This window comes from Rhamphochromis sp. 'chilingali' (genome assembly GCF_963969265.1).
Source record: "Rhamphochromis sp. 'chilingali' genome assembly, chromosome: 3".
In the NCBI taxonomy this organism is placed as follows: Eukaryota; Metazoa; Chordata; class Actinopteri; order Cichliformes; family Cichlidae; genus Rhamphochromis; species Rhamphochromis sp. 'chilingali'.
Genome location: NC_137931.1, coordinates 88,887 through 150,000, shown reverse-complemented (window position 1 = coordinate 150,000; position 61,114 = coordinate 88,887). Strand labels below are relative to the sequence as shown.

General features: G+C 41.9%; 2 protein-coding genes across 2 annotated transcripts; both read left to right on the top strand.

Moving 5' to 3' along the window:
• Positions 1-19,177: 19,177 nt before the first annotated feature.
• On the top strand, positions 19,178-21,002 carry LOC308394093 (piggyBac transposable element-derived protein 4-like). Its single transcript, XM_080878266.1, has 2 exons — positions 19,178-20,106; positions 20,196-21,002. Exons 1-2 carry the CDS (start codon positions 19,921-19,923, stop codon positions 20,742-20,744), a joined length of 735 nt encoding a protein of 244 aa, XP_080734392.1. The 5' UTR covers positions 19,178-19,920; the 3' UTR covers positions 20,745-21,002.
• Positions 21,003-29,169: 8,167 nt separating this feature from the next.
• runx1 (RUNX family transcription factor 1) lies at positions 29,170-54,082 on the top strand. Its single transcript, XM_080877829.1, has 8 exons — positions 29,170-29,606; positions 30,954-31,105; positions 31,175-31,285; positions 33,339-33,495; positions 38,867-38,971; positions 44,723-44,923; positions 52,143-52,289; positions 52,368-54,082. The coding sequence occupies exons 1-8, from the start codon at positions 29,579-29,581 to the stop codon at positions 52,907-52,909; spliced, it is 1,443 nt and encodes a 480-aa protein (XP_080733955.1). The 5' UTR covers positions 29,170-29,578; the 3' UTR covers positions 52,910-54,082.
• Positions 54,083-61,114: the final 7,032 nt, after the last annotated feature.

The window sequence follows — 61,114 nt, the reverse complement described above, 5'->3', positions numbered from 1 at the left end:
TCAGAACCATCTTTGTGGCCAAATCAAAAGGCACAATATAAGTACAGACCCAGTACCAAATAATAATAATGGATTGGATTTATATAGCGCTTTTCAAGGCACCCAAAGCGCTTTACAATGCCACTATTCATTCACTCTCGCATTCATACACTGGTGGAGGCAAGCTACGGTTGTAGCCACAGCTGCCCTGGGGGAGACTGACAGAAGCGAGGCTGCCATTTCGCGCCATCGGCCCCTCTGGCCAGCACCAGTAGGCAAGTAGGGTAAAGTGTCTTGCCCAAGGACACAACGACCAGGACAGAGAGCCCAGGGATCGAACCGGCGACCTTCCGGTTACAGATACGCTTCCCAACCCCCTGAGCCACGGTCGCCTCGATACTGTACAAATGTTAATTTCTAAAAATCCTAAATTCATCTATAAATCCCAAAAAATGTGGTCAACCTGGACACATGCGCAGAACCCAGATGTAAAAGTTCAAGTTGTTTATGGAATAATTATGGAATAATTAGCACGATCCATTATGAATAAAGATCCAGGATGAAGGCAGCTGTGTGATCTGTCCCGTGCTAACCTGCCATGTCATGACTTTCTCTTGCTACTGTCATGATCCTGGGTCCTTTTGACCCAGCGTTTTGTGTTTTCTCTTCGCGATTTTGGCTCTGTTCTCCTCTAATCGGTGTTTACCCTGTTCCCCCCCCCCCCCGTGTGTTCCTGTTTTATTGTGAAGGTCTGCGTCTTATGTGAGTGTTTTTAGTTTGCCTCCCTGGTCTCGTCATGTTAATCACTCCCAGCTGTGTCTCCCACCTGTGTGTAATCTCCCTGTGTTCTCTGAATGTATTTAAGTTGTATTTTCTGTCTTAGTAATCGCTGGTTCGTCTGTGTTGTTTCCCCTCGGTCTCCCTGCGTCTCCCCGTATGTATTTCTCCGGACCTCCCTGCATCCTCATTCTGGTTTGTCTTATTAGTTTACCCAGTTTAGGTTTCCGGTTTCATGTTTTGTTGCCACCGCTGTTTGTACTTACACCCCTGTAAATAAACACTCACCTGCACCAGAGCTGCTGCCTTTTGGGTCCTTTTCTACATTCCACACGGCTTGCCCCGGCAATCCGTGACAGTACGAACCAGCCACCATGGACCCAGCGGCAGTAAATCCGTCCGAGGAGCTCCAGGATGACATTACGTACAATGTGGAGATTCTCCTCGGGCTATGGCTAGAGAACCCTCCAGAGGAGCTCCGTCGTGCCGTGGAAAGTCGGCTACAACGGCTCTTTTCTGGCCTGCCATGGCTTCTGCAGTCGCTCCCTCCGACCATGCAGGCTTTTTTCCGGCTCACACCGCACCTTCTCTCAGCCACTCCTGCCTCGCTGCCCGACTCGCCGGATGTGATCTTGCCCGGCCCGTCGGAGCCGTCTGCGGGGAGGAAACGCCGATCGCGCCGCAAGCGCGCCACCCCACAGCCGGACGTTCGGGCTTCTAAATCGCCGGCTGTGGTGAGTGAGGACTCTTTTTCATTTTCGGACTGTATGACTGTTCATTCAGGGGCGATGTTCTGTGCAGCATATGATATTGTGAACAGCATATCACCTGCTCAGTTAGCTCCCCCGCAGCCATTCCCAGCTCAGTTAGCTCCCCCGCAGCCACTCCCAGCTCAGTTAGCTCCCCCGCAGCCACTCCCAGCTCAGTTAGCTCCCCCGCAGCCACTCCCAGCTCAGTTAGCTCCCCCGCAGCCACCCTCAGTTCAGTTTCCAAAGCCTCCAGTGTCGCTTTCAGCTCAGTCTCCAGTGTCCAGCTACGTGTCTGTGAAGGTTCTCAGTCATACAGGTCATCATAGCTTAAGGAGCTTGGAAAGAAAAGCGTCTGGACTTCTTTAAGTTGCTTGAAGACGTTTCACCTCTCATCCGAGAACCTTCTTCAGTTCTAAGGTCAAATGGTGGAGAGTCCCAGATATTTCTTGCTACGTTTTTCCTCTAAGATCCTTGTCTGTGTGTGTGTGTGTGTGTGTGTGTGTGTGTGTGTGTGTGTGTGTGCGCACGTGCATATGGGTTCTGGTGTTCTTGTTTTTGTGCCGTGTTGGGGCTTTATGGAGGGTCCCCGTCTTTTGGCTGTGATGACCTTGACAAGAGCCACTACTGAAGGCAGTGGCTGAGCTTGAGTCTACGCTAGATTGTTGAATGACAACCATTGAAACCCTGAATCATGCATGAAGCGATTCTATCCTACGACTCTAAAGAAACCTTACCTTTGTTCTCTTTGTTCAGGAAACCTGTGGTTTGGGAGAGAGTACTGAGTGTCTTGTAAACATGATTTTGTTTACAAATAATATGTATCACTTATAAATAAAGTCAATGTTATTTTTAAGGAAGTCCTGTAACTGAGTCCTGTTTTGCTTACAACAGACCCGACATAATTTCCATTTCATGGTTCAAACTCTGCTGAATCTCAGCTTCTGTTTCACTTTTTGAAGCAAAACTTTTCCTCAGCAGTGGATACATTGGGCACAGCCTACAAGGTAACTCCAAAATAGTTACTTCTTTCCAGTACTCACAAAGATGACAAGCCGAGCAACTTAACACATGTGGGGTAACGATGTAGTGTCTGGTGAGGAAAAACCTCCATCCTAACTCAGCCAGCAGAAATCTAACAACTGCAGCCTTCAACAAACATTTCTGGTGGAGACCAAGGTAAAACTCTGGAACACACAAGGCTCAAGACACAGCCACAAACCAACCCAAGTATCACGGTGGGCTGGCGTGTCTATTACACATTTTGCCTGATATCAGGTCACACAAACACAGAGACAAAGAAGGGAAGAGAGTCAAAGGGAGAGTCAAAACTGGACAGAGAAGAGGAAAAGGGCGAGACAGACCAGTAGGACCAGGACACCCTGACCAGGGATGGGATCTGATAAGAATTTAGCAAATCTGATTTCATTGATATCACCTATCAGTTTGATTCCTTGTCACTTCTTTTATTTATTGTCATTATTTTCTCATTGGCCCCACCTTGAGTGTCACTGCCATCTATTTCATTTGTGTAAATTAATTGCATTTTTGCATTAGCAGCAAAATGCAGTTGTTTCTGTCCTGGATGCAGTTTCAACTTGTCTTTTTATTTAACGTATAAATAAAATGTTCATATCCACACTGTACGTTGTAGACTGCGCCACTATTTTCCTCCTCCGGCACAAGGAATGAAAAGCTGATTGTAGTGTAAGTAGAACTGATAAGGGGGATTGATAGGCAGCAGACTAACAATATCAAAGAACTGAACTAGTCATTTCCCAACCCTAGTTTAGAGATAGTTTTATTGATTCAGCTCTTTTAGTCAGAATATTTTTGTCAGACAACCAGACTTTCTGACCTGGAGAGTAGTTGGGGCCTGAGATTTGATGGCAATCGGCTTGGTGCTTGTTTTGTTCCTGCATCCTTAGAAATGCTGTTTTGGTGTCTCTCCAAAGGCAACAGCAGCAATGGAGATGATGCTGGATGGAGGGAGCACAACACTTGCTGTCCTGGGAATGCAAACAGAAAACATCTGGAGTTGTGTACCTACTCTAGCTAAGCCAGCTGGGTACTCCACATAGGCTGGTTTGATTGGACCACACAGAGCCTGGTTGGCTGTCTTGGTCTGGCCGTTGGTCTGTGCATGGAACTTAGCAAAGAGACTAACCTTGTTGACCGAGGCCCAATGGGAAACTTGAAAATTTGCTTTGGGCACAGACAGGGCAGGTGGAGACATATTAAACCTGGAACCAAAGACAGACACCAAAACAACCTCTGGAGAAATAAGACTGTCCATTACTGCCTTAGTTGGCAGTTGAACCTTACAGTGTGAGCCCAGAGGATTACCTGGGGCCTTATTGCTGTAGGAACATAGAGTCAAGTAGGTGGTCCACCTCCAGGATTGGGTTTGGTCTGCTGCTGTCTTGACCAAGTATCCGATCTGTCAGGAGACCTTTAGGACAACACAGGTGGGCAACAGAACGGGCTCAGGTTATCAGATTTATAGATTACCAGTCTTCCTTCAAAGAACAGCTCGCTTGAAGTTAAACCCATTCTCACTCCATATGTCTGTGTTTGGGTTTTCTCTCTAACCCATGAGTCCTATAGCTACCTACAGCCTTCTGACAGCTTTTCTTTATCTTTTTTTAACACCATCGTCTATCTCTATTTTCAGTCACCTTCTTCATTTCGCTACACTTCCCTGCTGACTTTAAGCTCCTCTGAAGTTTGGAGAAACCGCTAACAGCAAATAGCCATCTGGCAATCGATGAATACTGAAGCTTTTTCAGTATTCCCTACATTTTCTCACAGCCACATTGGTTCCCCCTCAGCCTTAATGGGCAAAATGCCGGGTGCATATCTGTAAAGTCTAGTGTGACAGGTGTCCTATGTGAGGCAGGGCAAAGTCCCTTTAGTCTTGTGGTTAATGAAGAAGTCATGCAAAGAGTTGCCTCACCCATTTCTCACTCTTCCTCACCCTCTATTTTCCCTCCATTTCCATTTGTTCCCACATTGTGGTTAACAAGTGAATGCAAAGTGTTGTCTCTGTGCTTGGACTGTACCCATTAGTGCCCTTATATTCTGTATCGTAAATGCCACCAAGTGACTAAGCCTTCTGATTTATTCATTGGCTCGTTTGGGATTTGTGTCTCCTTGTGTGGTTGGTTTTAAGATTGGCTGCCTCTGCTGCTTGCACCACTGACCTGCTTATGTTTTAACAGATCTTCTGGGTTACTTAACATGTGCACATACACAAACACACATGCTACAAAGGCATAAAGTAATGACATCTTGAGGGGTGTGAATGGCTAATTAGTTAATTGGAAGTCTCCTTCTCAAGCTGTCTGAAATGATCTATGTCATGAAAGACAGTCATTGATTTTTGGGCTTGTCTGTAGTTACTTCTGTATTGTGTATTTACTGTCTGTGCCTGTTCACAATCCAGTGTTTACCATCTTAAAGCCAGATGTATCGTCAAATAGCTCTTCTATTGATATATCACTTCAGTTCTTACAGTTACTCTTTAGACATTACACCGAGTCAAGGCCCATATACATGAACTTTTAAAGATTAACCTAGTGAGGTTTCATGGTGTGAAGTAACACTTTTTATGTGAAAACATGCAAATGTTATATAATGTATTTCTTATTGTTGCTTCTTTTGGTTAAGGTACGATACGAAGTAACAATCCGATTACTCAGAACTTACAGGGCTAACCCCAAAGCAACATTAGTCATCCTTATATTGAAAGAAAACATGTACAATCCAAAACATGTGATACAGGGTGAGTTATTAGCAACAAGCAGTAGCAGCAAATGCCTTGTATCAACCCAGCAAGCTAGCATATTAATGACTGAGCTGGGCCTCTATCAGAACAGCTTTGTTGCTGCTTGTTACAGATTCTCCAGTCTTAGAACTGAAAAATAATTTCTCTTCATGAAGTGATGAACGCTATTCTTAAACCCCTCCATAGGGGAAGCAGCATGTGCTCTTTTCTATGGATTGGGCTACTCAATTTCAATTTACTGGTGTTCAAGTAAAGAATGGCACGAGGACCACAGCGCAGAACAACATACATTCACACAACCAACAGAAATGCATGATGACACATGAAGATTATGGGGGTTTTTTTGTTTTTTTTTTAAAAGAGGACAGTACAGGCAGAGCACAGCGGCCAGCCCAACACAAATTTGGGACTGTTTGCTTAAACTAATTGTCAGGACAGCTGATGCTGTTTCTTTAACAGTATGAAGTCTCCCATATATGTTCAGTTGGGCTGAGATCTGTGAGGTGTATAAATCACATCATTTGAGCTTGTACCCCATCACCAATACCGAAACTGGTTTTCCTGTTTTTGTTACCTGTTTGTAGGACATGAGTTTACATAAAGCTCTATGTATTAAAGTGGTGATGTGCAGAGGTTCCCCATTTATATTACAGGTTCACATCTTCCAATTGTTGTTGTGAGAAAAGATTCTTGTAGGTCTTTGGCCGTAGTAATGTCCTGGTTCCACTGCACAGCTGTGAAGTCCTGACATCACAGCCTTTACAGTGATATCTGAATTCTGAAGTATTCTTTATTCAGTATTCATATCAGTGTTGCTATGTCATAGCAAAGTGTGGTTGAGGTCACAGAGATTTCAGTCACGCAGGCACATATATATTACAGTACACATTTTTACATTTAGATAAGGGTATGCAGATTGTTCAATCACAGCTTTTATTCATTTACAAAATATCCACAACGTTGGGAAGTAAATGCTGTTAAAATCAAGGCTCTAGTTTTCTTTTTGCAGCTTTCACTCAAGCTGTTTTCCTCACAGATCTCCATTTCTCTTCTCATTCTCCTTTTCCTGCTCTCAGAACCTGAATTCAGTCCTCCATACCACACCAGTGCTGCTGCTGCTCCATCCATCCTCCTTGCATTTTGTGCACATTTTGTCATGAAATCACCATAAAATCTTTACACAGAAGAGACACACTTGTTTTGGATAGATTTGCACCAATATTGTGTAAGTGTAGCTGATGTATGGAAACAGTCACCTTTACTAAAACAATCAAGAGTCTACTAGTTCCATAATGAAATGTCTTGAGATCAGAGTATTATATTTAATCAAGAAACAGGGTAACTATGTGCGAATGCTGTTTGTTGATTACAGTTCAGCGTTTAACACAATAGTGTCCTGCAGACTGTTCACAAAGCTCAGGGTCTGTGTGCATGGGTGTTGGACTTCCTCACTGGCAGAACTCAGGTGGTGAGGGTGGGCAGGTGCTTCTCCAACAGCATCACCATCAACACAGGAGCACCTCAGGGATGTGTCCTCTCGCCACTGCTCTACTCCCTCTACACTTCAGACTGTGTGGCCACCCACGGCTCCAACACCATTGTGAAGTTTGCTGACGACACAGTGGTGTTGGGTGCCATCTCCAACAATGATGAGGCGGCCTACATGGATGAAGTGAAGAATCTGGCATCGTGGTGCCAGGACAACCACCTCCAGCTGAACGTCAGCAAGACCAAGGAGCTGGTGGTGGACTTCAGAAGGGGTCAGCACAGAGACTACAAGCCCATTATCATCAATGGAGCTCCAGTGGAGAGGGTGCAGTCCTTCAAGTATCTTGGTGTTCACATCTCCTCAGACCTGACATGGGCTGCCCACATTCAGGTCCAGACCAAAAAGGCTAGGCAGCGCCTGTATCACCTACGACAACTGAGGAAGTTCAGGGTCTCTCCAAAGATCCTCAGGATTTTCTATACAGGCGCTGTGGAGAGCATCCTCACACAGAACATGACATCATGGTTTGGGAACAGCTGTGTGAAGGACCAAAAAGCTCTCCAGAGAGTGATCCGTACAGCAGAACGCTGCTGCAGGATTGCTCTCCCCCCGCTTCAGGACACCTACACCAGGAGATGCCAGACTAGAGCAGATACTGAAGGACCCGTCCCATCCTGGCAACAAACTGTTCCAACTTCTGCATTCTGGTAGAAGGTTCCGCATCTTCCGGGCAAGGACAGAGAGACTCAAGAGGAGCTTCTATCCCCAAGCCATCCGTGCCCTCTCTCTTTATATATATATATATATATATATATATATATAAATATATATAAATAATGTTCTTCCTCTTGACATGTCGAGGAGCGTGTCAGGCTACATTTCACTGTGTGTTATACTTGTATAACTATGCATGTGACAAATAAAGAACCTTGAACCTTAATCTGTAAACTATATTCAGTGGAGCTCAATATTGTCTGTACAGATTCCAGTGTTGTCCATTTAATAGTGCTTGTAGAATTTTAGTGCGTACAGGAGTAGCACTGTCATGTCCTGAGCCATTACACGCATACACTACGTCAGCTGCAGTTCCTGATAACCCAATAAGCTTTGTTTTTTGTAAAGGCAGCAGTAGCTGAGGTTCTCTGACCATGTGATGCTTTCTGTATATTACCTCACATACTGTCAATTCATCTAATGGGAAGTATTAAAAACAGCTGCATCTGCGACTCTGTTTCAAAAGTTTTAAATGTCATTCTGCCAGACGTTTATCAGTCCACTACCCATTTTACACAGTAATCGGTCAGATGACCACAGGTGAAAAAGAAGCCAGAATTTGCCCTGCTTGTGTTGCTTTTCATGTGCCCACATAGCAAAATTGGTATGGCCCGGATCTGGCCCACACAATGTGCTTACACATGGCCCACATACCGCAAAAAATGACGGCCCCTTGGAGGCATATGTGAAATGAGAACTTGTAAAGGTACTCATCTGTCCTGGTTGCCTCTTGCAGGATGTGGAGCAAAAGAGTGAAAGCGGCTCAATCACCTGTTTAAGAGCTCTTGGAGCAGACCAGTGTGCCAGGTTAGGGAGTATGGTTAAAGAGGGTTTTAATTTAGATAGAAATGGGTGAACCTTATGTTATTGGTTTGTTTATAGCATGTGCTGGAAATATGTATATGTTTGTGATGTGCTTTAATGTTATTGTATGTTTGTTTGTGTGGAGGGTTATGTTTCATGTTGATTAGTTAACCCCCATACTTGGGCTATTCCGGATGCTCACCTGAAAAGGTAGAGTATAAAAGGAAGCCATTTTGTTTAGTTGTAGTTAGTGTTATCATGCTCCTTCTTTAATAAAGTGCCAATCCATGGATGTCTTTTACTCCAGTCTCGCGTCATATTATTGGACAGAACCTATGACCGCCGGCCAAAACTGACAAGTGGTGGCCCACACATCGGCCATTACAAGGCCAGTTGCAGACACACTGCTGGCCCACAACAGTTTCAACTCTGGCCCCAGATGTTAGCCTAATGTGTACCTTAATCAAGCCTTGTAATGACGACATGTGCTGGAACCTAATAGTGCAAAAGCAACATGACGAAACTCTGTTCAGACTGATTCTTATATAGTACTTTGCTACTCTCCCAGTTTACTCAAAGTGCTCTATACAACAGACCATATTCACCCAATTCCTCTAAACTGAGTGCTTCCTAACTACAGCCACACACATTCTCACTCTTGCAGACTGGAAGAACTAGGGATCGAACCACTAACCTTCTGATCAGTAGGTGACCTGCTCTTCCTCCTGAGCTACAGCCACCCACTAGAAACGACAACTAAACCGTCACTAGGTATTGCTGCCAAAGGAATCTCTCAAGAAACTACATGCTCAATTTGTTGGCTTTGTTTGATTATGCAGCTGTGTAAAAGATCAGCCCTGATCTGAACATCATTTACTGCATCCTTTAAAATCATTGAATCCTTTTCATATATTTATTAGCTCTTACAGTCTGATGCTGATCTCAGTAACAAACGGGCTGCTTCCTTCCCTGTAGGAAGGTTTGCAGATGTGGCTAAAAGAGGGTGATGCACTGTCATCAGTCAGTCAGCAAAGGAGACTGTTTTCTAAGTTTGATATGTAGGATTCTCTCATACTGAAATATTTATTTAGCATAGAAATCGTTTTTACTTGACAGTGTTTTGTGCTGAAATTAGGATTATTTCATATTAAATAGTGATGTGCATTGGCTGAATAGCACTAAGTGGGAAGGAGACTTGCGTTTTAAAACTTTTGTATTGAGGCATGCTCACATTTACAAATACATCACCATTTCCTTGTAAAAGCTGTATTTATGTTATGTTATATTTAAGTTCATATTATTCCTAATTATTCAATAATTCCTCATATTTGTTCCATGAACACTACATTGAATAAAATATATTGTGTCAAGCTTCAGATATGAGAGTATAGATCGTTCCCTGGGTGCCTGATGGAAGCATTGGTCTGTGCTGGGGCAGGAATAACACACACACTCGATATGTACTGTGCCCAGCTGAATTGTTGGCTTAAAAAGGCATGGAACAAAAACGGATGGTAGAAACTGCCTTATGTGAGCACGCCTTCATTCTTTCATTTAGCACTTTCTGTTGTCAGAAGGGAGTTTCCCGATATTCTGGACATACAGTGGGGCAAAAAAGTATTTAGTCAGCCAACGATTGTGCAAGTTCCCCCACCTAAAATGATGACAGAGGTCAGTAATTTGCACCAGAGGTACACTTCAACTGTGAGAGACAGAATGTGAAAAAAAATCCATGAATCCACATGGTAGGATTTGTAAAGAATTTATTGGTAAATCAGGGTGGAAAATAAGTATTTGGTCAATAACAAAAATACAACTCAATACTTTGTAACATAACCTTTGTTGGCAATAACAGAGGTCAAACGTTTACTATAGGTCTTTACCAGGTTTGCACACACAGTAGCTGGTATTTTGGCCCATTCCTCCATGCAGATCTTCTCGAGAGCAGTGATGTTTTGGGGCTGTCGCCGAGCAACACGGACTTTCAACTCCCGCCACAGATTTTCTATGGGGTTGAGGTCTGGAGACTGGCTAGGCCACTCCAGGACTTTCAAATGCTTCTTACGGAGCCACTCCTTTGTTGCCCGGGCGGTGTGTTTTGGATCATTGTCATGTTGGAAGACCCAGCCTCGTTTCATCTTCAAAGTTCTCACTGATGGAAGGAGGTTTTGGCTCAAAATCTCACGATACATGGCCCCATTCATTCTGTCCTTAACACGGATCAGTCGTCCTGTCCCCTTGGCAGAAAAACAGCCCCATAGCATGATGTTTCCACCCCCATGCTTCACAGTAGGTATGGTGTTCTTGGGATGCAACTCAGTATTCTTCTTCCTCCAAACACGACAAGTTGAGTTTATACCAAAAAGTTCTACTTTGGTTTCATCTGACCACATGATATTCTCCCAATCCTCTGCTGTATCATCCATGTGCTCTCTGGCAAACTTCAGACGGGCCTGGACATGCACTAGCTTCAGCAGCGGAACACATCTGGCACTGTGGGATTTGATTCCCTGCCATTGTAGTGTGTTACTGATGGTGACCTTTGTTACTTTGGTCCCAGCTCTCTGCAGGTCATTCACCAGGTCCCCCCGTGTGGTTCTGGGATCTTTGCTCACCGTTCTCATGATCATTTTGACCCCACGGGATGAGATCTTGCGTGGAGCCCCAGATCGAGGGAGATTATCAGTGGTGTTGTATGTCTTCCATTTTCTGATGATTGCTCCCACAGTTGATTTTTTCACACCAAGCTGCTTGCCTATTGTAGATTCACTCTTCCCAGTCTGGTGCAGGTCTACAATACTTTTCCTGGTGTCCTTCGAAAGCTCTTTGGTCTTGGCCATGGCGGAGTTTGGAGTCTGACTGTTTGAGGCTGTGGACAGGTGTCTTTTATACAGATGATGAGTTCAAACAGGTGCCATTCATACAGGTAACGAGTGGGGGACAGAAAAGCTTCTTACAGAAGACGTTACAGGTCTGTGAGAGCCAGAGATTTTCCTTGTTTGAGGTGACCAAATACTTATTTTCCACCCTGATTTACGAATAAATTCTTTACAAATCCTACCATGTGGATTCATGGATTTTTTTTTCACATTCTGTCTCTCACAGTTGAAGTGTACCTCTGGTGCAAATTACTGACCTCTGTCATCATTTTAGGTGGGGGAACTTGCACAATCGGTGGCTGACTAAATACTTTTTTGCCCCACTGTATCTGCAGTACCTTCAGTCTCGACATCCACACAGCAGGAGAGATATGCTTAAATTTTCGATGGTCACAGATGGACGTGTGTGTGTGTGTGTGTGTGTGTGTGTGTGTGTGAGAGAGAGAGAGAGAGAGAGAGAGAGAGAGAGAGAGAGAGAGAGAGTAGAAGGGGGAGAGTTAAAAGTTTCTGCTCTAATGCACCTTGTTATCCATTCATACTGCACTAAACACAGCCTGAGGCGATTCTATCTCTCCCTCTCTATCACTCTCTCTGTCTTGCTCCCTTTTATGTCCATTTCTATGTTAAAAGAATGAAGATTTAAATAACTCTGACTGTGTGCAAGACTGAATAGGTATGTCTCCCCTCCCCCCAAACCCAACCCCAACATCACCATCACCACATTTCTTGTCACAAAATCAATTTTTAGTTTAGCAAGAATAAACCTGTCTCCTTTCATCGCAGAGGCTGGCTAAATAATTGAGTACATATATGCACACACATACACCTAAAAAACAATTACACACTTTTGCACTTGTAAAGTACTTTTTGTGAAAAGGAACATTGCTGAGCATTTTATCATTTTTCTTTCTTACATCAATGTGTGTCTGTGATTTTGATACATTTTAGAGAATTATTAAAGATATCCCTCCGAGACATTAAATCTACTCTGTGTTTTTGTTACAACATACCATAAAAATCAAATACAATAACATATTCATTATTGGACTCCACTCCTATTTACATGGCTCTCAAATAGACTCTCAAATACATAGATGCATAATCCAACCACTCCAAGGGTGTTCTCGAACTGACCCACATAGCAAAATTGGTATGGCCCGGATGTGGCCCACACATGGGCCAGCACAAGGCCAGTTGCCGACACACTCCTGGCCTTGTGCTGGCCCATGTGTGGGCCACCTCTGGCAAACCTGGTCTGGGCCACCAAAGGGCTGTCATTCTTTGCGATATCTGTGCCATGTGTAAGTTGTGTGCAGCCACGGGCCAGTTGCAGACTGCTGACCCACAACAGTTTCAGCTCTGGCTCCAGATGTCAGCATAATGTGTACCTTACTCAAGCCATGTAATAACAGAATATGCCAGAACATAATAGTGCAAAATTAACATGACAAAATTCTGTTCAGACAATGAATTACCTGAATCTTACTGTATACTCCCCTGGGTTACTCAAAGTGCTCTATACAACATGCCACATTCAGACACTTCCTCTAAACTGAGTGATTCCTACTGCGTTCATACACTTTCACACTCTTGGCACGCAGACTTGAGGAGCCAAGGATCGAACCACTAACCTTCCGAGCAGTAGGTGACCTGCTCTTCCACCTGAGCTACAGCCACCCAGTGGCAAACCTGAGTAAACCGTCACTAGGTTTTGGATAAAGTGTACACTCACAAACCTGCTTTTGAAACGTTGGCTACCATAGCAGTATAGTATTGCAACATGGCATTTGGATCTTCTAACTAAAATAGGAAAATAGGAACATAAACAGTGTCATCATTGCCAGACCTGGCCCACATCTGGTTGACATACACTCTGCCATGACACCAGTCAGTCTGAAGTGCCTGCTTGATGCCAGATCCAGGCCAGACCTGTTTTCTATGAGCCTGGGCCACGTAAACCAAACCACAATCGGGCCAGATATGACATGCCATCACATAAACAGTGCCATCTATGCCAGGCCAAGCCCAAATCTGGATGACATACCACTCACCATGCCAGAAGTCAGCCAGCAGTGGATACACAGGGCAAAACGAATTCACACCAGCAAGACTGAGGTACAAAGGAAAAAACAGGACTTTGGAGTCACAGCAAACTAAGACGAGGCAAATGAAACCATCCGTTCAGTCAGCACGGATTCTTTGAGGTCCTCTAGCGAATGAGGCAATATAGTGGATGAGCCTAGAGCATTGCTTAAGACCTAGAGCAAATACAACGACGTTAGTATTATATACTGATCTCAAACTTGACAGTCTGATAGTTTCTGGCTTCAGAACTTTTTAGGTAGCTCTGAGGTATTTCAGTGACTCCTACAGCAGGAAAGGTGGAGACCAAACAACACAGGGTATGTGTGGAGTCCTATTAATTAATGCTTAAATATGATCTTAAACCAAATCTACCTTTATTAATGGTGTATGTACCACAGGCCTTCAAGCTGGCTGTAGTTAAACCTTTACTCAAAAAGCATCTCTAGACCCAGCAGTCTTAGCTAATTATAGGCCAATCTCCAACCTTCCTTTCATATCAAACATCCTTGAAAGAGTAGTTGTCAAACAGCTAACAGATCATCTGCAGAGGAATGGTTTATTTGAAGAGTTTCAGTCAGGTTTCAGAGCTCATCACAGCACAGAAACAGCTTTAGAAACAGAAACAGAAACAGAAACAACATACAGAAGTACTGTGCTGGGGATGCCTGTACTCCTAAGCTTTCCAGTCCAGTGAAACAGTGAAATATGCCACCTGCAGAAGTTCTCTGTTCCCACCACAGTGGCGGGGTCTTTTAGAGTTGGGCAGGAACTGGGGAATAAGGAACTGGTAAGATTTCTGTGGAGTAATCCAGCAGAACTGGAGGGCCAACAGTTATGCTGTGCACAAGAAGCGAATGGGAAGATTCTATCTTCCGAGGAAGCTCAGATCCTTCATCATATGCAGCAAGATGTTGGAGATCTAATGCCAGTGTCCATCTATTGACTGCCCGCCTGTCCACCCGTCCACCTGCCCGCTCAAACCAACACAGTGTATACAAGAAGCAGGCTCTATTTCCTTAAAGAGGATGAGATCTCCCAGTGAGTGTGTGCAGTAAAATAATGAAGGTTTTCTATGAGCCAGCCGTGAAAACTGGAGGAGCAACATCCCTTAGGAAAGCTGGCTCTGCGGTGGAAGCATGTCATTATTACCTGTTACTGTGGATAAACTCGACCACAGCATGTACAGAAGAGGCAGCGGAGTACCTTCACACTGTTTAAGCTTCGCTGCAAACAAGAAACCTTGATACATCATCTACAACAGAGCTGTCTAGAGCATTGTTTGCCACACATTATTATTATTATTGTTGTTGTTGTTAATGATAATAACAATAATAATGGTGTCATCATCATTTTAACTGCTGTAACAAAAGAATTCCTGAAATATGACAAATAATATTAATAATAAATCTAATATTTTGCAGCACATTGTACTTCCTTAATGATTCATAGGTAGTCACAGGGAGTTGATTTTTTGTGGCTGACAGCCTTTTACTTCTCCCACAATTTGCAATGACAAACTGTGAAAGCACCCATCTGTGTCATAAAGTAATCTGAGTGATTAGCACCACGTTAAACATGCTGTACTCATCACAGTAATCAGGATAAATTCTCAAATCCAAAGGGGCAATGATTCAGTTAAGGACTGTCTACGTTTATGAGCGATCAAATGGGAAGAGGGCAGAATGAGACAGTTTACTGTGTAATTCTATAATGTGCAGTTAGTGCACATCGTGGTGCAGGTCTGCGTTTTATCCAGACTCTTTGGGTCTATTTGTGTCATTTAGTGCTGCTGCGAACTGATATGTCAGAAAATCAATTAATTACTTTGAAGTGGCAGTTAACTGCATCCGCACAATACACCCCATGAATTATAGATGAAGTGTGTGTGCAAATAATCTGTGTGTCTCTGTGTGTGTGTGTGTGTGTGTGTGTGTGTGTGTGTGTGTGTGTGTGTGTGTGTGTGTGTGTGTGTGTGTGTGTGTGTGTGTGCAATACCAATGGTTTCTCTGTTAACTAGAGACAATTGCTAGCTCTTCTGTCCCTAATAACTTGATGAGAGTGCTTTGACACAAATCCACTGAGTTGTGAAGAGTCTGAAGCAACTGAAATGAATAATAGGACAATAATACAAAGATGTCAAGTAACATGAAAGAAACAAAAGTTAATGAAAATCCAATAAAGCATTTAACGTGATGTCTAAAACATTTCACTGCTGTACATTCCTTTGTGTGATCTCTCTGTATCATTTTCTGGAGAAATTCAGTGATGCTCGTAAAGATTGGATTTTATCGCAGTCTGAACTCGAAATTCTGCTTTTGAGAAAATATGATGAGACATGTTAGAAAAAACAAAGGATTCACCCTCAATACAGCCACTGGTTTCTCAATCCATTGATCCCCTGCTGAAGGTGTGTGTGTGTGTGTGTGTGTGTGTGTGTGTGTGTGTGTGTGTGTGTGTGTGTGTGTGTGTGTGTGTGTGTGTGTGTGTGTGTGTGTGTGTGTTGAACAAGCACTGTCATTAGCCTCAGGCTGGCCTCAGTTCAGGCCACGACAGGGACTGACAGCCACTGGCATGGGTGGGGGCGGGGACCATGAGGTCATTTTATCTGAGTGCTTTTTCACCGGACTCTGATTATACACAACTTAGTTACATAAACTGCACACAATATCAAATAGCATGTATTTATTATTACAAGCTGTTGTAATTAAACACTTACAGTTCAAGTAGTACAGAACTTTTGGTCATTTAAATGAAATCACAAAACAAATTATTGCATTTGGTTCCTCATTCAGCCAAAATGGTGAAAAACAACAGAAAAAGAAAGACAGTTTCTCAGCTTTCAACATGTTCTGCCTGTTAAATTGTTGAATTTAACACGTGGAGTATCATTGCAGTTCCCCTTTATGTTATGTTTTTTTAAAGCAGTCCTACAAACTCTAACGTATTCAATAAACCCATCCAACATTTTCTTCAACTTATTATTTTTGATCAACTTCAGCTAGTTTGCATATTACATTCCTGCTACTTAAAATGTGATTATTTCTTTTAATAATGTAATTTTACTCATTAATTTCATCTTTGGAAGGTTTTATTGTTTGGGTCGATTTGACCCCAAACATAAAGAAATCTTTTGTTTTAAGTCTTTTGTCAGCTGTTCACAAGTTCTTGCACTTCCATTATGTTTAAGTTGAATCATTTTTGGGTTGCTTTTATTTATTTATTGTAAACTGCAGGGGAAAAATCAGTATGAACATCTTAAAAAGAGTCAACCGACTTTTTAATTTAGGGTTTTAACTTTTTAAATGCATTTCTTTCTGAGGTCATTAAATAATGTGAGGTAATCTACTGTCCAACAGTGTCTTCAGTTTGTCTCCCAAGTCTAATATAATTAACCAAAACTCAGTGACCCAAACCCTTCCAGCTGTTCCTTCCTGTAAAAAAAGGATTTACAAAGTTTCATGGATTTGGAAGTTAGCAGTAGAGTTTTATACATACCATGTATACCATGGAGCTGTGCTATCACTGCAGGACATCTGGGAGCTGAGACAGACCTCTAAGTTTTTAAATTATAGACAATGTGCTATTCTTATTTGGTGCAATGGACAGACGCACATTATAACAAAGTCTAACCTTTCAAAGTGAAGGGGAATCAGTGGATGAAAGAGAGCTGATGAAAAACACCTGCAGTTATTCCCAAGTAAAGAGAAATGAATTTTTATCCTCGGATACAGGAGGAACAATGCGGTTTTCGTCCTGGTCGCGGAACACTGGACCAGCTCTTTATCCTCTCGAGGATACTTGAGGGCACACGGGAGTTTGCCCAACCAGTCTACATGTGTTTTGTGGACTTGGAGAAGGCATTCGACCGTGTCCCTCGGGGTGTCCTGTGGGAGGTGTTGCGGGAATATGGGGTGTCTGGCCCATTGCTACGGGCCATTCGATCCCTATACAACCGTTGCAAGAGCTTGGTTCGCATTGCCGGCAATAAGTCGGACTCGTTCCCGGTGGGTGATGGGCTCCGCCAGGGCTGCCCTTTGTTCTGTTCATAATTTTTATGGACAGGATTTCTAGGCGCAGCCAAGTGGCGGAGGGCTTTCGCTTTGGTGGCCTCAGAATCTCATCTCTGATTTTTGCAGATGATGTGGTTCTGTTGGCTTCATCGGGTGAGGGCCTCCAGCTCGCACTGGAGCGGTTCGCAGCCGAGTGTGAAGCAGCGGGAATGAGGATCAGCACCTCCAAATCTGAGGCCATGGTTCTCAGCCGGAAAAGGGTGGAGTGCCCACTCCGGGTCGGGGATGAGTTCCTGCCCCAAGTGGAGGAGTTCAAGTATCTCGGGGTCTTGTTCGCGAGTGATGGGAGAAGGGAGCCGGAGATCGACAGACGGATTGGGGCTGCAGCTGCAGTAATGCGGACGCTGCACCGGTCCGTCGTGGTGAAGAGGGAGCTGAGTGTAAAAGCGAAGCTCTCAATTTACCGGTCGATCTACGTCCCTACCCTCACCTATGGCCACGAGCTGTGGGTAGTGACCGAAAGAACGAGATCGCGGATACAAGCGGCAGAAATGAGCTTCCTCCGAAGGGTGGCTGGCCTCTCCCTTAGAGATAGGGTGAGAAGTTCGGCCATCCGGGAGGGGCTCAGAGTAGAGCAGCTGCTGCTCCACATCGAAAGGAGCCAGCTGAGGTGGTTCGGGCATCTGATAAGGATGCCCCCTGGGCGCCTCCTTGGTGAGGTGTTCCAGGCATGTCCCACCGGGAGGAGGCCCCGGGGCAGACCCAGGACACGCTGGAGAGATTATATCTCTCGGCTGGCCTGGGAACGCCTTGGTATTCCCCCGGATAAGCTGGAGGAGGTGGCTGGGGAGAGGGAGGTCTGGGCCTCTTTGCTTAGGCTGCTGCCCCCGCGACCCGGCCCCGGACAAAGCGGATGAAAATGGATGGATGGATGGATGATATAATAAGTATGTATGATACGTAAAGAAATGGCTGAACATTTTGGGTGGAATATGTTGCTGCACATCTGCTCAGTTAAAGCAATGCAGAAATCTACAGCCAGGATGACGGCCGGTCAGAACATCCCTCACACTTGTGTTTGAAACAAATACCGCAGCAGTAGTCACGCTGCATCTTTGTTGTTTTTTTCAGTGTAGGTTTACTCAGAGTTTCAACATTTAAAGGAGGATTCAGAGGATGCAGGACACTTTCTACACCAAACTTCCCAGCCTGCCAACCAAAAAAGTCAAATCAGCAAAGGTTCTGGGTGAAACATTAAAGTTTCACAGTGCAAAGAGATCGTTTAATGTGAACCTCAAAATGTGATTTTTGACCAGTAGTTTACTTTGTTTTCCTCTTTCTCTTCTTCCTCTTTTTAGTGCTTTTGTAGATCCTTGCACACTGTGCCCACTGTCCCTCCTCCTGCTGGAGTCTAAACCATCTCAGCCTTTCCTCTGTTTGTCATCTGGGTTTGGTGACCATACACAGGCGATCTGTTTTGATCTCTCCGTTTGTTCTCAAAACAATTATAAAAATACAAAGTAACTAATATAATACGTAGCTTTCGAGCATTAAATAATAAACTGGAGATTTGTAAAATCATCATCTGATGAGCCGAATCTGAGAAGGTGCCTGTCGAGTCCAGCATCATTCAAAGCGATGGTGTGGAAGTCTGAAACTGCAACCAACTGCTGAGGAATTGATGCATGCACCATACCTACAGTACTACACTGCATTCATTCAGAGTACAGCTGGAGTCTGTTTCAGAGCACGCTATCTTGCTTTGTATTTTCAGTGTATTTGAGTTTTGTGTTACATGTTTTGGAGATTTCTGAATTTCAGCTGACTGACTTCTGTTTAACACACTAGGAGGACCAGGCTTCTACCTTTCTACCTTTAAAACCCGCCACCAGCCAAATGGCTGGTAGGCTTTTAGCTAAGCTTTAGCTTCAGCCAAGTGGAAGCTAAATTGGCTAGTCATTCATATGTATATTAGGTTGTTACCTGGGAATTCTGGAGGGAGGGGAGTGGGGGTGTGTGATTGAGGGCGTGGGGGAGCTGCTAAAAGCTGTGCACAGTCACCAACTTGGAGTGTTTCAGTTTGCCGTCTTAGGGAGGACATTTTTACAAATAATAATAAAAAGTGAGTGAGTACATTCCAACATTTTCAGCAATCACTCACAATCCTGGCACTGCCATGGTATCTGTAGTCTGCATTTACCTTGGCTTGGCTTCCTGATCAATTGTCCACTACCAAAAGGAAGCCAAACCCTGTGATCACACCCTGTTTTGTTGTAAAGGATGACAGGGCTTGATCAGTCGTCCATTGTGGCATCGTCCATTGTGGCATCAATGTGATCACACCTTGTTTTGTTGTAAAGGGTGACAGGGCTTGATCAGTCGTCCATTGTGGCATCAATGTGATCACACCCTTTTCCCATCAAAGACTCGGTGCAGTTTCCTGCAGTATATTGCAAGTAAACCGGACAAGTTTGGGATCAAGTTTTGGGTGGCCTGCGACCTAAAATCCAAGTACATTTGTAATGTCTTCCCATATCTTGGCAAGGACCCCAATCGTCCCACTGGGGAGAGACTTTCTGAAAATGTAGTAATGAGGCTGATGGAACCATTCCTAGACAAGGGCAGAAATGTTACCATGGACAATTTCTTCACATCGCTTTCACTTGCGCAAAAACTTCTTGGACGGAAAACCACCATCCTCAGCACAGTCAACAAGATTCGCAGGGAAATTCCTCAATCCACTAGACAGACAGATCGCAGTGAATTCACCACTCAGGTATGTTGCAGGTCTTTTGTGGTTCTATGTTTATGTGTTTCATTGTGTGTAAAAGGGCTATGGAAATAACAATTTATCTTATTTCTTAGGTGTTTTCAACCTCTGCTGCCACGCTGACGGCGTATGCGGCCAAACGGAAGAAGACAGTCTATATTCTTAGCAGCATGCACAGCGTGGTTCAGACTGATAACACTACCAAAAGGAAGCCAAACACGGTCACCCTTTACAACAAAACAAAGTGTGGCGTGGATGTGATGGACCAGATGGTTCGGGAGTACACTGTCCGCAAAGGAACACGGCGCTGGCCAGTTGCCGTGTTTTATAACATGATTGACATGGCAGCACTGAATGCACATGTGCTGTATCAAGCATGCTCCGGGACGAAGGAAAGACGGGTGGACTTCCTGGTGGAGCTTGCAAGAGAGTTGGCTCACTCTCATGTAGCTGCGAAGAAGGCAAGAAAAGAACAGTTGCTTCGGACACAACCCTCCACACCGAGCCCTGGAAAAAGAGCCATGTGTCAGGTCAAACACAATTGCAAGAACAATCATGCCACTGTGCGATGTGTTCACTGCAACAGATACACATGTGGTAAATGCAGACTACAGATACCATGGCAGTGCCAGGATTGTGAGTGATTGCTGAAAATGTTGGAATGTACTCACTCACTTTTTATTATTATTTGTAAAAATGTGTACAAATGGTTGGTTTTTTGTACTGTTTTTATCAATAAATCTCAGCAACAAAGGACATACACCCATGTGTGTTGATTTCTCCCTAAGATGGCAAACTGAAACACTCCAAGTTGGTGACTTTTGGAGATTTATTTCCCTGGATGATTGAGAATGCATCAAACTGAAACACTCCAAGTTGGTGACTGTGCACAGCTTTTAGCAGCTCCCCCACCCCCTCAATCACACACCCCCACTCCCCTCCCTCCAGAATTCCCAGGTAACAACCCAATTTACATATGAATGACTAGCCAATTTAGCTTCCACTTGGCTGAAGCTAAAGCCTAGCTAAAAGCCATTTGGCAACTCTCCGGGTTTTATAGGTAGAAAAGCCAAATGGCTGGGCTCTGGGCCTTCCTAGTGTTAATTCAAAAGGATCACAGAAATGAACCGTTTTCTAAACTCAAACATGTGACTCTGTTATGTCAACTTATTCTATGGGATATTGATTTAAAACATTTACTACATTTACTCAAACCATTATTTGGTCAGATAATATCTATGCGCCATTCTTCCTGTCAGTATTCATTACCAGTGTATGAATGTGAGAGTGAATGAACAGTGGAATTGTAAAGCGCTTTGAGGGGTCCCGAAAAGCGCTATATAAATCCAATCCATTATTATTATTATTATTATTATTATTATTATTATTATTATTATTATTATTATTATTATTATTATTATTATTATCCACTAAATACATCAACGCGATGATAAGCAGTGATGTATTTGCATCCAAGGAAAACCATCATAGGGATCAAGGTAACTGTCTGTGTTGGTTTTCACTTCTGCATTATGTCGAAGCATCAAAGCAAGCAGATCTGAAGCAGGCCTCGACCACGACCACAGCGGCTCACCAAAATCACAGAGAGTTTTTGGTCCAGCAGTCACATACACGCTATAAGTTTGCCAGAGCCACTAAGGGGAGACAGATAGACGTCACCAGCTAAAAATCCTCTGTGGGAGGCTAAGTGAGCACCGATGTTGGTGTGAGGTCTGGCAGCATGCACCATCTCTGCCACGTATAATACTCTTTTACATCTATGTTGAAATGTAAATCTGCACATACCATGTAAGCATGTTGGTGGACTAGAATTTATATAGGAGTTTTCTAGTGTCACTAAACACACAGAGTACCAGCAACATTTACCTTTGGGCCATGTATAAAAATGTCCATTCTCCTAAATATTCATGTAATACTTTTGTTAATCCCCTTGAGGTGCATTAAACTCATTTGCCCATTGGCCATTAAACTCAAACTCACATCAAAATCACATTTATGTGTCTATAACAGGGGTCGGCAACCCTAGGCACGCATGCCACAGCTGGCATGCGACGGGTTAACTGATGGCACGACCATAGCTGGACTGGCTGGTGGGCCGATGATTATTTTTTGTAACGGTATAAACAATGAGAGGTGGTGGATTGGCCAGATGCTGGCCAGTGTGTAAAAATAACTCAGTTGTTTGGTGGTGGCTATGGCGGAGCTTCCACAGATTCAGTAACATTAGCAAGTGGTGGAGGCCAGCAGGTGGATGAGGGAAAGGGGAGGCAGGAGGAGGAGAGACACCCGAGGCGGCCGCCGGTCCGAGTATCAGGTGAAGTGAACTTCAGGTAAGAAGTTATGACCTGCAGTCTCTCTGGGTCAGATATGAACCAAGTTTAGGTGGAGTTTATTTTAGCTGTGCTGACTTTTTACAGTCAGTTACAATACCTCATACTGCTACTAGCTAGCATGACGGAGTTTCTATACAGCTGGGTGGTGCTATGATGTTACTGATAGTGAACTTTATTTTATTCATAAGGTTAGTTAGTAGAGTTGCCAACTGTCCCGTAAAAAACTGAATCATCTCGCATTCAGAGAAAATATTACGAGTTTCGTGTTGAGCTGAAAAGGAACAGTTTGTCCCGGACTTCAGCTACAATGGAAAAAGACACAAAGCTGGATTTATTCTGTCTTTATGCTGCAGCTGCCTCTTCTTCTCTCCCCTCCCTCTCCTGTTGCTACTTCAATCATGAAACTGATCAATGATCAGCTGATTGTCTTTTCTCTCTTGTTTGTTTATCGCTCACTTTGCGCCAGAAAGAGGAAACCAGCGGATGTCGCGCTAAACAACAGCAGCACGTTTAAGCTCGATCAGCTGTTGTTAGAATTTATTTAATATTAATTTCTAGTATCAGCTGATGTTTGCTGGAGCCACAGCTGTAAAGCTGCTGGTCATGATGTCGGTTTGGATATGTGGTGAGAGGGAAACATGAAGATGAAACCAGGAGATGTCCTTACTGGATCATCAGAGCTGAACAGGTGATGGAGAAACAGGTTTACCTTTTAGGTGACATGGATGAGTTGAAGTTATGAACTGTTTCTGAGAGACACAAAGAAATACTTTCTTTTTCTCATTTAAAATGTCTCGCTTTAATAAATAATTATCTGAATCTTACAACCAAAGTTTTCATCTGATGTAAAATGTATAGAAATCATACATATACCAACAAGACTGTACATCACTGTCACAACAGCATTTTCATTCAAAGGCTTTATGGCTTTAATACCTGGGGGGCCGGTCTCTAGTCAAAATGCTGATTTTTGTCCCAGTCCAGCCCTGGGCACGACACACAGTGAGTTAATCTGAGAAGGTGCATTAAAAAATAAATGGCCGCGCCAGCGATGCACATAGCAAACTAGCTCACATAGACACATTAGTTGTGCTGCTTCTTAATGACAGTATCTTAGCTAACAACCCCAACTACCAGATTCAACTTGTAATTGGCTAAAAATAACTTAGCTACCGGTGAGAGGGACATTGCTAGCTGGCAGTTTTTTCAAGCGATGTTAAAATTTCCACATTCTGACACTTCAAAAGTTTCAGCAGCTGTCTGCTCAGCGCAGCATCAGCACCACGGAGATACACGGATACATCCGTAGACTCGAGACAGAATTCACAATGTGTTTTGGGGACTGTCAGGTGTTTGGACCAATGTTTTCTTTTCTGATCAAACCAGAAATCTTTAATGAGCAGCTGGATTTGTCTCACATTAACTGGCTGAGTTAATGCCAGTTAATGCAACACGCAGCTGGAATCCACAGCTGTGCGTGTTCATGGAGCTCCATGTTCACCTGCTGGACATCACTACCTGACAAGTTTAACTGTCTTCAGAACATTGCAGAGGCCTTACTGACAGTATTTGGCTCTACATGTCTGTGTGAGCAGATTTTCTCTCACATGAGTCCTCAGGTAGCCTCTGAATGCTGGACACTGGGAGACCTGTGTCTCTGAGTGGGAGACCAGAGATCACATTAACATGTGTCTCTGTATTAACAAACATGCCATATTGGCCCAGTTTATTTTTCTTATCATTGTTGTGAGGAGACCATAGAGAGCATTTGTATTTTCAGTTGTACAGTTCATTTGCTGTTATGGATAAAAAGTCTTTTTTTTTGTTTCCAAATAGCTGATAACTATTCACTGATAGCTGCCAACATCTGCGAACACATATAATTCTATAAAGTGGTTCTATATAGTGTGTAACTGTTCATATAGAGCGTTATTAAATTTATTGCTAATGCAGTCATATGGCACACTGACCTCTGAGGAAATTTTAGATGCACTCGTCATCAGAAAGGTTGCCTACCCCTGGTCTATAACAACTGGGACATGTACCAGCACATCAGGGATGCCAAACCTGCCCAGGATGAGTTTGTTGGGTTTCAGGTTCCTGAGCTAGCCTGAGCTCATCTTTTTAAACAACCCACAGAGCTGTCACTGGTCGCTATGGTGACAGTGTCCAGCAGCAGCCTGTATCACTTTGAATATTTTTATGTCTTTCAGTGTAAAATCCCACTTTTGGGTAACGGCACAAACACTAAGAAACGACAGAGAACATGTCATTATTACAAAGCTGTAGCTTCTGTTTTGCCCACATTTATTGATGATGATTTCACATAACTAAGCAGTGTACTGTACTCTCATCAGTTATTTGGGCTCTTATAATATTTAAGAAAGAGCACAGAGAGGTGGTACGGGTACAGGAAGGACGACGGAGCAAACAGTGAAGTTAGCTGAAAAACAAACGTTATTGTTTATAAAGTAATTGTTCGTGTATTTCAAGGATCTGTGCTTTCTAGTAGCACACTTAAAAAATGCCAGTGCACATTCTAAACAGGAAATATTGATATGAATGGTAACATTTCACAGGATGGCTGCTACACTGATGTGACGGACTACAAGTCTACTCTCCACTCATGAAATTGGGGTACACAGTGCTCTGTGCTGAGACTGCATAAAAAGGAGGGCTGTATTTTATTACAAAACAGCTCTATTACCAATTTGCTTTGTGTGCAGGTCTTTGAAATGAATAATGCTGCTTTTGGTGGACTGGGATGGTCCATATGTCAAATATCAGTGATGTAATATTTAGTTAGCATGGTTTCAAATTGAACACAATAGCTATCTGCAAGTTCAACACCTAAATAAAGCTCATCATACTGATTGTTTGACCTCAGTGTTCAAGCAGATCTTAGCAGAACCAAATAGAAAGAGCAAAGAGCAGATCGAGAGATGGAGAAAAAAAGAGAAAATTATTTGAGCGCTTAAATAAAATTAGCAGCTTTAAAGAGCCTGAGGGCAAAATGGAGTTGTGTCCCTCGTGGCTATGCTTTGAAGAAGGGGAGAATGAATTAAGCTTGACTTGCTCCTCTCCCTCCTCCTCCTCTTCTTTGCTCTCACTTTTAACTCCCTCACTTTTCTTCTGGTTTGCACTAATATGTAGGGTGACATGGAGGGAGAGGGAGGGGGTTGAGGAGATGAACGAGGGGTATAAAAGCAAATGATGAAGGTAAGGGCAGGCTGGAGCACTTCATTGCTGAACAGCTTTTTGGACTCTCTTACACATGTTGTTCTTAAGTTTCACAAATACTTGATTTGTTCCCTTCCTATTTAAGTTCTCTTTTTCCTCCCTCTTATCCTTCTCCGTACAGTTTTTCCCTCATACGTTCTGAGTATCTGAAATTGGGCCCCAGTTGTTGGTGCTTCTACACACAGGACCGGAGCATGAACCCCGGGGCTTTCTCCAGCTCTGGGCCTCTGTCTTGGGCTATGTATCTGATGAGGAAAGGCCGGACAGGCAGCGGACTCTTTGGTAAAGCTGATTCTTCTTCATGTTTGACGTCACCTCGATCACTATCATATCTGCTCTGTTCGTGATTATGTTGTTTTTGTTCTTAACTATTTGTTCTGTTGGGGCTCCTTATTGGGAGGTTTTGCATGACCTAAATCCTCACAGTACAAACAGTTAAACTGAACTGTGCTGCCCATCATCAGATGGCTCTTACCTGTTCCATTTTCTTGTCTAATTCTGTTTCTTGGATTTCTACAAGCATTTGTAGATGGAGTTTCAAGGCTTTTTGAAATTCTGCTGGGTGCTTCAGTTGGTTCTGGCTAAAGGCTACCAAAGTTTGCATTGTCTCAGATCTGCAGCCGTGCCTGTTTATTGATATAAATCATCTAACTTTAAAAGAGAAATAAACAAAAAAACCATCAAACGTGTGAGAAGCACAGCTGACTCTGACTGCAGATATCGATCAGTGTCAATCACTATCCTGGACAGGACATATCTCTTTAGTAAACTTGTCCTCCTGCTATTTTAAAGAAGCAGCTTCTGGTTTTCACAATGAAATTTTTATGTCTAATAAATAATTAGAAAAGGAAAACAGTTGCATGCACACTACTGATCCACACTGTATTTCTATGAAAGATATCAAGCAATGTTAGTATCAATAACGTTGATAGGACACTGTGGCTGAGTATTGATTATAGATCAGAGGGCAGTAAGCAGCTCACATTACAAGATAGTCAGCGGTAAATGCTGGCTTCGTGAAATCCAACTCCACTGCCACTGTCATCACTCTTTCTTTCTTTCTTTCTTTCTTTCTTTCTTTCTTTCTTTCTTTCTTTCTTTCTTTCTTTCTTTCTTTCTTTCTTTCTTTCTTTCTTTCTTCATCTGTTGTTTTATTTGACTTCTCAGATGTCTACAGAGGACTTTCATTGAAATAGTGTTTAGCAGGCTGCTCTTTGTTTTTTCTTTTATTGTGATGAGCACCAGAACTCTATTTCTGTCTTCAGAGATATACTGTTTCAAACAATCCTTCAGTATTTGGAATATTTAGCAGTTTACTCATAAGAAAAGGAAATGTCACGTTTAAAAAATCTATATTTTAAAACAACTTGTACTTGTACTTGAAGGAAAATAATGGTAAAAAGCTGTGAAGTCAGCCTTTAATAGGTTTAACGTTTTGATTTCTGTTAACTCCTGATGACCTGCACAGTGTGGACAAACAGGCATGATGTGAAAAATGGATATTTCCAAGAGCAAAACACACCGTGTCCATCTGGGGCTGGGGCATTTACATTTTTTATTATCCCCCGTTGGCTACAAAGACAGACGGGTGTCTGCATGGACAGCATGTGTTTCTCAGGCAACACAAAGCTGTATTTAATATAGTTTTATAGTGAAAGGAATCATCGCTACTGTGTGTACAGCATAGGTTTACTCCTGTTTCTGGAAAAACTCCAAGCTGCTGATTCCTGGTTTTTTTTTTGTTTTTTTTTTTAAATTTTATTTATTTTTTGCCTGTCCCGTTTGGCTCTTTTGCCATCAGAATTGTTGTCTAAAGGCAAAGACAGATGCCCAACGGATTTACTTTACCAAACTGACCATCCCAGCCTTGCCGTAATGGTCCATTTGATTCACCTTTTATTGTTTATTTTATTTTCACTTACTGAATACGGGACAGACTTGACTGGGGGAAAGAAGGGGAGAAAGAAAGAGGGAAAGAGAAACAGCTGAGAAGAGGGACGGGGGAGAAGGGCAAAAGACATAAACCAACAGAATGAGCAGAAATTTTTATTTCATTTTTTAGTTTTTATTTCCTCCAAAGGAATATTAATGGAAGAGGAAAACAGATATTTGAATTTGGCTTCAAAGCAAACAACTGCAAAATGATTTCAGAGATACGTTCACTTATAAGTTGGTGTGCTGCGGTTTGACATACAGATATACACAGACACAGAGGAACATTAACGTCACGCACACACAAATGAGTGGATCATTTTCTCATTTTTGGATAAAAAAAGAAAGAAAAACATGATTTCCTACACTCGTTTTAGTCTTTAAGATTAGAACATAATGTAAAACTGAAACACATGAACTCCCACGTGGTTACTGTGTGACTCTGTAAGTGCTGTTGGAGTTTCAGCAGCAGCTTAAACACAGTTTAGTTCTTCATCATTGAGACTTTTTTTAGTTGAGCAGATAAGTCATAGTTACTTTTTTCATCTGTCAGCTCTTTCCCTGTTGCTGCTTTCTTCCAGAAATGGTTAATAGCTCCATAATAATAACCTTCCTGGTCATCTTCATTTATATAGACTTTACATACAGTACATGCAGAAGACAGAGTGCTGAAATGAACTCAGTATCTAAACCATTTTTTTGTGCATTAAAGTTTTTGTGTGTGCATGAAGACAATGTGCATGTGCAAATGTTGTTCAAATGTGAAATTAATATAATAGCAATATAATAAAAAGAGCTTTTCCTTCATTTAAAGTTATTTTTGGTGCTTAATTTGTTTTGTGAAATACTTTCCAGTAAAAACTTGAGCGGGATTCAAACTATCCCTGGTCAGTATAGGCAGCAATAACACAGTGTTCACAGTTATGATGATAACATCACAATAATGCAATTTAGTTAGAGGCTGAGAGCATTATAAAACGGTCAGGAGTTCAGAGGTATCATTTATATCAAAGTACTAATGCAGATGTTTGAATGTGTATTCGAACTCTTACTATTAGAAACAGATGAAATCACATGAAAGTGTCATCCATGTGAGTCGGCTCGTTCGGCCTGTGCCGTCTTCATTTAGGATCAGTAACGTGCTTTAGATCACCTGCTGCCCTCTATCGTCTGTATGTGCTACTGACAGCTTGCATATATAAAGCACACAGATTCTCACGCCTCGGTCTGCTGTGGTGAAAAGAATAAGAAAACAAAGATTTGGAGGCATGTGACTCTGACTTTGATCCGCAGTGATGCATTCATATGTCGTTAGTTTGTTATGTGTGGATAACGCACATAACCACACAGTGTCACGAAGGAAGAAGCGCAGCTCTGCCTCCTTGTTTCTCAGCTAAAGCCGCCTCCTTTCGGACGCACAGGATGCTGATTGGTCTTGTGTTTTCGGCGACAGCCTCTAGAACGTGTCCTGATTGGCTGAGAGCAGGTCTTTGCGCAGACGAGATGCAAATCCAGAGCGGTGCCGGTAAAAGGCTGACGCCAAGATCGGAGATGGCCATTCATCTGCAGCGGAAAGGACATAGAAGTAGTTATGATGAAAGCGCTTACTTACTTTGAAATACAGTCAGATACTCTCTCTTTTTCCCCTCCAACGTCTGCCCATTTCCTTCCACTTTCAGTATGAGCGGAAGTTTGTTCTGCTGAGCTTTGAAGACTACAGAACCCATCTCAAGTCTGCCTTTGACTTCTACTCTGTATGGAGGACGCATCAAACACATCTGAAAGCGTCGGGGACATGTTTGCACGGATTTAAATGTGTCGCGTTTGGTCGGGGTAGTTTGACAGATAAGTACTGGACGACGCGCACACAGGAATCCGCTTCTTGGCCGCAAACAGGAGGAAAGCAGGAGGCTTATAGTGAAAGTCAGCGAGAGGAGACTGTGGACGCACAGATGGTGTTTCCGTGGGACGCCAAATACGGTACGACGTATTATTCTGGTTGTTGTTCACGATAAAGTATGAAGACATGCGCAGAGAACATATTTGTTCTCTTCAGCTGTCACATTAGTTTGACTGACTGAGCTTTTGGAGAAATGGTCTCTGACGGCGCGGTGTTAGTCCGTGGTTTGTCGGTCCGTGTGTGTTTGTGTGTGAGCAGTGATGGTGATATCCATATACTGGAATGTGTGTCATTGTACAACAACGTTGTCATTTACAGGCCTGTAGAAAACTGTAGCTTTATACATAATATAGCACAATCCAGCGTTCGTGTACCGGTTTACTCTGTGACATCCAAATCAGCTCAAACGATCATTGTCAGGTTATTGGTTTGATCCAGTCCACGAGTCAAAGTTTCTTAGATTTAAATATACAACCCCACCTTTTCTCAGTGACTGCGTTCGTGAATGGAAACAGAGTTATTGTGTGAACTGGTGAATGTGGTTTGTAGTGTTTGTAAAAGGGGAAAAAGTGGAGTCTGAGTTTTGCACTGCTGCCAGAATTCTTCAGAGATTGATGCAAAATGTTAACCATGTGTTGAAGTGTTCATTCTGAACTAACAAATGTGTGCTATAATACGAATGAGTGTTACCTGAGCTCACTAGGATCCAAAACTTTGGATTTGACTGAGAAGGTCATCAGGTTGGTCCAGTCTGCATGCCATCCTTGGGCAACATACGAACCCCAGGGTACTCTCTGTGCTCTCAGTGTGAATGTGTGTGAATGTTAGACCAAAAGCGCTCGTATGAAAGGACGTGAATGAGGTGTGTTGTATAAAATACTTTGAAGGCTCCAGATTAGAAATTTAAAAAATCAGATATAAGAATCAGTCAATTTAACATTTAGATACAAATGTAACTATTAGCAAAATAAACGGTCACACCTGTTCACCTGGTTACCTTCTCCTGTGGTTGTGGTGCCCCGACAAGTGTACAACTTAAACATCTCTCAGTCTCACTCTGTGTGTGTGTTTTATAGATCCCAGTTCACACACACCTGTACAGTGAAACAGGTGTGTGTGTGTGTCTTTAACCTGAATAAAAAGCAAGCGTAGTCATAATTTGTCAAACACTATCTATAGAAATCTTTCTAGTCATTACCTACTAATCTACTTACTGATTGATCATAAGTTGTGACAGAATAGTGAAAAAAGTCCTTGTTAGTGCAGACTGGGGGGAAAGAAAATATCTGTGAGCAAACAGAATCGCTACGTTTTCTTTCTCTGCTGAAATTATTTCTTAAACAATGAATGAAGAGTGAAAATATATTCTCATACTGTTCTGATGATTACGTGATTCAAAGACTATTTTTTCCTGGGTTCTGTCACAGACCCTGCCCCCGGTCGCCGCTATACTCCCCCCTCTACCACCCTCGCCTCGGGGGGGAAGATGGCCGAGGCCCTGCCTCTCGGAGCCCAGGAGGCCGGTGGTGGAGCTGCTATGGTGGGAAAATTGCGAATTGCAGACCACGGCATGGTGGAGGTAGGGCAGCACGGGACTGGTTGCTTATTTCTGTCTTAGACTAAAATAACTGTGCTGCTGTTTTTTCAGGTGATGCCAGATCATCCAGGAGAGCTGGTGAAGACAGACAGTCCCAATTTTCTGTGCTCTGTGTTGCCTACTCACTGGAGGTGTAATAAGACTCTGCCCATTGCTTTTAAGGTGTGTATGTTGTCATTTTAGCACGGGCCGTGCTGTACATTGTAATGGACTGTGCGTACTTAGAGTTCACATACATACCAGGTTTTACTGTTACGTATGCAGTCAGCTCCACCTCTAACCAAGTGATCACGAACCTTTCACCTACTGAAAGTTTCCTGATAATAACATGTAGCATTTTTATATTATTACATCATCATGAGTTCATCTCTCTATTACTTTGATTGCCTTTACTGTTCTTGTCCAACGTGCTGTTCAGTATATTCACTGACAAACAGAGAAAAGCAGCATTTCCTCACATCTGGGAACAAATCTTTGACATTTTGCCTTTAAAAGTTAATTGATGTAAATGGTCCGGATGATTTACGACTTTAGTGTTTAATGTACCAAATCTAACATTTTGTACATTTTCCAGCATCACTCACAAAGGTCCGTTTTTACAGACCTTTATACTGTCTTACCAGTGGGTCATATGATCCATCCACCCTCAGTGATTTAACACAAGTTTGTTTGTTTTTGCTGCGTTTCCCTCATGTGGATGGTTTTCCTGCACTTTGAGACAAAATGCATTTGTGGAAAAGCGGCTTTTAGCTGCAGAAAACACAGTGGATTGATTTACTGAGTTTTATGCATTAGTGTTTGCGCATACATGTGTGTGTAAGAGAGAGTTTGGTGCATTATGCATCATTATGGAGTGTCATGAGCGGATGTCACTGCCTCTTACTGATAATGGATGACTGTTGAGATGAACACGCACATTTTATGCACACAGCGAAAGACGTGCATCCATATTGTATGTAGCTGATAACACACACTCTGCAGGTATTGTTCTGTATACATAGACAGACACACATATTTGCTGGGCTGCTTTTTTGCTGCTGCTCCACAGTCTGCCCGACGGTGAATTTACTGTTTGTTCTTGAATAATTTCTAAACCCAGTGAAATGCTTATTGCAGCCAGTGTGATTCCATCAACTTATCTCATTACTGTGACCGGCACTGGTACTCAGTCTCACACCACTTTAAGTGATTACCAATAGGTGGAAGGTATAATTGTCGTTTTAATACTAGTGTGGCAGTCAGCGCTGGTTGGAGCGCTCTGGGTCACAGACAGAGATGCTCCATAGTACTATATCTGCCCTGCTTATTTGCACAATGATGCTTTGGTGTGATTAGCCACAATATGGAAATCAGCCTGCCTGGCTCTATATTTGTGTAGGTGTGGAAAAGGAGAGTGTGCTTTCTAGTGCGCTGAGCTCTCGTGGAGGGTAAAGCCTAACAGTACGCACAAAAGCTTTATTCAACAACTTTTAGTTAATCATTTGCATCTTTTACTGTCCATGAAGTTCAGTGTAAAACTGCCTCTTTGCCTCTCAGTCAAACCAAGCGTATGGTCAGTTTGAAATTGTGCTAGCCTCTCAGCAATTCAGTCTTTATATATGAACATTAGCTGCTCAGTCACTAATAGATGACTTTTTTGTTGTACTCTACTTTGGATCATCCCACAATCATCCCATCTCATAGGTGTCAAACTCTGGCCCGCGGGCCAAATTTGGCCCGCAACCTAATTACATTTGGCCCGCGAAGCCATACCAAATTACTATTAGAGCTGGCCTACTGGTATTATACAGCTAATATATATATTGTTTAGTATTAAGCTTTGCTTGTTCCATATTCAGTTTTTCAGCAAAACTTATTTGAGTCCATAAGAAAAGATTCATTCTTATATCTGGAGGAAGATTTTTTTTTCAATAAATGTTAATGTTAGCCCACAACTTTGTTCCAGTTTTGAATTTTGGCCCACTGTGTATTTGAGTTTGACACCCCTGTCCCATCTGCATAATCAGGAGTTTTGCACTCCTGCTTTGCATGGACTGACATTTGGTGCAAAGTAGCATCAGGTGTGTAAAAACCTCTGTGGGACGTGTGCACTGAAAAATGGCACCGAACAGGTTGGATACAAAGATGTTCTGAAAACCTCAAACTTGGATTAAACCCTCACGCAGACACAGCGCACACTCGTGCTTTTCTCTTGTTTGTGCCAACATGTCACTAGGTGGTTGCCCTGGGCGACATTCCAGATGGCACCTTGGTTACAGTGATGGCAGGAAATGATGAGAATTACTCAGCAGAGCTTCGCAATGCGACAGCTGCAATCAAGAACCAAGTGGCCAGATTCAACGACCTCCGCTTTGTGGGCCGCAGCGGTAGAGGTACGCACAGACACGCAAATACATACATGGAAATGTGAATGCAGATTTACTGTACAGTGTAAAAGTTGTACAGTGTGAAATTAGCAGGCACCAGTTTATTAGTATGAGTGACATTAGTCAGAAGAGTTTCACCTTTAAATCTTCCACAGGTTGAAAATTAATAGACATGTTTTGTACAAGCATACAGCATTAAATTAGGGGAAGTACATGTGAATAAAAACAGCATTCACACAACTTCCTCCTAATATCCCATCCAGTGTCTGCCTCTTTCTTTCTCCCTCTCTTTTTAACGGACACACAAGCACAGTTACTCTAAATCAGGCACAGGCAAATGTCCCTACTTATCTATTTAAAACACCAGTCTTGTGTACACAAACCCTGCTAACATACAGACACACACAATATTGATAAATCCTCCCCCAGCCAAAAGAAATTGGTATAACTGTCAATATTTTATCAGCTGTGCAGACCTTAAGTTGAAAAAATGAGCATATTAATATTTCAAGTGCAGCAGAATTCAAATGAAGAAGAGTGAGGAGTCTAAATTTGTTTCATGCAAATTTAACAGCACAGAATACAATGGGACCATTTTCTCTCCCAGCAGTATTTTAAGATAGTATTTCTGTAATGTTGACTTACAGCTGGAAGATTGTAGTTGCATCTGTCTGTAAAACAGTGTCTGACCCAAACTGCTGTGACACGCAGTGCTTTGTTCTCTGTGCGTCTAGTTCTTATTAATGCGTTTCATGATAAGGTGACAGGAACAACACGCAGGAAGGACGCAAATCATTTACACACACATGTGTAAGACGTACAGATGTGACGGAGACGATACAAACCTGCACAAATGTCACTTTCATTTCCACTAAATGGCCAAAAGTTAAATTGGAAATTGGTGAAAAATTTGTTACAGACTTGGTAACAAAACTGCTGGTTCGTGGATCAGTTCTCAGAATGCAGTTATTGGAATCTGTCTGGAAAAATAAAGCAGTCAATATGGAAATAATCTGGTGAAAAATCTGGACCTTGCTTCTTCATTTTTGAATAAATGTAGTGGAGACAGGTGCATACAATATGCCTCGTGCAGTAAATACATATTTTATTTCTTACCGTTTTCTATATGTGTAAAATCACATCTCACCGTGTTTCTGTTTGCTTTTGATAAACCTGTACACTCATGGATTCAAGTCAAGATCATTTTTTGTGCAGATGTCATCATCTCATGCTCACTCAATCAAAGCCTGATTTCGTTTATTCACGAGTGCTGCCTTTGCTTTGCACAGAGCTGTTCTGACTTTAGAACGTTTGCCTCGCTAACCTGTATTTCTTCTTTGTTTATGCTTTCTGATGACTTTTCAGTCCCCTCGTAGGGACCAAAATCCACGTCCCCACGAGGTTCAGGCGTTTTTCACACTCAAAATGTGGTTTTAGTGTCATGGTTACAATTAGGTTATGGTTATAGTTAGGGCTAGGCATTTTTGATGGTTAGGGTAACCGGCTCAGGAAAGCATTATGCCAATGAGATGTCCCCATGAGAATAGCAAACCAGACGTGTGTGTGTGTGTGTGTGTGTGTGTGTGTGTGTGTGTGTGTGTGTGTGTGTGTGTGTGTGTGTGTGTGTGTGTGTGTGTGTGTGGCCATATATCGTGAAATACAGAAATCATGGTCTTGAAAGAGGAACTGAGAAAAAGACTGAAAATTGGTTACATACATGTACACACACACACACACACACACACACACACACACTCTGTGTGTATTTAACTTTGATTGTTAGCTAAACTGAGTAACATGATGTGCACATTCATGAATCACATCTCGTCCTATTTTCCCAGGGTGAGATGTGCAAGAGTGACTGCAGAGAAAACATTTGTTAAGACGCACACAGGCTCTTTGTTATCTGTTAATGTAGTGTGTGTGTGTGTGCATGCATGTAACTCTTTTTGTAAACAAGGGAACAGAAATGCTGTTATACATTTTTCATTCATGATGTGCTTTTCCTTTGCTTATATAGAGCAGAGAAAACACTGTGTGTAGACCAGGATCACGATCTCTTTCTGTTGGTTGCACAAAGACAGCAGAGACACACTGATGTCAGCTGCCATCTAGTGGCCATTAATACAGCTGAGAATGGCATGTGTTAATCGTTAGTGTTTCCTATAGAAGGGTTCTAGACAACTTAAACTGTTATTCAGTTCTGAGCTTTGTATAGCACTATATATGTTATATAATATATGACTACGTTTCATGTATCATAATTTAAGACAATGAGAGGAGACAGAAAGGGAGAGGGAAATGAGAGTAACACCCGACACACAACAGCAGTGGGGCTCTGCCATGTGCAGTGTTTACATCTAGCACAGTGTTAAGTGACTGCTACTTCACACAGACACAGAGATAGTCCTATTAATGTGTGGTACATACACTCATATCTCTTAGATATGACCGCAGTTAAACACTGGTTTGTGATTGGCTGGCAGGTGTCTATTAGAAATGGGACACAGTAGTTTTCTAAATAAGTAATTAGGCTACATCCAAAGCCAAACTTTAAGTCACTCAAAAAAGTATTTGTCATTTAAATGATCAAACCTTTCCAAAAAATTGTTTTTTATAACATTTAAGGTAAAGCAGAGAATTTCGTTTATAAATGAAAGACATTTTTTTAGTTTTTCTCTCATTTTTTAAAAATATCTACTTGAAAAGATTGACTGCAGATATGTGCGAATAGCTTCATAATACCTTGTAATATTCATGATTACAGGTAACATTCTGTATTATTGTAGAATATGTAATATTCTACATTTGAATTCTTAACTTTGTCTATGACCACAAGTTTGCATGAAAAAACATTTTCATGTACACCATCCTTTTTTCTTTGCTCCACAATCTCAGGAATCAAGTCACATCCAGCAAAGGACAAAGTAATAGTTTTTTATTCTCATACATATTGTTTGCTTTTCAGAAACTCTTTCACTTTTTGTATATCACACTCAGAAGCTGGAATAAAGTTTACACATCGACCATTACCAATAAAAACCAAATGCAATGTAATTTCCAGGATTACTATATAGAAAGAGCCAGAACCCCCACAAAGCACCTCAGCACTCAATGTCTTTATCCACCCTGAAACACTGTCGACAGTGTTCACTAACATTTTCAACACCTCACTGCAGATATGTCATGTGCCAGCCTGCTTCAAGGCTGCCAATATCATTCCTGTTCTGAAAAACAATGATCACAAGCCTTAATGACTACAGACCTGTCGCTCTCACCTCTGCCTGTCCCATCTACAGTCAGTGATTGACCCCCTCTCTCTTGAACTCCCTGTGTTTTGCGTACAGAGCCAACAGATCAGTAGGTGATGTAGTTAGCATGGCACTAGACTTCATCATCCAGCATCTGAACTCTGCAGGAACTTAGTATAATGGTTTTGTGGACCGTAATTCTGCTTTGAATACAATCATGCTGTAGGACCAGCTCCCCTACAAGCACCCCCACAAACATCTTCCTTGGTTCCTTATACATATACATATATATTGGCTGGTAATTGAATGGGAATGGCGCAGGACCCAACCAGGCCTTTGTTAGAGGACCCGAGCCTGAATCCTTTCCCCCCCGAGACCTAGCCTTCTCACACATATGTATATATATACAGTGGGGCAAAAAAGTATTTAGTCAGCCACCGATTGTGCAAGTTCCCCCACCTAAAATGATGACAGAGGTCAGTAATTTGCACCAGAGGTACACGGCAACTGTGAGAGACAGAATGTGAAAAAAAATAATCCATGAATCCACATGGTAGGATTTGTAAAGAATTTATTCGTAAATCAGGGTGGCAAATAAGTATTTGGTCAATAACAAAAATACAACTCAATACTTTGTAACATAACCTTTGTTGGCAATAACAGAGGTCAAACGTTTACTATAGGTCTTTACCAGGTTTGCACACACAGTAGCTGGTATTTTGGCCCATTCCTCCATGCAGATCTTCTCGAGAGCAGTGATGTTTTGGGGCTGTCGCCGAGCAACACGGACCTTCAACTCCCGCCACAGATTTTCTATGGGGTTGAGGTCTGGAGACTGGCTAGGCCACTCCAGGACTTTCAAATGCTTCTTACGGAGCCACTCCTTTGTTGCCCGGGCGGTGTGTTTTGGATCATTGTCATGTAGGAAGACCCAGCCGCGTTTCATCTTCAAAGTTCTCACTGATGGAAGGAGGTTTTGGCTCAAAATCTCACGATACATGGCCCCATTCATTCTGTCCTTAACACGGATCAGTCGTCCTGTCCCCTTGGCAGAAAAACAGCCCCATAGCATGATGTTTCCACCCCCATGCTTCACAGTAGGTATGGTGTTCTTGGGATGCAACTCAGTATTCGTCGTCCTCCAAACACGACGAGTTGAGTTTATACCAAAAAGTTCTACTTTGGTTTCATCTGACCACATGACATTCTCCCAATCCTCTGCTGTATCATCCATGTGCTCTCTGGCAAACTTCAGACGGGCCTGGACATGCACTGGCTTCAGCAGCGGAACACGTCTGGCACTGCGGGATTTGATTCCCTGCCGTTGTAGTGTGTTACTGATGGTGACCTTTGTTACTTTGGTCCCAGCTCTCTGCAGGTCATTCACCAGGTCCCCCCGTGTGGTTCTGGGATCTTTGCTCACCGTTCTCATGATCATTTTGACCCCACGGGATGAGATCTTGCGTGGAGCCGCAGATCGAGGGAGATTATCAGTGGTCTTGTATGTCTTCCATTTTCTGATGATTGCTCCCACAGTTGATTTTTTCACACCAAGCTGCTTGCCTATTGTAGATTCACTCTTCCCAGTCTGGTGCAGGTCTACAATACTTTTCCTGGTGTCCTTCGAAAGCTCTTTGGTCTTGGCCATGGCGGAGTTTGGAGTCTGACTGTTTGAGGCTGTGGACAGGTGTCTTTTATACAGATGATGAGTTCAAACAGGTGCCATTCATACAGGTAACGAGTGGGGGACAGAAAAGCTTCTTACAGAAGACGTTACAGGTCTGTGAGAGCCAGAGATTTCCCTTGTTTGAGGTGACCAAATACTTATTTGCCACCCTAATTTACGGATAAATTCTTTACAAATCCTACCATGTGAATTCATGGATTTTTTTTTCACATTCTGTCTCTCACAGTTGAAGTGTACCTCTGGTGCAAATTACTGACCTCTGTCATCATTTTAAGTGGGGGAACTTGCACAATCGGTGGCTGACTAAATACTTTTTTACCCCACTGTATATATACATATGTTGTATAAAGGTTTTGCCCTGTGATTTTTGTCCATTCCCTTTCTCTCGTCATCTCTCTCTTTTCACCCTCCTTTTTCTCCCTTTCTTGTGTTTTCATAGGGAAAAGTTTCACACTGACCATCACAGTATTCACCAACCCTCCACAGGTGGCCACATACCAAAGAGCCATTAAAATCACAGTGGATGGTCCCAGAGAGCCGCGGCGTGAGTACTACTGACATACAAATGTTCACATTTTCCTCCTAGGCAAACGCTAACCTGGTGTTAAATACAGTTCGCTTGTAGATCAAATCAAATTACAAAAATACATATGCTTGTGGTCAGAAGTTTACGTACAGTCATGATGGGCATGAATGTCATGGTAATTTGGGGGTTTTAGTGAGGTTTAAATTGGTCTTTTTTCAGAGTGGAATGATTGTATATGTATATATTTATTTTCATTTCATTTTCATTTTTCATTTTATTTATAAAGCATCAGATCACCACAGCTGCCTCAAGGTGACTAAAAATGAGGAATTGGGTGAACAAGTTTGAACTCATTTTGGATTTTCTAGGATCTACACAGGCTGGTTAAATTGTTTCCTTTCCTGGCATGGATCCGGTTAAATGTTGTCCTTTGGGAAGCTTTGGGAAGGGCATTGCAGAATCTTTATGTTAGCCTGCTTTATCCATTACAAAACCAGTTTAATGTATCTTTGTTATCTTTGAGATTATTATCCTGTTGTTTAAATATATTGTTGTTTAAAAGTTTTAACCATCTCGCTGTTGACTGAAGTTAAAGAATTTGGAGGTCATCCTCCTCCTTCATCACTAGGAGAATAACAGCCCCAGAGCTTAACACTACCATCTCCATGCTTGACAGTTGGTACAGTGTTATTAGGCCTGAATGTTTCAGACTTACACCTAGAAAAATTACCTCTGGACACCTTGGCCAAATAGCTCAGCTTTTCTCTTGTATATCTCTTTCTTCTTCTTTTCTTCTTCTCTTGTAAATATTTAGTTTTAGCCACGCTTGAAGGTCTTGATTTTGGAATAGGGGGTGACAGTCGATGGTGACACTAGTGTTCATAGTCCATGCCAGGATTGATCCTTGATCAATACTGCATTTTTGTTTATAAATGGTTCCAAAAGACCTTCGCAACTTGGGGTAATCTATAGTTCTCCTTAGATCTTCACTGAGTTTGTCGTTCCCCAGTTCCATGGTTCTGAGTATTGGTCAATCCAACAAGCGCTGTCGAGCAAACTCTTTTTATGCCACACAAGTTCTAATTGCTAACATGAAGTTAATAGAGCTTGGCCTTTAAAACATGAACCAGGGCTCTAGAGTGCGACCAATTTGGTCACAAATGGGACCAAATTTTTCGATTGTGCGACTAAAAAAAATCGTAGGTCGCACCGGTGCGACCAAATGTTTAGGTAACAAGAAAAAATCTCTGCAACTCTGAAAGTCTCCGTGTGGTCAACAACAGACACACATTATTCCCCTATCGTGGACTAAACCAATTAGAGATAGTCAGGGGCGGGACCTCTCTGATTGGCCGTGGTCCAGTTGAAAGTGCAGGTGGAAGTGGGAGGTGAGTAGCTTGAATAAAGCCATATCAATTCATTAAATCCTGAATCGACTTTTAAATATAACTGTGTTTTGCCAGAAACGCCAGATTCTCAGATTAAAGCTCACAAAACCATTTCAACAACCACCAAACAGTAAATGGACACGCCGTCGGGGCTGAAATCCGACAGCTCGCTGACTCTGATGCGTTGGGTCCGCGCTGTCTTTACGTCTTTTTGTGCTCGATTCTGAGCTGCAGGTTTTGTCTCTCTCCAACCAAAATTCACCGAGCCAGCAGCAAAAGAAGATCCAAACTACGCTTCACATTTGATCAATGTCGTCATTAATTCCCTCTTACTATTGCTGTTTTGCTTCCACCACGATAAAAATCACTTCATGCACAACTCTCTCTCTCAGTGTACTTCAAGAACAGTTTCCCATCTCAAGTCTCTGTTTTCTGCATTATTCTTTCGCTTATCACCCACCAGTCTACCGTTGTTTACAGCGCTGTCGGCCACTTTTTCTTTTCTTTTTTTAACTTAATGACCTTGGATAAGAAAGCCTAGTTTCTGCTGTTCTATACTGAAGAAATTTTAACTTTTTTAAATCTATGCAAAATTGTAGAATATTGCAGAATATTTTTAAGGTTATCTGCTATAAAAATCCAGGCCAGGAAAATCTCGTTCATGTTCTTCTGTGTTTTACTCTCAGTTACTTTCACACAAAGGCATCTGCTGTGATGTTCACACCTCTGATGAAGTCTCACATGTATCAGTACTGATAAATGATCAGAATTATAATATTTCTGACTGTCTGAGGCAAAATTGAATTGAATCAGGATTTGTGAATCGGAATTGAATGGATTATAGAAATCAGTGATCATACCCAGCCCTAGTGAGCAGCCTAGGCCTGACAGAAGTGGATGTAGCTGTGGGGAATAAGAAAAGATGAAAAGAACTATTGATAACATTTTTGTTAAGGCCTGAACTGTCTGAAATTCATAGCCAGTGCTCTGACACGGTGCCATCAATCTTTGAATGCTGAAAAAGCACAGTGTATCCAGGAAACACATTATATGTCGTCATAAATGCACTGCCCAAGTGTTCCCTCTACCACTGCCTTTCAGCGGCAGGCAGCAGCAAACAGGTCGTCAGAGGAGGTCGAGATGATGATTAAGTGGAACATTTTCTACAATATTGCCAAAGAGTGCCAAAGCACTTTAAGCACAAAATTGTTAGTTAATCATTTACAAATGTCTATATGTCTATATGGACTGCAATTTTCCCCCCCAAAAAGTGCACATGTAAAACTGTGGTGTTAAGCGATGCGGTTGAAAAATTTGAGTGCACCTAACTTTTGTGCTGGTGCGCCAAAGAAAAAAAGTTAGGCGTACCAGTGCAACCGTGGCGAAAAGTTAGTCTAGAGCCCTGTGAACCGTCAGAATCATCTTTGAACCTGTGAGCAGAGAAAATCCCAAATAAAGTCAAACTTGATAACCCACCTCTCATTTTTTTAAATCACTAAAAATGTATGCAGTGCAATCATTCCACTTTAAAAAAACAAAACAAAAGAATTATTAAAAGCAAAGAATTACCATGACATTCATGTCCAAGTGAAACAAACAAACCGGACTGCAAAAAAGTTGGGACACTAAACAAATTTTAAGTAAAACCTGAATGCAATGATGTGGAGATGGCAAATGTCAATATTTTATTCAGAATAGAACGTAGATGACAGATCAAAAGTTTAATCTGAGAAAATGTTTCATTTGAAAGGAAAAATATGTTGATTCAAAATTACACGGTGTCAACAAATCCCAAAAAAGTTGGGACAAGTAGCAATAAGAGGCTGGAAAAAGTAAATTTGAGCATAACGAAGAGCTGGAAGACCAATTAACACTAATTAGGTTAATTGGCAACATGATTGGGTATAAAAAGAGCTTCTCAAAGTGGCAGTGTCTCTCAGAAGCCAAGATGGGTAGAGGATCACCAATTCCCACAATGTTGCGCAGAAAGATAGTGGAGCAAAATCAGAAAGGTGTTACCCAGCGAAAAATTGCAAAGACTTTGCAGTTATCATCATCAACTGTGCATAACATCATCCGAAGATTCAGAGAATCTGGAACAATCTCTGTGCGTAAAGGTCAAGGGCGTAAACCCATACTGGATGCCCGTGATCTCCGGGCCCTTAAACGACACTGCACCACAAACAGGAATGCTACTGTAAAGGAAATCACCGAATGGGCTCAGGATCCAGAAACCATTGTCAGTGAACACAATCCACCATGCCATCCGCGCTGCCAGCTGAAACTCTACAGTGCAAAGAAGAAGCCATTTCTAAGCAAGATCCACAAGCTCAGGTGTTTTCACTGGGCCAGGGATCATTTAAACTGGAGTGTGACAAAATGGAAGACTGTTCTGTGGTCAGACGAGTCACGTGGGACGCCATGTCATCCGGACCAAAGAGGACAAGAACAACCCAAGTTGTTATCAACGCTCAGTTCAGAAGCCTGCATCTCTGATGGTATGCATGAGTGCGTGTGGCATGGGCAGCTTGCATGTCTGGAAAGGCACCATCAATGCAGAAAAATACATTCAGGTTCTAGAACAACATGTGCTCCCATCTCTTCCAGGGAAGACCCTGCATTTTCCAACAAGATAATGCCAGACCACATTCTGCATCAATCACAACATCATGGCTGCGTAGGAGAAGGATCTGGGTACTGAAATGGCCAGTCTGCAGTCATGATCTTTCACCTGTAGAGAACATTTGGCGCATCATAAAGAGGAAGGTGCGACAAAGAAGGCCCAAGACGATTGAACAGTTAGAGGCCTGTATTAGACAAGAATGGGAGAGCATTCCTGTTTCTAAACTTGAGAAACTGGTCTCCTCGGTCCCCAGACGTCTGTGGAGTGTTGTAAGAAGAAGGGAGGATGCCACACAGTGGTGAAAATGGCCTTGTCACAACTTTTTTGGGATTTGTTGACACCATGACATTTTGTATCACCATATTGTTCCCTTAAAATGATAAATTTTCTGTTTCAACTTTTGTTCTGTGATTTATGTTCTATTCTGAAGAAAATATTGACATTTGCCATCTCCACATCGTTGCATTCAGTTTTTATTCACAATTTGTTTAGTGTCCCAACTTTTTTGGAATCCAGTGTGTATTTTGGCATTGTTTATTGGGCTCGCAGAACAAGGCATGGTAATAATAAATGAACCTGAAAACTAAAAAACAAACTTCTGATTTGCCATTGGTTAAAGGGTTTCCTTTTAACAACACATTAGACTCACCAATAATAAACAACTTTTTTTTATTTAGTTTATTACAAAAGGTCGACCTACCAAATGTAAGACCTTTTTACTGTATTTGGTGCTAGGCTGCATTTATATCATGCCATTTTAATTGTCCCAACTCAACAACAGCTGACCTACATCAACTGCAATTTGCACATCACTACACTTTGCACACTAACTTTATTTTGCACATTGAGCTCCTTTATACATCCATTTACATTTACATCTGCATACCTCACTTGTCTTCACTTACTTATTTTTGTAGTTATTTATTTATCTTTCACTATTTTTATCCTTATTTTTATCTTTATATATCTAATATCTTGTCTTATTGTTATCCTTGTTTATCTTGTTCCTCCAACCCTACCTACTTGGCATTTGTGTATGGACAGCAAAGGAAGAATTTCATTGCACAGAGAAATGCTATTTCTTCTGTACACATGACAATAAAGACTTTGAATTATAATAATATTATTAACAATTTCTTGGATAATATGTTTTATTTAATGTCATTATTTCATCAATTTCATTTTATTTTGTGAACTGCATACTCAGCGAAGACGCACCCCTGCAGACAAACTTTCAATTGAGTGTTTTCATAAGGGGAACCTGATGCAACACTTACTTCCTCTCCCACTGAGTATGATGAAACATGGGGATTTCTTTAGGCTTACGAATGTGAGAAGAAAGAAGATAGACGTGTTTCTTCTAATAAATGCTAATAAGTGTCATTAAAATAACATTAGTCCACTTCACTTCCATATAACATGAACAAAGTGATACTGGTCAGAACAAGAGGAGAAGTAACAAAACAACAGGAGCACTTGTCAAATCTGCTTAGCTGTGAATACCCATCACTCGTCTATAACTCACCCATGCACACACAGTATAAATACACAAATGCACACTTCCCTTGTTGTGAGGAAGTGCCTGTAACTGGAGCTCAGTATCAGAGCTTTAAAGTGCAGCCACACACACACACACACACAGTGTAATCACATCACAAGCATGGAGTGCTTTGCTGACAACTCAATAAATTTCAGGAATTTTGAGCTCAGGTGTGATACTTGAAATTCTAATGATTTCCTCTTAACTTTCTGCCTCAGGTCATCGTCAGAAGATGGACGAAGTCAAACCAGGCTCCCTGGCTTTCTCTGAGAGGCTAACAGAACTGGAACAGCTGAGAAGGAGCTCCATGAGGGTGACACCTCCTCATCACCATCATCAATCGTCAGCCAACAGTCGCCAACCTCCAACTCTCAACTCTGTCGCTTTCTCCAGCCCCACACACACTCAGATAACTCCTGGTAAGGATGTTTATGTCCTTCAAATCAGTCACTCATGTTCCTACCTGTCCACAACTGTACAACTGTTATATATATCACCATTTTCATTAACTGATGCCCCTTTAATGTGGATCCATATCCATGACAGTCATCCAGCTTTCCTGATGTAGGTGTAAAGGATATAGTAGCTGTTTTTCAACCAGACCCAGGTTCATTGTACTATGTGTCAGTGTTAAATAGCAAGTTCGAAGGTGAGATGAAGTTGTTATCACCATGGGCAGAGAAATGACCATCAACGATTGTGAAGTGGGTCTGGGTTTATTTCACGTTAGATCAAAGGAAAGACACACATGAACTTCTCAACTCTTCAAAAGAAAACTAAGTTGGACATGGATGTAGTGACCCACTCGCCAGTCCAAGTGGGTCACTACATCCCGGTCTTCACACTGTATATACTTGTTTGAAAATAGGGATTGTCCTTTTCCCGATTTACTTTTTTATATATGTTTGTCACATTTAATGCTTCAGATCATTAAACAAATTTAAATACTAGACAAAAAAAAAAGGAAACACAAAATGCATTTTCTAAATGAAGGTGTTTATGATTAAGGGGGAAAAAATCCAAACTCTAATCTCTTAATCATTTGTGTTGAGAACAGACATGGGCAACGCGTTACTGTAATCCGATTAATTTTTGTCAAGTAACGACTAAGGTAAGGGATTACTGTTGCAAAAAAGGTCATGAAGCATGTTGCGTTACTGCGTTACTAAAACCGTGATGTTTTTGCGAGAGTGTCTCCTCAAGGAAAGATAATGAGGCCAGGGAGTTGGCCTGGCCAAGAGGTTAGGCTGAAAGGCTGCAGCAGCTTGAGTGGCTGGTTTGGCCATAAGGCAAGGTCTACAGGCAGACCTCCTCAATGCAGGCAGGCAGTGAGGAGGTCTGCCTTGGAGGCCAACAATTTAGAAAAGAATTGAGGGGGCATCATGGGTGACAGTGTTTGAGGAGATGTGGCCAATCCAGTTATATGGCAGGAGGCTATTTTTTACTCCGGCGATGATTTATTGGACGCCAACTGTGGTGTCAGAAACCTTTGAGCGACAGGACTGGAGGCTGACAATGGTGGCAAAGACTGGATTCCAGCGACTGCAGCAGAGCCTCTCCGGTGGCTTGGATGGAGGACAGCATCGAAGGAAGCTCTCAGATGGCTGTAAGGTGATTAGAGTGACAGACTTCCTTAAGCTGGGTTGGAGGTCCACATAGGCAGTGGAGTTGACAGACCCCATCAGATGGCTGTACCGGACACACCGGGGATCGGTGAAGGTGGAGTCAATGGAACACCTCTGGAGGCTTGGTAGGGGACCAGCATTGGCAAAGGCGACGGGTACTTGGTCCAGATGACGCTTGTTAATGCATCAACGCATTAACGAGCTAGCCGCGCCAACGCGTTAACTAACGGGGATTTGGGCTGATGAGTCCAAATTTGTCTACAGGAAATCATACTATCCAGGGAGAACACGAACAAAGATCAAAGGGAGACTCGGACACAATATTGGAGGGTTGTTAGGGAAGTGGGGACAGCTGGGACAGCTGGGAGCACATCAGGGACAAATCAGGAGTAACAAGACAGGGGAAGCAAAACTGAATATGCCACACACAGGACAAGTGAATAAAAGTGGAAGTAGCACTGAGACCAAGACTAAGAAACAAGCTTGACACAGGGACAGAAGACAAATCATGGAGACAAGACCAAGGGAAGAGAATGGGAACACGAAGAGAAACTATAACTGCTAACCAACTAAAGGCACAGATGACAGGAATAATCCAAAACCCATAGCCATAAATAAGAACCAAGAATAATCATAAAAACAAGACAACCACCAAAAATGCCAAAGCTCACAATCCTCGATCAGCAACCCAGGAAAAGAAGGAAAAGAACAGCTAGTCCATTTAACTCCGCTTCTAGTGATAACAGGCATTTGTGTGTCATTTATCTTCTTGTGGCTTTAGTTAATGAGATCTGTTATCTTCTCCTTGGATGCTCTATGTTGTACCAAAAGAAAGTATTTGTTTCTCCTCGTCTTCAGTGGAGGTGACACAGAATGTCAGTTCCTACTAATGTGTGCATTTAAATATATCTCTGTGTGTGTGTGTGTGTGTGTGTGTGTGTGTGTGTGTGTGTGTGTGTGTGTGTGTGTGTGTGTGTGTGTGTGTGTGTGTGTGAGGACACAACTGGCATCTTAAGGAGGAAATGAGAGTCAGCTAGCAGGAAGTGCTACTGTGAGAAAAAAAAATTGTATGTAACTGTCACAAACTAAAAAGAAAAAGCTCGCATACTACAGCTGCCATATGTAGCTTAAATGCCCCTTCCAGCTGAAACAGTTCAGAAGTGAATCAACTGAACTGTTTTTGTGCTGTTTAAAAATATGTTAAAAGGAATAAAACTCAAAGTAAAATTCCAGATAACTAAGCAGCCAAACATCATAACATTGCTCAAACGAACCTGTTTTAAGGAACCTTAAGTTCAAATACGCAAAAAAAAAAAAAATACATTTGTTGGATTCCTGTTATAACATTCTTACTACCTTTAAGATGACTGTACTGTAGCATGGCATGGAGGCATGGAGGTAATGTGACTGTGGTGGATGATTGCTTTCTATGAACAGTTTGATATTTCTTTCATGTATTTTCAAGCTGTGACAATGAGCGGAGATGTAAAGTAGCAGAAGAGGTGTGTGTACACTGAGTGAAAAAGAAACAGAGGTGATCTCTAAGTGCTTCCTACTGTCATGGACCCTGTTAAAATGAAAAAAAAAATCAACGTTCAGCAGTTAACTTACTTTTTCCTCGCCCTTTCTTCTCTGAACAACCTGTCGCTCTCACTAACCCCACCAAGCGTTCATTTCTGATTTGTCTTCCTTTCTTTCACATCTATAATTTCTCCATGCTGTGAATAAACAAACATGCACGTAGCTGTATCTCCGTTACATTTGAAATGGCAGCTTATTACACATTTGTGTTGTTGGCTCTCTCTGCGCTATTGTATCACTTCCAGTTCCTGTTAAATGCACAGTGGTATTTTGTCTAGCCAATTTAATTGAAACCTTCAGATAATGACTTATCACATAGTTTCATCTTTACGTGCCTTATCCAAAGCACACGCCACTGAACCAGCTGATAAGTTTCTAGTATTCATTCATTTTGTCTTTAGGTATTCGCTACCTTAGCTCATAGCCAAGTCACTAGCAGCGTGGCTTCTTTACTTGTCCCTCCCACATTTTCCTGCTCAGCATGTCAGACATATAGCTACTCTTCAGCATCTTTTACAAATATTTGTGAGAAATGTAGCCTATTTGCAGCTCTGGAGGCCAGGCTTAGTGAATTGGAAACGCGACCTGGGAAATCCTTAACATAGTGTACGCTGTTAAGTGCCAGGAGGATTGCCAGGATTTATACATCAGGGAAACCAAAAAACCTCTGGCAAAGGAGATGGCACAAAACAGAACAGCTGTGGGGTGGCTGTGGCTCAGGTGGTAGAGCAGATCAGCTGCTGATTGGATGGTTGGTGGTTCGATTCCTGGCTCCCCAGTCTGCATGCCAAATATCCTTGGGCAAGATACTAACCCCAATTTGCCCACCCTCCTCGATGCGTTCATCGAAGTGTGAATGTGTGTGAATGTTAATTTGTTGCACTTGAGTTTAGAAGTGCCTGTATGAGTGGGTGTGAATGGGTGAATGAGGCATGTTGTATACAGCGTTTTGAGTAGTCTGGGAGAGTAGAAAGTGAGTAGAAAAGCGCTGTATAAGAATCAGTCCATTTACCATTTACCGCCTTGTCAGGCCAGGACTCCGCAGTCTATTCACACCTACAGGCCAGTGGACACTCTTTCAATGATGAGGATGTTCACATCCTGGACAGGGAGGAACGCTGGTTTGAGGGCGGAGTCAAGGAGGCCATTTACGTGAAAAGGGAAAGACCATCTCTGAATCGAGGAGGGGGCCTAAGGGTACATCTGTCACCAAATCAAATCAAATTCAAATTCAAATTTTATTTGTCACATACACAGTCATACACAGTACAATATGCAGTGAAATGCTTAGACAACTGCTCGTGACCTAAAGAAAAAAGAAAAGGCTATGAATAAGATAGGAAATAAATATGAAAATTTAAAAGGGTGAATTTAACTAGGAAGGAATAAAATAAAATATAAAAATTAAAGTTAAAAATGAAATAACTGTACAACACAAATTAGAATGACGGGTAAATTTAACTGGGAAAGAATAAGATAAAATATATAAGTTAAAGTTGAAAATAAAATAACTGTACAACAAAATACACAATATACAGTATAGAAATATATAAGAATGTATGAAGAAATATAAATATATATATACAATAACAGCAGCTGTACAAGTATTAAATGGAAATGAAGAAATATAATGTCCAGTGTTGTGCAATCCACATTTGTAAGCGTCTTACACCATTTTACATGCTGTGATTGCAGCCATTCCCCAACTCTCTGTGAATGGGACTCATGGTTATTGATCAGTGGTTGTTGATCAATGATCAATGGTCTTCCTTACAGATGGACTTCTAATAGGATCAGTGCCGTTATTGTTACAAAACCTCTGAAGAGATCAGATAGGACCATTAAAATCAAAGGACTCTGATGCTGAACTGGCTTTTCTACAGGCATTTCAAAGTTCCTGTTCCTGCCAGTCTTTTGGACCTCAAACAGCTCAAGACTTGATCATTTTGTTAAGACTTGACAAAGTGAGTCCAAGAAATACAGAGTTAGAATTAACACGTGTTGTGTAAAAAAGCTTTATATATCTTTACATACTTTGTCTGCATAGCTGCAATTTTCAAGTCTTCCACTGCCCACAAACATTACCTATTGGGCTGATTAAGACCCAGTTTGCCTCTTATAGCACCAGGAATGCTCAGATGTATCCTCACTGTGTGAAAGGTTAGGATCTACTAATACTGATACAGGCAGATAGCCCTTTAACTCATAGGACTACCATCAATACCAGTGTGAAAACCCATGCCAACCCAACCAATTCCATTTGTGAGTGACTGGGAGAAAATCCAGAGAACAAGCCTCCATACTTAAGCTCTGGGTACAGAATACCACCACAAGTTGGAGGTGGAAATACACTGTCCTGCCACTTCATTAAATACTAACCAGGAGCCACCCATGAGCCAGTAGCCTTGGTAAAAGCCTTGAAATAAACAAAGCAAGTAAATGTCAAACCAGGGTGCTGGTTGAGCTCAGTTGGATAAGCAGGCGATCAAATGCTGCATGGCTGAGAGTGGCCAGCCCAGGTTTGAGTCCGACCCGTGGCCCGTTGCCACGTCTCCCCCCTCTGCTTTCCTGTCAGTCTTCACTCCACCTTTCTAATAAAGCTGTAAGAAGGGCGATTTTTGTTTGTATGCGGCATCAGTCCATAATTCCTTCAAAAAAAAGAAACAATCAGGGGCCAAAATCAATTATCTAGAAAGACTTCTGTATTGTTTCATGCAAGCTGATGCAATGCATCATTTAATTTGTTAAGCTCGTACATGATCATTTCTTGAAGTGTCATGTAATTTTATTTTTCATTTGATGTTTAGTTTATGCTTAAAGAGTTACTGACACGAACCTCTTCCCTTAATTTAATCTCAGTATAGCAGGACAGTTATTTTTCTTGAATCAGTCGTACCACACAGTTTTTCTTATCATAGAACAGTTGCTTATTACGATGTAACTCCAAATTCTCAGTGTAATAGTTAACAAATTAAAATTAAATTCTAAAGTTTTATATCTCAGAACATGTAAAAAAAATAATGTGGTCTGTAGTAGGTCTTAACATTAGTTTAATACAAACTCAGATAAACTATAAAATGTGACATATTACACTGTGTTATTATTTATTTACTAAAGAAAATAAGCCAAAATGCAGAAGCAGTGTATAAAAAACCAAGCACACCATTACTACTTCCATGAAGATGTTAATCAAATGGTCATGATTAAATGATCATCAGCAAGTGTGCCCACCTCTATAAAGGCAGACATTTTTGGTCGTTTGCTCGGTGGGGCATTCCTTTGGGTTTTAATGCAACACCAAGGTAGAAAGAGATCAATGTTAGAGGCTCATCAGTTCCAGGTTTCTTTCAATGTTTTTCTTTTGATTAGAAAAAACTGAAGAGGTATGGCTTGTTTGGTAGCATTGTCAGCCAAAAGCCTTGTATCCCTAAAACCTTAGCTTTGCAAAATGGCATCTGAGCAAGCCACAAGACTTCTGGGACGATGTTGGATATACAAGTCTAATGTGGATATGTTTGGCCAAATTGGCTTGTTTGGTGAAAGGAAAAAAACACAGTATTTCAGCACGAACATATCATACCAGTCCTCAATCCTGAGGTAAGAGTTTCGACTTAATTGCAGCCCCAACAACAGAGTAAGGAAGACATAATTAACATTGTAAGAAAATAGATGGAGGGACATAATTAGGAAAGGAGAGATTGGGGTAAAATGAATGGCTACTTTGAACATGAACATTTCTTTAAAGTGTGGCTTTGAAGTTTTTAATAGTCACATTCAACATCCATCCAGTCTCATCCACTTATCCTTGTCAGGGTCGGGCTGGAGCCTATCCCAGCTGTCATAGGGCTGGACAGGTCGCCAGCCTGCCGCAGAGCTAACACAGACAACCATTCATAGTCACATTCACACCTATGGACAGTTTAGAATTACCAGCTAACCTAACCCCAACTGCTAATCTTTGGACTGTGGGGGGAAGCCGGAGTACCTGGAGAAAACCCACGCGAACACGGGAGAACATGCAAATTCCAAACAGAAAAACCTGGGGGTGGAATCAAACTCAAGACCTTCTCACTAAATAGAAACAGTGCTAATCACCCCACCCACATGCAACATAACATAAACTGGGAGTGTCAGTAGCACAGGAAAAAGTCATGTGAAAAAAACTTTTCTTGAACCTCAAACGTTGATCCTGTTCATCTGGATCTAGCGTTTTCAGTGGGAGAAACGTTTCATCCAGATGACTTCTTCAGTCTCAGCTGACTGCAGGATTCCAACCTTATATACAGTACATTTGCACAGTAACTGAAACTAGCACTGTTGAAGGAATAAACATTTCTTGAAACATTTTACTGCTCCAAAGGTATCAGTGATTATATATTACATGTATTTTCGCTCACAGTCCCTTTCTCCTGTCTGCTTGTATCTCTTTCAGATTCCAGACAGATGCAGTCATCACCATCATGGTCTTACGATCAATCGTATCCTTATCTTGGCCAGATAACTACACCCACTGTTCCCACGGCTAATTCTCTATCACCTGGTCGTTCTTCTCTCAGTGACCTGTCCTCTCGACTAACAGGTAACAAACCTATGTGCGGTGACACACGTAGGGAACACTGTGATTAAGTTGTAACAATCAACCTTTGTCTTCTTTCAGGCTCTGAGCTCACTGCCTTTGGTGACCCAAGGATGACCTTAGAACGGCCTTTCAGTTCCCTGCCCTCCTTGCCTGACTCACGTTTTTCTGATCCCCGGGTGCACTATCCTCCCACTGCAGCTGCCTTTACCTACACCCCATCCCACAATCCAGTCTCCAATGGTGCACTCGGTATCACAATGGCAACAGCCATGGCCACCACCCCTGCAGGGAGGTACCACACCTACCTGCCTCCACCCTATCCTGCAAATGCTCCCCAAGCTCAGAACGGGCCCTTCCAGTCCACCTCCTCACCATATCTCTACTACTCCACTGCCGCTGGCTCCTACCAGTTCTCCATGATGACAAGCGGAGCAGGCAGCAGTGATTCACGCTCACCACCAAGGATCTTGCCACCATGCACCAATGCCTCCACAGGTTCTTCCCTCCTGCACCCCTCTTTACCCAGTCAGAACGAAGGGGTGGGTGCGGAGGTGGAGTCCAGTCACAGTAGCTCACCAACAAACATGGCTCCTGCTGAAGCTGTCTGGAGACCCTACTAAATGAGCAATGGCAGAAGTGAAGGGTGCACCCACCCACTTTGTCATGTGATGCACACACTGGCAAGGGTGGAACAAATAAAATGAAACGGTAACATCCGGTGGGTCTGCCTACTAATTAGCAAGCAATATTGAGTTTCAAGTTAAGCTGCATGTTAAGACCAGTTTATGTTAGAACTGGCTAATGTCGGTACCAAACATCATACAACTAGGAGCCAGAAGAGTACAGCCAGTAGGAAATACTGTCACATCAGGGTCTATCAAGATAGGATTGCTCTCTGTAGAGGAGAAACAACAAACTGAAGACACTGTGCTTGAGCAGGACTGGACTGATCTCAGCCAAGCATCCTTTGTTCAGTACCAGGACTTATTCGTCATAATGTGGTTGATGATGTGAATATATTATTTGCTCCTGACAAATGTTGTGTTTACTGTAGCAATTTCTGTCTGTTTATACATCAGCATTCTTTCTCCCTTTTTTCTTTCTCAACTAAAGTTCAAGAAATATCATTTTAGACATGAAATAGTTCAAAGTTTTCCATTGTTTCCATTTCCAAAGTTCACTGTATTCCATTAGCTGTGTTCATCCAAGATGGTCTTCTCTGTTCTCCAAATCCACCACCATTTAATTTTGAACCAACAAACCATAGCACCAAAGATTGCACCATTGTAAAAGCATTGAATTTGTGTTCATGACACCTTTTTAGAGTTTATTTCATATTTGTTCCTGTCTGTGTGCATATGTGTGTTTGGGTGAGAGTCCATGTAGTTGTGTGTCTGTGTGTCAAATTTTCCAGTGATCCACTACTGATTTGTACCATATATAGCAATGACTGTATATGACACCCTAAGATTGTTTTCATCACCCCTTCCTCTCTCTCACTGTCTCTCTCAAATAGACACACAGACTCAGAGAGACATACAAAGACACACACACACACACACACTTACGTCATAGTTTGCTATAACACTGTTGTGTATATTTCAATTAGACTGATGTAAATATAAAGAAAACACAACTGTTTCCTGGTCCTTTAATATGTTTTCATTGTTATTTGTCTCTTCATGAATAATCTGCCCTAAGACAAAATACACACACACAACACACACATGATCTTTTGCTGTTTCTGACCCTGAACCTGAAGTGCAACACCAACACACTTAAAAGTCAACTGAGATACCTGACACCTGCAGCCTGGAATTTAATACCAAATGAGTAATTCAAGTTTGTAGATGACTGGATCTATTCATATAAAAAGGACACCAAGGTATCGTTGGAGACAACTGGATATATTTCTAACAAAATGAAACTCAGAGTCTTTACTCTCCAAACTGTTGTGAATGAAATGTTATTTTTAAACAGTTTTTCTTTCAGTTGAGGTTGTGTGCAAAATAGAAACGTTCAAAGTTCTTGGATTTATTTCTCAAACTCTTTACCTAATATTGTTCCCAAATGTAAGAACAAGAGTTGGTACTCTCTAAGGTGTGTAGCATGATGTTTCCATCTCATGACGACAGGTATTGGTGCTTTCTTTTGAGTTTTGATATATGACACAGTATACACTATATTGTCAAAAGCATTTGCTTGTCGGACTTCACATACATATGATATCCCATTCTTAATCGATTAGGTTTTCCACAAGGTTTAGGAGTGTGCTTATAGGAATGTTTTAGCATTCTTCCAGGAGTGCATTTATGATGTGAGTCACTGATGAAGGACGAGAATGCTTGGCTTGCAATCTCCACTCTAACTCATTCCCAGGTCTATATGCAGGCCAGTCCAGTTCTTCCACTCCAAATCGCTTTGTGCACTGGTGTGCACTCCTGTTGGAACAAAGTTTGGGGCTTGAAATTGGAATACTTTGGTATCCTAAATTATTAAGAGTTCCTTTAACTGGAATTAAGGGTCCCAGCCCAAGTCCTGAATAGCTACCCAACACCATAATCCCCCCTCCACCAACCATTACACCTGGCACGGTGCAGTCAGACAACTAACTCCTGGCAACAAACCCAGACTTGCCCATTAGACTGCCAAATGGAGAGGCTCTTCACTCCAGATACCACATCTTCACTGCTTTAGTTTAGTGGCAGCATGCTTTATTTTTATCCAACACTTTGTGTTGTGCTTGGTTATGTAAAGCTTAGATGTAGGTCCTCATTCATGGAAACCCTTCCGATTAAGCTCTTTGTTCTTGAGCTAATCTGAAGGCCACATGAAGCTTGGAGGTCTGTAGTAATTGACCCTTCAGAAAATTGAGTACTGAGCAGATGATCTATTGGACTTAGCTCAGGCAAGCGTGGAGCCCAGTGCATTATATTATTTCCTCCATCCAAAAGGATGAACTACTGTTAATACATGAGGGAGGCCATTGTCATGCATTGTCAGAGGAAGTCAGAGCCCACTGCACCAGTGTAGTGTCTAATAATGTGTTAGACAATTTAATCCCAGTATCTAATGGTGTTCAGGGTGCCATTGCCTAGCCTGTAGAGGTCTATACAATCCATTCATTGATTTGTCTTCCCAGATCATTACTGGCACAGTACCCAAATGGTTATGTAGAACGATGGTACAAACAACATAAATGACAATTGGACCTTCACACCACTGGCCTGCTGAAGGTCATTTTGTAAGGGGTTGGCAGTGTTCATCCGGATACTGTTGCTGCTGACTGTTTAAGAAGTTTTTGTTCAACTATCCAGAGTAGCTGTGTGTCTCCTAGAATCTCCTCCATGCTCCTGAGACTGTGCTGGGAGACACAGCAAACCCTCAGGCAATGGTAGAGTCCAGGTATCGCCTCATGCTACCCATAGTGACACTGAGCCTCGCCAAATCAAAACTAGTGGAAAAAACTCTCTGAAAAGATGAGGATAGAGTCAGCCAATTGTTTCCCCCTGATTAATACCCCCCACACAACTGACCAGATGAGTATCCCAGAAATGTAATACTGTACTCTGATCCAGGTGCTCCATTTTTTATGAGCTCTGTATGACTGATGACAGATTAACAAGGAGCTGGATTCTCATAAAGTCTCAGTGACCATCATGACAGGGAAACAGGAGCTACAGTGAGAAAAAAACCTGAGACTATTTGTTTCGCTGTTTATATTTATGATTCTCCTTCAATAGTCTGAACAAACTCATTAAAAATTTAAACTTGTATTTTGAAATTTTCATTTGTAAAATTTCTCACACAAATTTGAAATTACAGTTACAGTTTAAATCTCAAAACCTGTATTCACATTTTATTCATGTTTATTTATTATTTTAATATTTACAAACACAGCTCTGTGAGCTCTTAAATCAGTGAATACAAGTGCTCAACTGCACATATTTACATATTCAATGCTTTGACTTTTGCAACACTTGTTGCACTTGTAGCTGAAAGGGGGGGGGGGGGAGTGGTGGTTGGGGGTGTGGGGGTGGAAGTCAGCCAATCAGAAAGCAAAAGACTGAGCGGTCTCATTCGCAGTTGCCCTCATCTTTACTTCTACTTGCCATCCACAGTTTAAAGAAAGATTTTCCACAATTTAAAGCACATTTAATAGAAAAACTTTATTTGCAAAAGACAGGATATAAAAAGACCAAGAAAGAAACATGTCACTGGAAGTCAAACCATCTTCCACCATCGTGGGACCTGTTGAAGTGAAATTTATAGATTTACTTTTACTTTTTTCCTTGTATTGACTGCATAACATACGTGATATTGTCTGATTGGTCCTGTCTGATCTTCACTGTACTAACCATGGTTTTCGCTGTTCCCCTGAATCTCCAGTGCCACCCACCATGCTCATGACCCAACCTAAACGCCACTGACACTTTCATCATGCTTCATGACCAAGCAGCTACCTACTTACTCCCTGCATTTCACCTGTTCAGCCTGCGCTCTCCTGCTGCCCTTCATTCATCTCCAGAGGCCAGTTTTAATATATAAATCAATGTAAATATATCCCTTTGCTTTATTTGGGCACGTGTTGTCAAATACAATGATAATATAAGCGCATTAGTGTTTTAGAGATTCTAACTAAGCCTCCATCTCAAATTAAACATCGGAGTTCAGAGGGAACTGCCACAGATACTAACTACAAACACAGGAGACTCCTGAATCTAAATAACTACAGATCCACTTAAACATTTATTTATATCACAATTTTCAGAAATACCTTAAATGTGTTCAATATTCCTTAACAGCGTATATCAAATCTTCAGGCTCTGACATCCATCTGAAGCACTGCGCTGGTTTCTGCATTAATGCCTTGTGACTGAACAAAAAAAGAATCACTCTTAGACACGCATTTGTCTACTTTTCATACAATATAATGAATAACACATTGAACAAAAACAGTAAACCCTTAGTATTAGTCAAACTTTACATTAGAAGTTGACTTTTTTTAAGTAACTAGTTAACATCTGTTGCTCTTAAAGCCTGTTGAGTTCAGGGATTTATTATACAAGTGTGAGTATGAACTTGGTATAGTTTCCTTTTGGCATGATAACCATGGGCGAATCAAAATGAAAGTACTGAGGAAAACTCTGGTCTGTGTACTCTGGTGATGCCTGAGTGAAAGTGTGATAGTCCTGTGGTTTATTGTCAGGGGTGAACTAACAGTTCTGTTTTACTGCCAACAGTGGGACAAACTAATACTGCTGGATTGGCATCTTATTTTCATGTACTGGACATTTAAAATATGTTCTATTAAAAGTCTCTTTAGATATAAAATATGCTGTGAAAGAGGATCCTCTACACTTCCATGGAAATCTTACATATTCATACTCTTTTAAGCTTTAAAAAATATTTTTAAATAGATCTTTTTCTATATATTAATATATTTAGTATGTGATCTCCTCTTTGGAGACCTTTACTTACTTAGACTTAGGTGTCCACCAACATACTCGATCGGCTGCGGCTGCTTCGGCCTCATCCCATGCAATGTCTATGGTGCATAAGTCATCGATGAAGGTCCTCCACCATGTTGTATGGGGGCGGCCTGGTTTGCGTCTTCCATGGGGTGGGTTCCATGTGATGGCAATTTTGGGCAGTCGATGTGGGGGTTGACGTAGAACATGACCTCCAAAGCGCACACGCCACTCAGTCACAATGTCCTGGAGGGGACGTGTGGCAGTTCGATGGTGTACTTCTTCGTTGATGACATGGTCCCGGTAGGAGACCCCCAGAATACGTCTTAGCCATTGCTGCTGGGCCACATGGAGTCTTTTTGCAATTCTGGCTGATGTTTTCCATGTCTCACAAGTGTAGATTGCAGTAGGTATAACGATGGAGTTGACCACGATCTTTGGGGTCGACCAGATTGGCCGGAGCTGCTGAAATTCGACACACAACGTCATGCTCAGCATCTCCATCACTTGCCAGGATGCTGCCCAGGTAGGTGAATTGATTCACCTCCTCCAGTGGTTGCAGTCCTACCGTAATGGGGTCCTGTTTCGTCACGTAACCTATCCTCATGACCTTGGTCTTGTTTCCACTGATCCATAGGCTCACTTTGGCTGCCTCTTGCTCCAAGCATGATGTCATAGTAGTCATGTTTTTCCGGACGTCAGCCAACAAAGCGATGTCGTCTGCAAAGTCGAGGTCCTTGAGGCATGTTGGTGGATGCCAAGGTATCCCAAAGCCATCTTGGTCCATGGCACTCTGCATAACAAAGTCAATGGCAAGAAGGATGAGGAAGGGAGAGAGGATACCCCCTTGCCTCACACCGGTCTCAATGGTGAAGAAATCCGTGTAGCCATCCTCTGTGCGAATGCAGCAACTGGACCCTTAATTGTGATAATCTGATTAAATGCAGGGAAAAATGTTGTGCAGCTTATTTCTTCGCTTAACAGCACTTACACATAAAGAGGAAGTCTTTAGCCAGCTAGGAGCTACATTTCATTTGAACATATCAAATCACCAGGTCTATGTTATCATCCATCAAGCTTTTGTCCTCCACTGGGATCAAAACTCCCAAATATTTAACAATATTTTTAACTGGGATATTTCTGTATCAGCAATGTCTTTTAAAGCAAGAATGTCAAAATTATTTAAATTAAGGTCTAAGCCTGATGTTAATAACAGATCAGACTTTGAGATTTCATTTGTGTCATTGTGACACATTGAGGGGCAGGGATAGCTCAGTAGGTAGAGTGGTTGCCCCATGATCGGAAGGTCGGGGGTTTGACTCCACTGAACGGCTCCCCTGAGGTACCCCTGAGCAACGTACACATTATTATTATTATTGTGTTTGAGAGAGTGGAAAAGCACCATTTATATCAGTCCATTTGCCATTAATACAATCACTTTTTTCTTATACTTATGTGCTTTTTATCTAACAGTCACACACATTCGTACTCAAATGGATGCATCAGAGAGCAGCTTGGGGTTATTTATGCAGACAGGGATCAAACCACTAAAGTGACCCCCACTCTACCTCCTGAGCTACAGTCACCCCAGAGACAATGACTTGTGTATATTCAAAGATAATGCAACTAAACTTAAGGTGGATTATTGAAAGGTTCAGAATTTGGCTTACCGCTAAGAAGAGATGGGACGGCCATGACGAAATTCCCCTCTTAATCTGAGTGATGGCAGTTTCACCGATGATAAGGTCTTGATTGCTTTGATAAAAAAAGTTATCAAATTTTTTAAAAGTTTTGGTGTCAGTGTCAAAATGTTGTGGTCTTTCAAAATAGCAGGAAAAAATTGTGGAGAACTGTAGAGAATAAAGAATAAAATCAGGTGACTGCCAACAAGCCATTATTTGTAGTTAACTCCAAAAACAGGTGAATATTATTGAGATATGAATGCCACTAATGAATGCACAGTGGGATTCCTGAATTCTTTTATTTGGATCAGTGTTTCAACGCTTTGCTACTATCAAAATTGTCATTTTATAATCATTGTTGAGTGTAATTGGTCTCCAGTTATCAATAAATAAAGGATCTTTGTTGGTTTGGGGAATTAAAGGGAGATGTCCTTGCTTCAATGACGGGGACAGTTCTTCTTTTGCAGATCGCTTCATTAAAGAGAGCAGCTAATCATTTAATTGGTAAATTGACAGCAGAAATATCATTATTTTTTCTATTTTTATGTGCTTGTTTTTTTGCCATATGCAGTGGCTATCTTTCTCATTTAAAACCTTAGAAATTCCCAGTATTTTCCACATACATTACTTTTTGAGGCCAAATTCCAGGACTTTCCTATAACATCCTTTATATCTGATATGGGCTGTTCACTCTTCAGAAGTGAGCTAGTCTGAGCCTAACCCCTTCTATTGTTCCACTTACTGATATTTGGTGTCAGTGTCAAAATGTTGTGGTCTTTCAAAATAGCAGGAAAAATGTCTGCCTCATTTATATTCAGTTCAAGCTCTGCTGAAATCGACCAAAACGTGATTATAGACAGAGTAGAATCGTTGGATGTAAGCTGTTTCCACAGCGCTGCTCTTACCACTCTCGTTCTCACCAAAATGAAGCTTCTTCTCTTTCAGATGTTTCTCACAGAGCAGAGGACGATGATTGCACATGGCTCGTCTGCCCAGCGTGTGCTTCACATCAATCATTGCCTCCTGGCTGAGCTCGGTAGCAGCTTTCTGACAGAATCAGGATACTTTCTGTCTCATGTCCTGTTCTCTTGTTCATTCTCAGCGTACAGATGCAGACGCCATCCTTTTTTGTAGCACTCTGCTTCAGATAATCTGTTACTGATATCACTTTGCTGTTTTTGAATATTTTCTCAAGAGCTTGTTTTTTTCTTTTGTTAATGCCATTGATTTCGTCATAAGCAAACTCTAGTCATGTTTAAGCTTCTCTATCATATTGGGACCACGTTTTCTAGCTTGTTTGCCTTGTTTACCTCGATTGTGAGAACACTGATTATATTAGTGTGGAACAGGGCATTGGTGTTCCTCTTTTTGACCCCTGGCCTATTTTGAAATTCTAACCAGGAAGGAGGAAACGGGTTAAACTGGACCACAACCATAAAATATAAGAAAATAAGATGTATTTAATTTTATATGCCATGGGACAGATTTACTAAGCGAGGCAAATTATTGTGATGTCAAAACTGCAGTGTGGAGCAATTTATAAGCAATGGTGCAGTAAGAGCACTTCAGTAAGAGTAGTACAAAATACTGGCTCAAAAATCCAGTGTAAGCTCATGACCGGACCTGGGGCTTGCAGAGCCTTGGCCCCTTTGGGAAATAGTCATGGAGGGAG

What these genes read in the sequence shown, in the direction of transcription:
- LOC308394093 (XM_080878266.1), top strand. Translation starts at nt 19,921, where the DNA reads ATGAGGCTGATGGAACCATTCCTAGACAAGGGCAGAAATGTTACCATG. An exon ending in GCAGTGAATTCACCACTCAG is followed by an intron (nt 20,107 to 20,195) that starts GTATGTTGCAGG and finishes CTTATTTCTTAG; the next exon opens with GTGTTTTCAACCTCTGCTGC.
- runx1 (XM_080877829.1), top strand. Translation starts at nt 29,579, where the DNA reads ATGGTGTTTCCGTGGGACGCCAAATACG. An exon ending in CTCTGCCCATTGCTTTTAAG is followed by an intron (nt 31,286 to 33,338) that starts GTGTGTATGTTG and finishes ACATGTCACTAG; the next exon opens with GTGGTTGCCCTGGGCGACAT. An exon ending in TGGTCCCAGAGAGCCGCGGC is followed by an intron (nt 38,972 to 44,722) that starts GTGAGTACTACT and finishes TTTCTGCCTCAG; the next exon opens with GTCATCGTCAGAAGATGGAC.